Source organism: Hylobates moloch, unplaced genomic scaffold (genome assembly GCF_009828535.3).
Source record: "Hylobates moloch isolate HMO894 unplaced genomic scaffold, HMol_V3 SCAFFOLD_19, whole genome shotgun sequence".
In the NCBI taxonomy this organism is placed as follows: Eukaryota; Metazoa; Chordata; class Mammalia; order Primates; family Hylobatidae; genus Hylobates; species Hylobates moloch.
The window spans coordinates 22,251,585-22,304,075 of record NW_026652294.1 but is presented as its reverse complement, the minus strand read 5'-3'; the positions used below and the strand labels follow the sequence as shown (position 1 = coordinate 22,304,075).

At 46.9% G+C, this 52,491-nt stretch overlaps 1 protein-coding gene and 1 pseudogene across 1 annotated transcript; one reads left to right on the top strand and one right to left on the bottom strand.

Moving 5' to 3' along the window:
- Positions 1 to 12,400: 12,400 nt before the first annotated feature.
- Positions 12,401 to 13,535, top strand: LOC116458540 (actin, cytoplasmic 1-like; annotated as a pseudogene).
- Positions 13,536 to 24,029: 10,494 nt separating this feature from the next.
- LOC116458541 (small ribosomal subunit protein uS4-like) lies at positions 24,030 to 24,628 on the bottom strand. The gene has a single exon (XM_032138280.2). The coding sequence runs from the start codon at positions 24,617 to 24,619 to the stop codon at positions 24,101 to 24,103; it is 519 nt and encodes a 172-aa protein (XP_031994171.1). The 5' UTR covers positions 24,620 to 24,628; the 3' UTR covers positions 24,030 to 24,100.
- Positions 24,629 to 52,491: the final 27,863 nt, after the last annotated feature.

Here is a 52,491-nt window from a genome sequence, read left to right as displayed (position 1 = left end):
TTTTTGAGACGGAGTCTGGCTCTGTTGCCAGGCTGGAGTGCAATGGCGCCATCTCAGCTCACTGCAACCTCTGCCTCCCCGGTTCAAGCGATTCTCCTGCCTCAGCCTCCTGAGTAGCTGGGACTACAGGTGTGCGCCACCACATCCACCTAATTTTTGTATTTTTAGTAGAGATGGGGTTTCACCATTTTGGTCAGGATGGTTTCGATCCCTTGACCTTGTGATCTGCCCACCTTGGCCTCCCAAAGTGCTGGGATTACAGGCGTGAGCCACCGCACCCGGCCTGTTTTTGTTTGTTTGTTTGAGACGGAGACTTGCTCTGTCACCCAGGCTGTGACATGATCTCCGCTCACTGCAACCTCTGCCTCCCAGGTTTAAGTGATTCTTCTGCCTCAGCCTCCCTGGTAGCTGGGATTACAGGCATGCACCACCATGGACCCAGCTAATTTTTTGTATTTTTAGTAGAGACGGGGTTTCACCATGCCAAGCTGGTCTTGAACTCCTCACCTCAGTTGATCCACCCACCTCGGCCTCCCAAAGTGCTGTTACAGGAATGAGCCACTGTACCACTGTACCTGGCCTCAGCTTTTTTTTTTTTAGAGTTTCTCTTTTTTCTTCTTTTGAGACACAGTCTCACTCTTGTTGCCCAGGGTGGAGTGCAGTGGCATGATCTCAGCTCACTGCAGCCTCTGCTTCTCAGGTTCAAGCAATTCTCCTGCCTCAGCCTCCCTAGTATCCCTAGTAGCAGGGATTACAGACATGAGCCACTGAGCCTGGCCCCTTTTCCTTTTTTTTTTTTTTTTTTTTTTTTTTTTGGAAAAAGCCCCCCCCTTCCCCCCACCCCGGGGGGCAGACCCGCGATCTCGGCTCACTGCAACCTCCACCTACTGGGTTTAAGCAATTCTTCTGACTCGGCCTCCCAAATAGCTTGGATTACAGCATGTGCCACCACGCCTGGCTAATTTTTTGTATCTTTAGTAGAGCTGGGGTTTCACCATGTTGACCGGGCTGGTCTTGAACTCCTGACCTCGTGATCCGCCCGCCTCGGCCTCCCAAAGTGCTGGGATTACAGGCGTGAGCCACCATGCCCGGCTTCTTTTTTTTCTTTTTAAAGAGTTTCTGTAAACTTTGGGAAAAAGATTTGCTTAGTTTTACAGAGGATCCAGCTTGAATCAAAGCAGCATTCAAACATACCTTGCCCACCTGGCCAAAAATACTGTAGGACTAGATATAAGAAGTGGATTGAAGGAGATCTGAGGAACATCCCATGAGAAAATTCAACCAAAAGAAATCAGAGGCCATGGCCTCTGGCTCTGCTGTACACGCAGAACTCTGATGCTTGGTGCATCTTCTTGAGATGTGCTCCTCTGGCCTTTCCCCAGGACCCTGAACCTGAAATTGGCCACGTTGGAAGTGGCTGATGGCAAGAAAATAAGGATCACACAAAGGCAATCAAGGTGACTCTTAAGATGGCTTCAGAACAGCAGAAGTGAGGCTGGGTATGGTGGCTCACACATGTAATCCCAGCATTTTGGAAGCTGAGGCAGGCAGATCACTAGAGGCCAGGAGTTCGAGACCAGCCTGGCCAACATAGCAAAATCTGTCTCTACTAAAAATACAAAAAAGTTCGCTGGACATGATGGCACATGCCTGTAATCCCAGCTACTCCGGAGGCCAAGGTACAAGAATTGCTTGAACCCAGGAGGTGGAGGCTGCAGTGAGCTGAGATCATACCACTGCACTCCAGCCTGGGCGACAGAGTGAGACCCTGTTTCAAAAAAAAGAAAAGAAAAATAGATCACGCCTGTAATCCCAGCACTGTGGGAAGCCAAGGCAGGTGGATCACCTAAGGTCAGGAGTTCAAGACAAGCCTGGTCAAGATGGTGAAACCCCGTCTCTACTAAAAATACAAAAATTAGGCTGGGCGCGGTGGCTCACGCCTGTAATCCCAGCACTTTGGGAGGCGAGGCGGGCGGATCACGAGGTCAGGAGATGGAGACTATCCTGGCTAACACGGTGAAACCCCGTCTCTACTAAAACCACAAAAAAATTAGCAGGGTGTGGTGGTAGGTGCCTGTAGTCCCAGCTACTCTGGAGGCTGAGGCAGGAGAATGGTGTGAACCTGGGAGGCGGAGCTTGCAGTGAGCCGAGACCGCTCCACTGCACTCCAGCCTGGGCGACAGAGCGAGACTCCGTCTCAAAAATAAATAAATAAATAAATAGATAGATAGATAAATAAAAATACAAACATTAGCCGGGTGTGGTGGCAGGTGCCTATAATCCTAGGTACTCGAGAGGGAGGCTGAGGCAGAGAATTGCTTGAACCCAGGAGGTGGAGGTTGCAGTGAGCCGAGATTGCACCACTGCACTCCAGCCTAGGCAACAGAGTGAGACTCCGTCTCAAAAAAAAAAAAAGAAAAGAAAAGAAAAATAGAAAAAGAAAAATATTTTAATAGCGAATATTGGCAAGGAAGTGGAGAATTTCGGCTTTCATACACTGTTAGTGGAAATAGAGCGTGGTACAAACTTTTAGGTTCATACTGAATGTTTATAGCCTTTGAAAATCCCAGAATCTAGGACACAGTCTACAAGTGTACAAAGATGTGAGAATGTTCCCTGCAGCAGTGTAATAGTCCCTCCTCTCCACCTTCCCCAACAAAGGGAAACAAACTAACAGCTTGTATGTAGGCGAATGGTTAAAAAACAAACAAACAATGGATATGATTCTCCTTATGTGAGGTGTCTCCAGTAGCCAAATTCATAGAGACAGAAAGTAGAACAGTGGTTGCCAGGGGCTGGGGACCGAAGGGAATGGGAAGATCTATTTAATAAGTACAAGTTTCCCTTTGAGCAGATGAGAAAGTTCTGCAGATGCATGGTGGTGTTGGCTGTACAACAGTTTCAGTGTACTTAATGCCACTGAACCGTGCACTAAAAAATGGTTAAGAGGAAGCAGGGGGCCGGGCGCGGTGGCTCACGCTTGTAATCCCAGCACTTTGGGAGGCCGAGGCGGGCGGATCACAAGGTCAGGAGATCAAGACCACGGTGAAACCCCGTCTCTACTAAAAAATAAAAAAAATTAGCCAGGCGTGGTGGCGGGCGCCTGTAGTCCCAGCTACTCGGAGAGGCTGAGGCAGGAGAATGGCGTGAACCCGGGAAGTGGAGCTTGCAGTAAGCCGAGATTGCGCCACTGCACTCCAGCCTGGGCGACAGAGCAAGACGCCGTCTCAAAAATAAATAAATAAATAAATAAAGAGGAAGCAGGTATGGTGGCTCATGCCTGTAATCCCAACACTTTAGGAGGCCGAGGCTGGAGGATCCCTTGAGTCTAGGAGTTCGAGACCAGCCTGAACAACATGGTGAGACGCCCCCCACCCTGTCTCTACAAACATTTTAAATAAAAAGTTAGTCAGGCATGATGGTGTACACCTGTGGTCCCAGCTACTCAGGAGGCTGAGGTGAGAGGATCACCTGAGCCTGGGAGGTCAAGGCTGCAGTGAGCCGTGATCATGCCTCCACTATACTCCAGCCTGGGTGATAGAGAGAGGCCCTGTCTCAAAAAAAAAAAAAAAAAACGAAAAAAAGGTTAAGACCATAAATTTTATATATGTGTATTTCATGAGAACTTACTAAAGTTTTTTTAAAGGGTAAAAATGGGCCGGGCGCGGTGGCTCACGCTTGTAATCCCAGCACTTTGGGAGGCCGAGGCGGGCGGATCACGAGGTCAGGAGATCGAGACCACGGTGAAACCCCGTCTCTACTAAAAAAATACAAAAAATTAGCCGGGCGCGGTGGCGGGCGCCTGTACTCCCAGCTACTCGGAGAGGCTGAGGCAGGAGAATGGCGTGAACCCGGGAGGCGGAGCTTGCGGTGAGCCGAGATTGTGCCACTGCACTCCAGCCTGGGTGACAGAGCGAGACTCCAAAAAAAAAAAAAAAAAAAAGGGTAAAAATGATAAATTTTATGTGCTTTCTTTCTCTCTATACATGTTATATATATATATATAAAACATATATATAAAATATATAAAAATCCCAAAGTGTGGGATTACAAGGATTATATATATATATATTACTAAAAATACAAAAAGTTCGCTGGACATGGTGGCACACGCCTGTAATCCCAGCTACTCTGAGGCCAAGGTACAAGAATTGCTTGAACCCAGGAAGTGGAGGTTGCAGTGAGCTGAGAGATCATACCACTGCACTCCAGCCTGGGCGACAGAGTGAGACCCTGTTTCAAAAAAAAGAAAAGAAAAATAGATCACGCCTGTAATCCCAGCACTGTGGGAATAATATATATATATTCTTTTTGACAGAGAGTCTCGCTCTGTTGCCCAGCTGGAGTGCAGTGGTGCAGTCTCTGCTCACTGCAACATCCACCTCCTGGGTTCAGGTGATTCTTGTGCCTCAGTCTCCCAAGTACCTGGGACTACAAGTGTGCACCACCACACCCAGCTAATTTTTGTATTTTTTATAGAGATGGGATTTCACCATGTTGGCCAGGCTGGTCTCGAACTCCTGACCTCAGCTGATCCATCCGCCTTAGCCTGCCAAAGTGCGGGGATTACAGGCGTGAGCCACCACGCATGGCCTACGTACCACAGATTTTATCACAGCTAGACGACAACAACAAAAACTATGGAACAGTCTTACAATGATGGGATACTATGCAGTCAATTGAAAATGAGTGGGCAGATATATGCTACCATAGAAAGATGTCTATGTATTACTAAGGACAAAAAGCATATTGGTGAATAGCAGGTATAGAATGTCTCTATTTTTACAAATATAATTATTAGTAATAATGGGTTAGACCGGGCATGGTGGCTAATGCCTGTAATCCCAGCACTTTGGGAGGCTGAGGCTGGAGGATCATGAGGTCAGGAGTTTGAGACCAGCCTGGCCAACATAGTGAAACCCTGTCTCTACTAAAATTACAAAAATTAGCCCGGCATGGTGGTGCGTGCCTGTAGTCCCAGCTACTCGGGAGGCTGATGCAGGAGAATCGCTTGAACCTGAGAGGCAGAGGTTGTGGTGACCCGAGATTGCGCCACTGCACTCCAACCTGGGCAACACAGCGAGAGTGTGTCTCAAAAAAAATAAATAAATAAATAAAAATAATAAATAAATAAATAAATAAATAATTCATACTGGAGAGAGGCCCTACAAATGTAAAGAATGTGACAAAATCTTTAACTGGGCCTCCAGAATAAATAAATAAATAAATAAATAAATAAAGGGTTAGGGCCAGGCACGGTGGCTCACACCTGTAATCCCAGCACTTTGGGAGGCTGAGGCAGGAGGATCACGAGGTCAGGAGATCGAGACCATCCTGGCTAACACAGGTGAAACCCCGTCTCTACTAAAAATACAAAAAATTATCTGGGCATGGTGGCACGTGCCTATAGTACTGGCTACTTGGGAGGCTGAGGCAGGAGAATGGCGTGAACCCGGGAGGCGGAGCGTGCAGTGAGCCGAGATTGCGTCACTGCACTCCAGCCTGGGCGACAAAGCAAGACTCTGTCTCAAAAAAAAATAATAATAAAAAATAAATAAATAAATAAATAAATAAAGGGTTAGAAGCTGATGGAATATGCACCAAACTGTTAGCAGTACTGGGGAGAGAAGTGTTATGGGGAGCGTTCATTGTACATTACAAATTTTTGTGATGTTTGAAGTCAGAACTAGAAAGTATTTTTTCTAAAAAAACATTCAGGCCAGGAGCCGTGGATCATGCCTGTAATCCTAGCACTTTGGGAGGCCGAGGCAGGTGGATTGCTTTAGCTCAGGAGTTCGAGACCAGCCTGGGCAACACGGTGAAACCCTGTCTCTACTAAAATACAAAAAAAAAAAAAAAAAGTTAGTCGGCATGGTGCCGTGTGCCTGTAGTCCCAGCTACTCAGGAGGCTGAGACAGGAGAATTGCTTGAATCTGGGAGGCGGATGTTGCAGTGAGCTGAGATCACACCACTGAACTCCAGCCTGGGTGACAGAGCGATACTCGATACTCCGTCTCAGAAAACAAAAACAAAAACACCTTCAATGGCTCCTCTTTGCTGTTAGGATAAAGTTTCAATTGCAGGGAATCGTCCATGCTTACCTACCTTATTTCTCTGCACTTCCCTCCCGGCAGCCAAGTGGAATTATTTCTATTCTTCTGGTGCCATACTCTCTCTGTTGTTGGGACATTCACACATATACTCCTTCTGTCTGAAATACCACAGCAATCCTTTCTTTACCCACAAATTCCTGATCATCCTGCAGGTCTCAACTAACATATTCCTTTTTCTATAAAGTGCCCCCCCGCCGATCCCTCTGAGCCCTAGTTACACACTCCTCTTGTGCCCTGTCTGGCAAATACCCTGTACTTATTTTATTATTTATTTATTTTTAATTATTTAATTATTTTTAATTAATTAATTGATTGATTTTTTGAGACGGAGTCTCACTCTGTTGCCCAGGCTGGAGTACAGTGGCGCAATCTCAGCTCACTGCAACCTCCGACTCCCTGGTTCAAGCGATTCTCCTGCCTCAGCCTCCCAAGTAGCTGGGACTACAGGTGCATGCCACCACACCCAGCTAATTTTTTTGTATTTTCAGTAGAGATGGGGTTTCACCATATTAGCCATGATGGTCTTAATCTCCTGACCTCATGATCCGTCCCCCTCGGCCTCCCAAAGTGCTGGGATTACAGGCTAGAGCCACCATGCCCAGCCTTTGTTATTTTTATTTTTTGAGACAGAGTCTCACTCTGTCACCCAGGCTGGAGTGCAGTGGCGCGTTAAGCAATTCTCCTGCCTCAGCCTCCGGAGTAGCTGGGATTACAGGGGCCTGCCACCATGCCCAGCTAATTTTTGTATTTTTAGTAGGGATGGGGTTTCACCATGTTGGCCAGTCTGGTCTGCAACTCCTGACCCCAGGTGATCCTCCCGCCTCAGACTCCCAGAGTGCTGGGATTACAGGCATGAGCCACTGTGCCTGGTCTTCTTTTATTATTATTATTTTTTAGTTGTTCACTTACTTATTTATTTTTTGAGATGGAGTCTCCCTCTGTCGCCCAGGCTGGAATGCAGTGGCGCGATCTTGGCTCACTGCAAGCTCCGCCTCCCGGGTTTACGCCATTCTCCTGCCTCAGCCTCCCCAGTAGCTGAGACTACAGGTGCCCGCCACCACACCTGGCTATTTTTTTTTGCATTTTTATTAGAGACAGGGTTTCACCGTGTTAGCCAGGATGGTCTAGATCTCCTTGCCTCGTGATCCACCTGCCTCAGCCTCCCAAAGTGCTGGGATGACAGGCGTGAGCCACCGTGCCTGGCTATTATTATTATTTTAATAGAGACAGCTCTCAGTATGTTGTCCAGGCTGGTCACGAACTCCTGGCCTCAAGTGATGCTCCTGCCTCAGCCTCCCAAAGTGCTGGGATTATAGGTGTGAGCCACCATTCCCAGCCTATCCTATACTTTTGAATCACCTACATTACACACCATATTATAGTTGCCTGGGTCCTTGTTAGCCTTTCCTGCACAGCAGGGAAGGTGACCGTGTCATCCATCTCTCTTTCCCAGCTCCTAATTTAAGACCTGATGAAGAGGGACTCAACCCAAACTTATTGTTCAGATGAATATATACCATTGATTTGTGAATCTGGTCAGGGTTAGTGGATCCCCACCTGCCCCAACCTCATCTATGCTACTACAGCAACAAGGGCTTTCTGGCCCTGAAAAGGACTAGCCTGCTTCTGCCTCCCAAAGTGCGGGGATTACAGGAACGAGCCACCATACCCGGCCTAGTCCTTTATATACTAAAAGGATTCTTCAAAGGATGGCAAAAGAAACTGATATGCAAATAAGATTTTTTTGATGCCTTGTACCCCCTAAGCTGATGCCATGTGTGGTAACTATAGCCACAATGTGTGGACCTATCAGACTGTGACTCTACCTAAAGGATCTCAAAATAGCTCTGCTCTGCTCTCTGCAGCAGGCAAGCGTCTGCTCTATTCTGCAGTAGCTCATTCTTTACTATTGTTGCTATGTGACAAACTATTGGCTCTCAGTGTTAATCCAAGCCTGCCAGAGAAGGAGGGTGGGCAGAAGGCTTTGGGAGAAGCATCTTTTCTAGAATGTAATGTGACAAACAGGTCTTGAGCATTTCTTAGGTAACTGGCCCTGAAGATACAAATATCTGGTTCAGTTCAACGAACATGAATTAACCCCTATGTGGCAGGCACTGTGTTGGGCAGCAGGGATACAAGAATAAATGAAACTCACCTGGTTTCTGTCTTCAGTTGTTCGCTACCTAGTAGGAGAGTCGGACTCATAAATAGGAAACAGCAAGCTCATGTGGAGATGCAATGATAGAGGCTTGGGTGATGTATGGACATTCAGAGAGTGCTTCAGATGAGTTCAGCAGTGGGCATGGTGATGTGCCCGTGGGACACCCATATGGAGATCATGCATGGACAGCTGGACAAACAAGTCGACAGGAAAATCAGACTCAGTCCATGTCCTCGAGGGTCTTACTGTCTAGTGAAACAGAAATGTAAACACAATAAAACAATAGATCAATGACAGTATTCTTTTTTTCAGACAGAGTGTTCCTCTGTCACCAGGCTGGAGTGCAGGGGCACGATATTGGCTCACTGCAACCTCTGCCTCCTGGGTTCAAACAATTGTCCTGCCTCAGCCTCCCGAGTAGCTGGGATTACAGGCATGCGCCACCACACCCAGATAATTTTTGTGTTTTTAGTAGAGACGGGGTTTCACCATGTTGGCCAGGCTGGTCTTGATCTCCTAACCTCGTGATCCGCCCGCCTCGGCCTCCCAAAGTGCTGGGATTACAGGCATGAGCCACCGCACCTGGCCCAATGACAGAACTTTGTAGTGGAGGTGAACAGAGGTTCACACAAAGGTGATGTTATAACTACCACGGCCTGGAAATGTTGATGTTCCTCTAGGAGACAGCTTAGGAGCTGAATTATTTTGTTTATTTATTTATTTATTTATTTATTTACTTATTTATTTATTTATTTTTGAGACAGAGTCTCACTTTGTCGCCCAGGCCGGAGTGCAGTGGCTTGACCTCGGCTCACTGCAACCTCCGCCTCCCGGGTTCAAGCGATTCTCCTGCCTCATCCTCCTGAGTAGCTGGGATTATAGGTGCCTGCCACCATGCCCAGCTAATTTTTTGTACTTTATGGGGTTTCACCATGTTAACCAGGATGGTCTTGATCTCCTGACCTTGTGATCCACCCACTTGGCCTCCCAAAGTGCTGGGATTACAGGCGTGAGGCACCGCACACCACCAGGAGTTGAGTCTTGAATGATTCCGAGTGGTTTTCCTGGGCCAAAGGAAGAAGCCTGTGTGAAATAATTGGACAACTGCTTGGCTCTGCAGTCCAGGCACAAGTAAGGGGGACATGGCCAGGGCTGGCACAGCAAATCCGTAAAGCCCAGCACCTGGACAATGGGCACTGGTGATGTGGCTTACAGGAGAGGGGAATGTATGGCACTGCCTGGTGATGTAAGACTTTGGGGGTATCGAGGTTGCTAGAGGCATACAAGACAGCAAGCCTTGGCCAAGCATGGTGGCTCATGCCTGTAGTCCCAGCACTTTGGAAGGCCAAGGTGGGAGGATCATTTAAGCCAGTGGTTTGAGGCCAGTCTGGGCAACACAGCGGGACCTCATCTCTACAAAAAATTAGAAAATTAGCCAGGCTTGGTGGCGCTTGCATACCTGTAGTCCCAGCTAGAGCCCAGGAGTTCAAGGCTGCAATGAGCTGTGATTGTGCCACTGCACTATAGCCTAGATGACATAGTGAGACCCCAGTCTCATAAAAAGAAAAAAAAAGACAGCAAGCCTTCACCGTTCCATGCTCCTCCAACCTGACAAATATCATATTCCATATGGGGTGCCGAGACCGCAGGGCTTCAGGTGCATCTCCATGAGACACAAGAGGAATGCCTGCCTTGTCTTCCTCCTTGCAGCCTCACTGCAGGTTGATCTTTTGTACTACTTTGATTCATTTTGCATAAATCAAAGTAAATGCAATTTCAAATCAAATCCATATCAGTACCTCGGTTTAAATTCTTGAACCTCAGTTAAATTCTGTGCTTTGACCTAGCTCAGCTTTCTTGGTAAGAGAAACAGACTCTTGATACTTAAGGCTGATGAAATCATTGTTGCTGCTGCCAAATGTGTAGAAAAACCAGTAGAGATATTCATTAAGTGATTTATTTATTTATCAAAAATGTATTGAGGCCAGGCACGGTGGCTCACACCTGTAAAGCCAGCACTTTGGGAGGCTGAGGCAGGAGGATTGCATGAGCCTGGGAGTTTGAGACCAGCCTGGGCAACATAGTGAGACCCTATCTCTACTAAAAATAAAAATAATTAGCCAAGTGTGGTGGTGCTTGTAGTCCCAGCTACTCAGGAGGCTGAGGTGGGAGGATTGCTTGAGCCCAGGAGGTCGAGGCTGCAATGAGCCATGATTGCACCACTGCACACCAGACTGGACAACAGAGTGAGACTTTGTCTCAAAAACAAAAAAAAAAGTATTGAAGCGGCACCTTATGTGGCAAACAAAGAGTGTGTTTATTTAATCTATAGAGGTCTTGTAAATTGATAAGAAAAAAAAGGCAAAAAAATAGGCAACACCTTCCAAAACAATAAGCAGTTGCAGCTGACTAACCCTAAGTAGAATCCTAATAATTCCCACCTCCTAGTGTCCACATCCTTGTGTGATCCCCTCACTTTGCATGTGGGCAGAACCTATGACCCACTTCTAATGAATATGGCAAAGGTGGTGGGCTGTCACTTCCAGATTATATCATGTTATATAAGACTCTGTGTTAGCAGATTGAATCAGTAGATTCTCCTTGCTGGCTTGATGAAATAACCCACATGTTGAGGAAGCCCACATGGCAAGGAACTCTGGGTGGCCTCTAGAATCTGCCAGAGGCCTCCTGCCAACAATAAAAAGCCAGGGCCCTCAGCCACACAGCCACAGGGAAATGAATTCTGCCAACAATCTGCATGAGCTTGGAAGCAGATTCTTCCCCATTGGAGCCTCCGGATGACAATGTAGCCCAGTCCATACCTTGATTGCAGCCCTGGAAGACCCTGGGCAGAGGACCTGGCTAAGTTATGCCTGGACTCCTGACCCACAGAAATTGTGAGATAAGGGCCGGGCGCGGTGGCTCACGCCTGTCATCCCAGCACTTTGGGAGGCCGAGGCAGGCGTATCACGAGGTCAGGAGATCAAGACCATCCTGGCTAACACAGTGAAACCCTGTCTCTACTAAAAATACAAAAAATTAGCTGGGCGTGGTGGCGGGCACCTGTAGTCCCAGCTACTCGGGAGGCTGAGGCAGGAGAATGGCGTGAATCCGGGAGGCGGAGCTTGCAGTGAGCGGAGATTGCACCATCGCACTCCAGCCTGGGCAACAGAGCAAGACTCCATCTCGAAAATAAATAAATAAATAAATAAATAAATTGTGAGATAAGGCCCCAGCGCAGTGGCTTACACCTGTAATCCCAGCACTTTGGGATGCTTGAGCCTAGGAGTTCGAGACCAGCCTGGGCAACAAAGTTGAACTTCCACCCACCCCACCTCTTTTTTTTTTTTTTTTTGAGACAGGGTCTCACTCTGTCACCCAGGCTTGAGTGCAGTGGCATGATTATAGCTCACTGCAACCTCTGCCTCCCGGGTTCAAGCAATTCTTTAACCTCAGCCTCCCATGTAGCTGCGTCTACAGGCTCGAGCCACAAACACCTAGCTAATTTTTGTATTTTCTGTTGAAACGAGGTTTTGCCATGTTGGCCAGGTTTGTCTTTTTTTTTTTTTTTTGAGACGGAGTCTGGCTCTGTCACCCAGGCTGGAGTACAGTGGCGCAATCTTGGCTCACTGCAAGCTCTGCCTCCCAGGTTCACACCATTCTCCTGCCTCAGCCTCCCGAGTAGCTGGGACTACAGGCACCCCCCACCACGCCCGGCTAATTTTTTTGTATTTTTAGTAGAGACGGGGTTTCACCATGGTCTCGATCTCCTGACCTCGTGATCCTCCCGCCTCGGCCTCCCAAAGTGCTGGGATTACAAGCGTGAGCCACTGCGCCCGGCCAGGCTTGTCTTAACTCTTGAGCTCAAAGCAATCAGCCTGCCTCGGCCTCCCAAAGTGCTGGGATTTGCTGTGTTGGCCAGGCTTGTCTTGAACTCCTGAGCTGAAAGCGATCCACCTGCCTCAGCCTCCAAAAGTGCTGGGATTATAGGCGTGAACCACCATACCCGGCTGGGCATGGTGGCGTGTATATGTGGTCCCAGGGAGCTTGAGGATCGCTTGAACCCAGGAGGTTGAGGCTGCAGGGAGCCCTGCACTCCAGTGTGGGCAACAGAGTAAACTCTGTCTCAAAAAAAAAAGGAGACCGCGTCCGCTCCGCAAGCACAGAGCCTCACCCTCGAGGCTTGGCTGCCTGTCCACACCCCCAGCCAGCTCACCATGGATGATGATATTGCTGCGCTTGTTGTTGACAACGGCTCTGGCATGTGCAAGGCCAGCTTCGCGGGTGACGATGTCCCCTGGGCCGTCTTCCCTTCCATCATGGGGTGCACCAGGCACCAGGTCATGATGGTGGGTGTGGGTCAGAAGGATTCCTATGTGGGCAACGAGGCCCAGAGCAAGAGAGGCATCCTGACCCTGAAGTATCCCATCGAGCATGGCATAATCACCACCTGGGACGACATGGAGAAGATCTGGCACCACATCTTCTACAACAAGCTGCGTGTGGCTCCCGAGGAGCACTCTGCGCTGCTGACCGAGGCCCCACTGAACCCCAAAGCCAAGCACAAGAAGATGACCCAGATCATGTTTGAGACCTTCAACACCCCAGCCATGTATGTGGCCATCCAGGCCGTGCTGTCCCTGTATGCCTCTGTCCGTACCGCCCATGTACAAGGGATATGCCCTCCCCCACGCCATCCTGCCTCTGGACCTGGCTGGCTGGGACCTGACTGACTACCTCATGAAGATCCTCACTGAGCACGGCTAGAGCTTCACACCTCGGCCGAGCAGGAAATCGTGCGTGACATCAAGAAGAAGCTGTGCTTCATCGCCCTGGACTTTGAGCAGGAGATGGCCATGGCGGCCTCCAGCTCCTCCCTGGAGAAGAGCTACAAGCTGCCCGATGGCCAGGTCATCACCATCGGCAACGAGCGGTTCCACTGCCCCGAGGTGCTCTTCCAGAAAACTACCTTCAACTACATCATGAAGTGTGACGTGGACATCTGCAAAAACCTGTACACCAACACAGTGCTGTCTGGCGGCACCACCATGTACCCTGGCATCACCAACAGGATGCAGAAGAAGATCACCGCCCTAGCGCCCAGCATGATGAAGATCAAGATCATTGCTCCTCCCGAATGCAAGTACTCCGTGTGGATCAGCAGCTCCATCCTGGCCTCTCTGTCTACCTTCCAGCAGATGTGGATCAGCGAGCAGAAGTATGACCAGTCCGGCCCCTCCATCATCCACGAATGCTTCTAGGTGGACTGTGACTTAGTTGCATTACACACTTTCTTGACAAAACCTAACGCGCAGAAAACAAGATAAGATTGGCATGGCTTTATTTTTGTTGTTGTGGTTTTGTTTTGGGCTTTTTTTGGCTTGACTCAGGATTTAAAAACTGGAACAGTGAAGGTGACAGCAGTTGGTTGGAGCGAGCATCCCTCAAAGTTCTACAGTGTGGCCGAGGACTTTGATTGTACACTGTTCTTTTTTTAATAGTCATTCCAAATATCATGAGATGCATTGTTACAGGAAGCCCCTAACAAAGCTCCTAAAAGCCACCCCACTTCTCTCTAAGGAGAATGGCCTGGTCCTTTCTCTAGTCCACACAGGGGAGGTGACAGCATTGCTTTCATGTAAATTATGTAATGCAAAATTTTTTAAATCTTCGCCTTAATTTTTTTTATTTTGTTTTATTTTGAATGATCAGCCTTCATGCCCCGCCTTTTTTGTCCCCTAACTTGAGATGTATGAAGGCTTTTGGTCTCCCTGGGAGTGGGTGGAGGCAGCCAGGGCTTACCTGTACACTGACTTGAGACCAAGTTGAATAGAAGTGCACACTTTAAAAAAAAAAAAAAAAGGCAGAGGCTCTGCCCTCATGACCTAATCAACCTGACCACCTCCCAGAGCCCCACCTCCTAATATCATCACCTTGGTGACTAGATTTCAACATGATTTTTTTTTTTTTTTTTTTGAGACGGAGTCTCGCCGTCGCCCAGGCTGGAGTGCAGTGGTGCAATCTCGGCTCACTGCAGGCTCTGCCCCCTGGGGTTCACGCCATTCTCCTGCCTCAGCCTCCCGAGTAGCTGGGACTACAGGCGCCCGCCACCTCGCCCGGCTAATTTTTTTTGTATTTTTAGTAGAGACGGGGTTTCACCGTGTTAGCCAGGATGGTCTCGATCTCCTGACCTCGTGATCCGCCCGCCTCGGCCTCCGAAAGTGCTGGGATTACAGGCGTGAGCCACCGCGCCCGGCCAATTTCAACATGATTTTTGGAGGAACATACACATTCAAACCCTGACAATCATACACATAGAGCATATATGAAATATAATAAGTACAATTTATTTATTTATTTATTAGTTTTATTATTATTATTTTTTTGAGACGGAGTCTGGCTCTGTCGCCCAGGCTGGAGTGCAGTGGTGCAATGTCGGCTCACTGCAAGCTCCGCCTCCCGGGTTCACGCCATTCTCCTGCCTCAGCTTCCCGAATAGCTGGGACTACAGGCGCCTGCCACCACGCCTGGCTAATTTTTTTGTATTTTTAGTAGAGACGGGGTTTCACTATGTTAGCCAGGATGGTCTCGATCTCCTGACCTCGTGATCCGCCCGCCTCGGCCTACCAAAGTGTTGGGATTACAGGCATGAGCCACCGTGCCCGGCCAATAAGTACAATTAAAAGATAAAGCCAACATTTGTGTAATCATTACCCAGGCCATGAAATAAAATATAGCCCATCTTAGCAGACCAGCTCCCAACTGTGTGGCCTTCCCATATACCCTTTGCTTCCCTGAAGATGTAACCACTACACTGACTCCCGTCACCATTATTCCCTTTCCTTTTGGCAATCCAGCCACATTGATGTGTAAAGCTGTGATTTGTTCATTTTATTGCTGTGTGATTTCCACTGTATTAATAAACTAGAATTTAGTTTTCCACTTTACTATGAACAAACATTTGAGGTCCCCCCACTTTCTTATTTTTAGAGACAGGGTCTCACTGTTGTTGCTCAGGCTGGAATGCAGTGATGAGATCATAGCTCACTGTAGCCTCGAACTCCTGGGCTCAAGTGGTCCTCCCACCTCAGCTTCCTGAGTAGCTGGGACCACAGGTACATGCCACCAAGCCCAGCTAGGTTTTCCATTTTTGTTCTATTAGAAACACTTCTGCTCTAAACAATAATTTATAAGACTCCTGGAACACATAGGGAAGGTTTCGTCAAGGAGTATGTATACTAGGAGTGGAATTGCTGGGATAAAGGGTGTGTATATCTTCAGTTTTTCTAAATAATGCTAAACCACTTGTCTGTACAGTTTACCAATTTATACTCCTGCCCCAGTGTGTGAGAGTTCCCACTGCTCCACTTCACTGGCAATATTTGGTTTTCACAGACTTCTTAATTTTAAACACTCAGATGAGCATGCAATGGTGCTTTATTGTGATTTTAGTTTAGTTTAGTTTAGTTTTGTTTTGTTTTGGGGACAGTGTCTCACTCTGTTGCCCAGACTGGAGTGCAATGGCGCCATATCAGCTCACTGCAACATCTGCCTCCTGGGTTCAAGTGATTCTGGTGCCTCAGCTTCCCAAGTAGCTGGGATTACAGGCGTATGCCACAACACTGGCTAATTTTTGTATTTTTACTAGAGACAAGGTTTCGCCACTTTGGCCAGGCTGGTCTTGAACTCCCAACCTCAGATGATCTGCCCACCTCGGTCTCCCAAAGTGCTGGGATTACAGGCGTGAGCCACCCTGCCTGGCTGATTCTAATTTTTAATTGGTAGTTCCTTTATTGCCCATTTGGATTTCTTCTTTTGTAACATTCCAGTTCAAGTTTTTTTTCAATTTCTTGTTTGTCTTTGTCTCATTGATATGATTTGTAATTTCTCACTTTGTTATTTGCCCTTTAAGTTTGCAAATGGGGCCAGGCGCGGTGGCTCACGCCTGTAATCTAGCACTTTGGGAGGCCGAGGCGGGCGGATCACGAGGTCAGGAGATTGAGACCATCCTGGCTAACACAGTGAAACCCCATCTCTACTAAAAATACAAAAAATTAGCCGGGTGAGGTGGCGGGCGCCTGTAGTCCCAGCTACTCGGGAGGCTGAGGCAGGAGAATGGCGTGAACCCCGAGGGGTGGAGCCTGCAGTGAGCCAAGATTGTGCCACTGCACTCCAGCCTGGGTGACAGTGAGACTCTGTCTCAAAAAAAAAAAAAAGTTTGCAAATGGATCTTAAGTATATGATAAGATGTTCAACTTCAACTATAAAAAGAGATATGACAAAACCACAATGATATTCTTTTTGTCACTATGAGATAGGCCAAAAACCAAAGGGTTTAATAATACCATGTTGACAGTCATGTGAAGAATGTATGGATCACAGTATAAATTGGTGAACTTCAGTGGAAAGCAGTCTGGCATATCTAACACACTATTAAAATTGTGTGAGGCTGGGCCTGTAATCCCAGCACTTTGGGAGGCCAAGGCAGGTGGATCACGAGGTCAGGAGTTCAAGACCAGCCTGGCCAATATGGTGAAACTCCATCTCTACTAAAAACACAAAAATTAGCCAGGCATGGTGGCGTACGCCTGTAGTCCCAGCTACTCGAGAGGCTGAGGCAGAAGAATGGCTTGAACCCAGGAGGCAGAAGTTGCACTGAGTTGAGATCCCACCACTGCACTCCAGCCTGGGTGACAGAACAAGACTCTGTCTCAAAAAAAAAAAAAGTGTGTGGGCCGGGCCTACAATCTCAGCACTTTGGGAGGCTGAGGCTGGTGGATCACTTGAGGCCAGGAGTTCAAGACCAGCTTGGCCAATATGGTGAAACCCTGTCTCTATTAAAAATACAAAAATTAGGCTGGGTGCAGTGGCTCATGTCTGTAATCTCAGCACTTTGGGAGGCCGAGGCAGGTGGATCACCTGAGGTCGGGAGTTTGAGACCAGCCTGACCAACATGGAGAAACCCCATCTCTACTAAAAATACAAACATTAGCCAGGTATGTTGGTGGGCACCTGTAGTCCCAGCTACTAAGGAGGCTGAGGCAGGAGAATTGCTTGAACCTGGGAGGCGGAGGTTGCAGTGAGCCAAGATCGCACCATTGCATTCCAGCCTGGGCCACAAGAGTGAAAAAAAAAAAAAATTAGCCAAGCATAGTGGCACTTGCTACTTGTGAGGCTGAGGCATGAGAACCACTTGAACCTGGGAGACGGAGATTGCAGTGAGCCAAGATTGTGCCACTGCCCTCCAGCCTGGGCAACAGAGCGAGACTGTCTCAAAACAAAAAAAAAAGTGTGTGTACAGTTTCACTCAACCATTTTACTATTCAGAATTTGTCCTATGGATATACTCACTTGTGTGTGAAATGACACGTTCAAGGATATTCAGGGTAACATTGTTTATAATAGCAAAATATTGAAAAGAACTTGACCAGGCGAGGTGGCTCAGGTCTGTAATCCCAGCACTTTGAGAGGCCAAGGTGGGTGGATCTCTTGGGTTCATGAGTTGGAGAGCAGCCAAGGCAACAGGATGAAACCTCATCTCTACAAAAAAAAAAAAAAATACAGAAATTAGCCAGACATGGTGGTGTGTGCCTGTAGTCTCAGCTACTTAGAGGCTGAGGCAGAAAGATCAATTGAGCCCAGGAGATAGAGGCTGTAGTGAGTCCTCATCATGACACTGCATTCCAGCCTGGGTGACAGAATGAGACCCCCATCTCAAAAAACAAAAAAGCAAACAAACAAACAAACAAAAAATACTAAAAAACCCAGCCTGGACAACCTGACGAAACCTTGTCTCTACCAAAAACAAACAAAAGAAAAACCAAAAAAACCCGCCCCCCCCAAAAAATTAGCTAGGTGTGATGGCACGCATCTGTAGTTCCAGCTTCTCAGGAGGCTGAGGAGGGAGGATTGCTTGAGCCCAGTAGGTTGAAGCTGCAGTGAGCCGTGACTGCACCACTGCACTCCAGCCTGTGTGACAGAGTGGTAATTTATTATTTATTTGAACTTAAATAAAGAACTTAAATGCCCAGTGATGAGGACTGATTAAACAATTTATGATACATCTTTACAAAGGTACAGTATACTGAGTTTTAAAAATCCATTTTATATACACTGAAAATGCATATTTTCCAAGACACAATATTAAGTAAGAAAGTAATCAGGTGCAGAATATGTGTAAAATATACGATAATCTCCAGAGTGTATATGCATATATGCTTGTTTTCACATAGAATATCTTGGAGAAGGCCGGGCGTGGTGGCTTACGCCTGTAATCCCAGGACTTTGGGAGGCTGAGGTGGGCAGATCACCTGAGGTCAGGAGTTCGAGACCAGCCTGGCCAACATGATGAAACCCCGTCTCTACTAAAAATACAAAAAAATTAGCTGGGCGTGGTGGCGGGTGCCTGTAATCCCAGCTACTTCAGAGGCTGAGGCAGAAAAATCACTTGAACCCGTGAGGTGGAGCTTGCAGACAGCCAAGATTGCTCCATTGCACTCCAGCCTGGGCAACAAGAGAGAAACACCGTCTCAAAAAAATTAATTAATTAATTAATTAAAAAGGTATAGAGCTATAGTCAGTGGGTGATTGGGGAATCAGGGTGAAAAGAGATATATATATATATTTTTTTTTACCGTACATCAATTTGCACCTTTCAGATTTTCTATGATATGCATGTATTCCCTATGAAAAGTAAGTCAAACAGCCAGGCACAGTGGCTCAAGCCTGTAATCCCAGCACTTTGGGAGGCCGGGGTGGGTGGATCACCTAAGATTAGGAGTTCGAGCCAGCCTGGCCAACATGAGGAAACCCTGTCTCTGGGCGACAGAGTGTGAGACTCCGTCTCGAAATAAAATAAAATAAAAGTAAGTTGGGTGATTTTAACATGTCAGGCCTGTACTAAATTCTAGAGGTACAGTGGTGAACGAAACAGAAACCTTGCCTTAGGGAGCTGCCAGTCTGGTGCTGGGAGACACTCCCTGAACTCAGCGCTGCAGGGATGTGTGATGAGCGCCGTGACGGGGCATACCAACACCAAGGCACTTTGGAGGAGGGTGACACACAGCAGGGACACACAGCAGTCTTGGAGGTGGGCAGGCAGTCTGAAATTTACAAGGGGGGCAGAAAGAAGAGGGAGCCAGTCCATGGAGTTGGCTTAAGGAACAGGAGGCCCCAGCAGAGAAAACAGCATTTGTGGAGGAGGGCAAAGCTCTGTCAATTTGAGGAACTGAAAGAAGTTCAGCTCAACCGGAAGCCTACATGAGTCAAATTGGTTTTCAGAAAAAGCCATGCCAGAAATGTGGAGAAAGGATTGAAAAGGGAAAGAGTGGAGTCAAGAAGATAGGTTACGCCGGGTGCGGTGGCTCATGCCTGTAATCCCAACACTTTGGGAGGCCAAGGTGGGCGGATCACCTGAGGTCAGGAGTTCGAGACCAGCCTGGCCAACATGGTGAAATCCCATCTCTACTACAAATACAAAAAAATTAGCTGGGCGTGGTGGTGTGTGCCTGTAATCTCAGCTACTCGGGAGGCTGAGGCAGGAGAATCACTTGAACCCAAGGAGGCAGAGGTTGCGGTGAGCCGAGATTGAGCCACTACACCCCAGCCTGGGTGACAGAGCAAGATTCCGTCTCAAAAAAAAAAAAAAAAAAAAAAAGAAAGGAAAAAGAAAAAAAGAAAAGAAAAGAAGAAGATGGGTTAGGAAGCTTCTGTAGTCATCAGACAAGAGGAGACAGGAGGCTGGATTAAGGAGGTGGTGGTGGGGGACAGAAAGGACGGGACGGATTCAATAGACCCTGAGAACTTAGAATCTACAGACATGGTGATTGGATGACTGAGTGAAGGAAATGGAGGATCATTATAATAATAAAAGCTAATATTTTGTAAGAATTTCCTTGGGAGGCTGAGGCAGGCAGATGTCTTGAGGTCAGGAGTTCGAGACCAGCCTGGCCAACATGGTGAAACCCCGTCTCTGCTAAAAATACAAAAAAAATTAGCCGGGCATGGTGGCAGGCACCTGTAATCCCAGCTACTCGGGAGGCTGAGGTTCGAGAGTCACTTGAACCCGGGAGGCAGAGGTTGCAGTGAACTGAGATCGCACCATGGCACTCCAGCCTGGGTAACAGAGAGAGACTCTGTCTCAAAAAAAAAAAAAAGAATTTCCTATGGGGGGGCAGCACCTCTCCAGCACTTGGTGCGATTCCATCGCTCAGTCTTCTCAGCAACCAGGGAAGTAGGTACTGCCATAATGAGAGTTTACAGATTAAAAGTTGAAGGAGGTTAAGAAACTTCACTAGCCGGGCGCGGTGGCCCACGCTTGTAATCCCAGCATTTTGAGAGGCCGAGGCGGGCGGATCACGAGGCCAGGAGATCGAGACCACGGTGAAACTCCGTCTCTATTAAAAATACAAAAAAATTAGCCGGGGGTGGTGGCGGTCGCCTGTAGTCCCAGCTACTCGGAGAGGCTGAGGCAGGAGAATGGCGTGAACTCGGGAGGCGGAGCTTGCAGTGAGCTGAGATTGCGCCACTGCACTCCAGCCTGGGCGACAGAGCAAGACTCCATCTCAAAAAAAAAAAAGAAACTTCACTGAGGCCGGGAATGGTGGCTCGTCCCTGTAATCCCAGCACTTTGGGAGGCCAAGGTGGGTGGATTGCTTGAGCTCAGGTGTTTGAGACCAGTCTGGGCAACACCAAGAAACCCCATCTCTACCAAAAATACAAAAATTAGCCGGTCGTGGTAGTGTGCACCTGTGGTCCCAGCTACTTGAGAGACTGAGGTGGAGGATCTCTTGAGCCCAGGAGGTGGGGCTGCAGTGAGAGACCACCAACTCTAGGGAACCTAGAGACAAACCCAACCCTGTCTGTGTCTTCATGGAACTTCAGGGCCAGGAATGGTGATGTTAGTGACCTTTATGCTAAGAGAGGGGTAGGTGGGCACCAGGAGCTGTAGGAGCACAGAGCAGGGAGAGGAGATCTAATCCGACTTGGGGAGAAGATTCCTTAATACAAGATGTGGCTGGAGGTAAATCTTATTTTTATTTATTTATTTTTTTTTGAGACAAGAGTCTGGCTCTGTCGCCCAGGCTGGAGTGCAGTGGCACAATCTCTGCTCACTGCAACCTCCACCTCCCAGGTTCAAGCGATTCTCTTGCCTCAGCTTCCCAAGTAGCTGGGATTACAGGCATGCATCACCATGCCTGGCTAATTTTTATTTATTTATTTATTTTTGAGACCTAGTCTCTCTCCATCACGCAGGCTGGAGTGCAGTGGCGCAATCTCGGCTCACAGCAATCTCCGCCTCCCGGGTTCAAGCGATTCTCCTGCCTCAGCCTCCCGAGTAGGTGGGATTACAGGCACGTGCCACCATGCCCAGCTAATTTTTTTTTTTTTTTGTATTTTTAGTAGAGAGTGGGTTTCACCAAATTGGCCAGGCTGGTCTTGAACTTTTGAACTCAGGTGATCCACTTGTCTTGGCCTCCCAAAGTGCTGGGATTACAGGTATGAGCCACCGCGCCCGGCCAATTTTTTGTTTGTTTGTTTGTTTTTGCATTTTTTTAGTAGAGACAGGGTTTCACCATGTTGGCCAGGCTGGTCTCGAACTCCTGACCTCAGGTGATCAACCTGCCTCGGCCTCCCAAAGTGCTGGCATTACAGGCATGAACCACTGTGCCCGGCCTGGGTAAATCTTGAAGGACAAGTAGTGACAGACAAGTAAAGGGCAGAGCCTCAGGCGGAGAGAGTAGTGTGGATGAAGGTGCCTGCCATTAAGTGAAGGTGTCTCATTACAGGGTGAGACACCGTGCCCGATCAGCACACATCTTCTTATTCTGGAACCCATGCTAAACAATAGCCACTATCTGGGGCACATTGTTCTCACAGAAGAGGACTAACCAAAAGTACCCCAGCCAAGCTACACAATTGCATTTCAAGCTCTGCTCAAATGTTTCAAAGTTCAGGCTGGGTACAGTGGTTCATATCTGTAATCCCAGCACTTTGGGAGACCAAGGGGGGAGGATCACTTGAGCCCAGGAGTTCCAGACCAGCCTGCGCAACATGGTGACACCCCTTCTCTTAAAAACAAAAACAAAAACAAAAGGCCGGGCGTGGTGGCTCATGCCTGTAATCCAGCACTTTGGGAGGCTGAGGCAGGCGGATCACCTGAGGTCAGGAGTTCAAGACCAGCCTGGCCAACATGTCGAAACTCCATTTCTACTCAAAATACAAAGATTAGCTAGACACAGCGGTGCACACCTGTAATCCCAGCTACTCGGGAGGCTGAGGCACAAGAATTGCTTGAACCCAGGAGGTGGAGGTTGCAGTGAGCCAAGATCGCGCCACTGCACTCCAGCTTAGGCAACAGAGTGAGACTCTGCCTAAAAAAAAAAAAAAAGGGACAAGGCCGGGCGCGGTGGCTCATGCCTGTAATCTCAGCACTTTGGGAGGCCAAGGCGGGCAGATCATGAGGTCGGGAGATCAAAACCATCCTGGCTAACATGGTGAAACCCCGTCTCTACTGAAAATACAAAAAATTAGCCAGGCGTGGTGGCCGGCGCCTGTAGTCCCAGCTACTCGGGAGGCTGAGGCAGGAGAATGGCGTGAACCCGGGAGGCGGAGCTTGCAGTGAACCAAGATCGCGCCACTGCACTCCAACCTGGGCAACAGAGAGAGACTGTGTCTCAAAAAAAAAAAAAAAAGGACAAAATCCATGTCCACTCATATCCCTTTGCTCAAAACATGTCATATGGCCAATTCCAAAGTCGGCAGGGCAGGCAAACATGTTAAGGGTTGGAGGGTCATTGTGAACTTGTAAGACAGTGTGTGGCAACCTGTCACTGGGGACAGAGAGGAGAAATAGATTAGAATCTTGAGATTTGGTGGCTGATTTGATGTAGGGGATCTGACAAGGATTGCCTCAGGTGATTAAATTGAAGATATTACCATTAAACAAGAACAGGGGTGCAGGAAGAGGAACGTTGTCATAGATGTTTGTTGATGCCCAACATCAAATCTGGCTTCTTGGCTGGTCCAATGGTAGTGGGTTGTCAGAGCTTACTAACATTAGTGTCACTACATTTGGTATACAACCTCCCAGTGCTAAATTTGGCTAAAAAATATCTTGTCATAACAGTACCCTGTTTTTTTTTTTTTTTTTTTTGGAGACAGGACCTTGCTTTGTCACTCAGGTTTGCATCCAGTGGCACAAACACGGCTCACTGCAGCCTTAAACTCCTGGGCTCAAGCAATCCTCCCGCCTCAGCCTCCTGAGTATGTGGGGCTACAGGTGGCTACCACCACGCTTGGCTAATTTTTTTTTTTTTTTTTGAGATGGAGTCTCGCTCTGTCACCCAGGCTGGAGTGCTCTGGCCCAATCTCGGTTCACTGCAAGCTCCGCCTCCCAGGTTCACACCATTCTCCTGCCTCAGCCTCCCAAGTAGCTGGGACTACAGGTGCCCGCCACCATGCCCGGCTAAGTTTTTGTATTTTTAGTCGAGATGGGATTTCACCATGTTAGCCAGGATGGTCTCGATCTCCTGACCTCGTGATCTGCCCGCCTTGGCCTCACAAAGTGCTGGGATTACAGGCGTGAGCCACTGCACCCAGCCAACGGTTGGCTAATTTTTAAATTTTTTTTTTTTGGCCGGGCGCGGTGGCTCAAGCCTGTAATCCCAGCACTTTTTTTTTTTTTTTTTTTTTAAAGCGCTGATCCTGTTTATTTGGCAGGAAAACTAGACAATCCAGCAGCCCAGGAGGGACAGGTGGGCTTAATCCTCCTCCTCATCGTCTCCAGCCCCAGCCCAACCCTGGCCCTTCTTGGCATTCTTCCTCTTCACGCGGCCCGGCGGCCACCCCCATAGGGAGAGCACAGAGAGAAGTCGATGTGCTTCTGGGAATCCAGGCGGACAATGAAGGACGGGATGTTCACCACCTGCTTGCGGACCCTGATATGGCGCTGGCGGATCAGCACGCGAGCGTGGTGGATGGACTTGGCCAAGCCCAGCTTGAAGACCTGGGTCTGTAGGCTTCTCTCTAAGAAATCCTCTATCTTCAGGCCCAGGATGTAATCCAGCTTCATTTCGCCCTCATCCAGCACCCCAGTGCGGACCAGCCGCCGCAGCAGGGCATTGCCTTCTAACAGACGCCATGGGTCCTTCTCATCAAGCGTCAGCAGCTCCCGGGCGGCCTTGCGGATCTCGGCCAGGGTAAATTTGACCCTCCAGACCTCACTTTTGTTCCGGAGCCCATACTCGCCAATCAGCTTCAGCTCTTGGTCGAGACGAGATTTCTCGAAGGATCTCCGCGGGGTCACATAAGTTTTGCGACAAACCCAGCTCCAGGCCACTGGCATGTTGGCTCCGCTTCCTGTCTGCGCCTAAGCCTAGGACCCGGTCACTGAGAAAGAGCAATTTTTTTTTTTTTTTTTTTCGAGACGGAGTCTTGCTCTGTCGCCCAGGCTGGAGTGCAGTGGCGCGATCTCGGCTCACTGCAAGCTCCGCCTCCCGGGTTCACGCCATTCTCCTGCCTCAGCCTCTCCGAGTAGCTGGGACTACAGACGCCCGCCACCACGCCCAGCTAATTTTTTTCTATTTTTAGTAGAGACGGGGTTTCACCGTGGTCTCGATCTCCTGACTTCGTGATCTGCCCGCCTCGGCCTCCCAAAGTGCTGGGATTACAGGCGTGAGCCACCGCGCCCGGCCGAAAGAGCAATTTTTAAATTTTTTATAGGGACAGGGTCTTACTTGGTTGCCCAGGTTGATTTCAAACTCCTGGGCTCAAGTGATCCTTCTGCCTCGGCCCCCCAAAGTGCTGGGATTACAAGCATGAGCCACTGAGCCGGGCCAATATTTTGATATATGCATACATTGTGGAATGGCTAAATCAAGCTAATTAAGCTAATTAACATATCCATTAACTCACACACATCTTTTTTGTGATAAGAACATTTAAAATCTACTCTTCACAATTTTCAAGTATACAATATATTGTTATTAACTATAGTTACATGTTTTACAGTAGATCTCTTGTACTGTGTGCTCCTGTCTAACTGAAATTTTATATCCTTTAACCAAAATCTTTCTAATCCTATTATTCACTAAGCAAGTAGAAATACTGATATGAAACATGATAAATTGGTTGCAAGCGGAGATTAGTCTTTGAAAGTATCAGCATATAATTAAGACTTGATGCTAAGGGGTGAATGAGCTTTCCCAGGGAGACCTGATAAAGCTAAAATAGAAGAGGGTCTTGGATGTTGGAGAACCGCATGCATCATCTAAGGAGCTGGCTGTATGCAGAACAGCACAGTGTCGACTCAGAAGGCATGGTCATGGAGGAAGGAGAGGGGAAGTGCTGCAGGGGCCAAGGGATTCAGGAGTCTCCAAAAGTAGGAAATCTTTTGTCTTTCTTTCTTTCTTTTTCTTACTTTCTTTCTTCTTTCTTTCTTTCTTTCTTTCTTTCCTTCTTTCCCTCCCTCCCTCCTCCCTCCCTTCCCTCCTCCCTCCCTTCCTTCCTTCCTTCCTTCCTTCCTTCCTTCCTTCCTTCCTTCCTTCCTTCCCTCCCTCCTTTCTTTCCTTCTTTCTTTCTTTTCTGAGACAGACTCTCGCTCTGTCACCCAGGCTGGAGTGCAGTGGCACAATCTTTGCTCACTGCAACCTCCACCTCCCAAGTTCAAGCGATTCTCCCACCACCACGCCAGGCTAATTTTTGCATTTTTAATAGAGACCGGGTTTCTCCATGTTGGCCAGGCTGGTCTCGAGCTCCTGAACTCAAGTGATCTGCCCGCTTTGGCTTCCCAAAGAGCTGGGGTTACAGATGTGAGCCACCATGCCCGGCCTACATTTAATCTTTTCCACGTAATCTTTTTTTTTTTTTTTTTTTTGAGATGGAGTTTTGCTCTTGTTGCCTAGGCTGGAGCACAGTATCTTGATTTCAGCTCACTGCAACCTTGGCCTCCCGGGTTCAAGCGATTCTCCTGCCTCAGCCTCCTGTGTAGCTGGGATTACAGGCGCCCGCCACCATGCGTGGCTAATTTTTTGTATTTTTAGTAGAGACAGGGTTTTTCTCATTTTGGCCATGCTGGTCTTGAACTCCGCACCTTAGGTGATCCACCTGCCTCGGCCTCCCAAAGTGCTGGGATTACAGGCGTGAGGCACCACGCCCGGCCGTCATTTAATCATTTTTATGAAAAAATGCTTAGGGGAAAAGCAAATGAATTGTTGGAACAAAAAGGCCAGGGAATTTTTATCATTTCGAAGTGAACAAGGCAAAATCCTACCAATAGGAATAAATTATATTTTTCGTGAAACTACCCAGTGTGAGGTTGGGAGAAAATGAATTCTATGGTGATGACGTGACTTTGCCCTTTGGTAACTGAGGAGCAAAACACCTCTAGCCACTGCTGATAGAGACTGAACCGAAGAGGAAATGCCAAAGATTTTACAGCTCCCTAGGAGGTCTAGACTCCCTCTCTGCCCCATCTTCCTTGGAGACCAAGTAGACCTCCAAGTGGAGGAAGGCTCAACTGGAATGCAACATCAGAAGCGAATGAACTGGGACTGCTGTCACACCAGAGGGATGGGGAGAGAGGGGAACAAGGGAGCATTCACGTGCTGGCAGTGGGTAGGCTGCACTGCTCTTCAATCTCATTTTCTGGGCTTTCCTCCCCCGCTTTTAAGACGCTGAGCTTGGCCTGGTGTGGTGGCTCATGTCTGTAATCTCAGCACTCTGGGAATCCAAGGCAGTCGAATTACTTGAGCCCAGGAGCTTGAGACCAGCCTGGGCAACATGGCAAAACCCTGTTTCTAAAAAAATACAAAACTTAGCTCGGTGTGGTGGTACCCGCCCTGTAGTCCTTGCTACTTGGGAAACTGAAATGGGAGGATTGCTTGAGCCCAGCAAGTTGAGGTTGCAGTGAGCCTTGATCGAGCCACTGCATTCCAGCCTGGGTGACAAAGTGAGACCCTATTTCAAAACGAAACAAAACAAATAAAATGCAGCACTAAGGGCCAGGCTCAGTGGCTCATGCCTGTAATCCCAGCATTTGGAGAGGCCAAGGCAGGAGGATCACTTGAGCTAAGAAGTTCAAGACCAACCTGGGCAACATAGCAAGATCCTGTCTCTAAAAAATAAAATAAAATAAAGTAAGATAAAACAGGCCAGGCGTGGTGGCTCATGCCTGTAATCCCAGCACTTTGGGAGGCCAAGGCGAGTGGATCACCTGGGGTCAGGAGTTTGAGACCATCCTGGCCAACATGGCAAAACCCCATCTCTAGTAAAAACGCAAAAATTATCCGGGCATGGTGATGGGCGCCTTATAATCCCAGCTACACGGGAGGCTGAGGCAGGAGAATCACTTGAACCCTGGGGGCGGAGGTTGCGGTGAGCTGAGATTGCACCATTGCACTCCAGCCTGGGCAACAAGAGCGACATTGCGTCTCAAAAATAAATAAATAAAATAAAATAAGATAAAAGAAAGTGAAATACTGAGTTCAGGCTGGGCAAATTGATTCACGCCTGTAATCCCAACACTTTGAGAGGCTGAGGTAGGAGGATGGCTTGAGCCCAGAAGTTGGAGACCAGCCTGGGCAACACAGGAAGACCCCACGTCTACCCCTCCACCCGCCAAAAGAAAGAAAGAAAGAAAAAGAGGCTGAGTTCCCTAGGGCACTATTCTTAGCCCTTTATGACCACAACCTATCCCTGGACAGCCTCATCCACAAACATGGCATTAAGTGCCATTCTGCATGTTCAGTAAATGTGTATTGAATGACTCAGTGAATAAATGAAGGCAAAAGTTTCTGGGAAAGACGATATATGGGACTGAATCGTGCTCCCCTGCAAATTTATATGTTGAAGTCCAAACCCCTAGTACCTCAGAATGTAACCATATTTGGAGAAAAGGGCCCTCAAGAGCTGATTAAATTAAAATGAGGTCATTAGACTGGGGTCCTAATCCAGTATGACGTGTTATAACTAGTGTTCTTTTTTTTTAATTAAAAAAAATTTTTTAAAAGAAATAGACATGGGGTCTCACTATGTTGCTCAGGCTGGTCTTCAACTCCTGGGCTCAAGTGATCCTCCTGCCTTGGCCTCCCAAAATCCTGGGATGACAGGTGTGAGCCACTGAGCTCAGCCTATAATGGTATTCTAACAAGAAGAGGAAGGGACACCAGGGATGTGTAGATACAGAAAAAAGGCCACACGAGGACACAGTAGGAAGGTAGCCATCTGAAGCCAAGGAGAGAGGTACCAGGAGAAACCAACAGACTTCTAACCTCCAGAACTGTGAGAAAATAAAGTTGTGTTGTTTAAGCTACTTATCTGTGGTATTATGTTATAGCAGTCCTAGCAAATTACAGATGATGAAGCCATCAAGACAGATGGGCCTGTGAAAGGACCATGCACTAGTGGCAGCAGGCAGCTGGATACCTGTGTATCAGCCTCAGGGTGGGGCCTAAGCTGGATAAAAAGATTCTGCAGGGTCGGGCAGGGTGGCTCACGCCTGTAATCTCAGCACTTTGGGAGGCCGAGGCAGGCGAATCACCTGAGGTCAGGAGTTTGAAACCAGCCTGGCCAACATGGTGAAACCCTGTCTCTACTAAAAATACAAAAATTAGCCGGGTGTGGTGGCATGCACATGTAGTCCCAGCTACTTGGGAGGCTGAGGCAGGACAATTGCTTGAACCTGGGAGGCAGAGGTTGCAGTGAGCTGAGATTGTGCTACTGTACTCCATCCTGGGCGACAGAGCGAGATTCCATCTCAAAAAAAAAAAGGAAAGAAAGAAAAAAGGAAAACAGTTGGCAGTTGGTGGTTCTTCAAAAAGTTAAACACAGAATTACCTTATAATCCAGCAATTCCCTGATACATATCCAAAAGAGTTGAGAGTAGATGTAGGCTGGATGTGGTGGCTCACACCTGTAATCTCAGCACTTTGGGAGGCTGAAAGTGGGAGGATCACCTAAGCGCAGGAGTTCAAGGCTAGCCTGGGCAACATGGTGAAACCCTATCTCTACAAAAACCACAAAAATTAGCTGGGCACGGTGGCTTGCACCTGTAGTCTCAGCTACCTGGGACTCTGAGGTAGGGGGATTGCTTTGGCCCAGGAGTTTGAAGTTGTAGTGAGCTATGACTGCGCTACTGCACTCCAGCCTGGGCAACAGAGTGAGACCCTGTCTCAAAAAAAAAAAATGCTGGACGTGGTGGCTTAAGCCTGTAATCCCAGCACTTTGGGGGGCCGAGGCAGGCAGATCACCTGGGGTAAGGAGCTTGAGACCAGCCCAGCCAACGTGGTGAAACCCTGTCTCTACTAAAAATACAAAAGTTAGCCAGGCATGGTGGCGGGCACCTGTAATCCCAGCTACTCGGGAGGCTGAGGGAGGAGAATTGCTTGAACCTGCGAGGCAGAGGTTGCAGTGAGTTGAGATCGTGCCATTGCACCCCAGCTTGGGCAACAGAGCAAGACTCCATCACACACACACACACACACACACACACAAAATAAACAAACAAAAAATTAGCTGGGCGTGATGGTGCATGCCTGTGTTCCCAGCTACTGGGGAGGCTGAGGTGCAAGGATCGCTTGAGCCAGGGAGGTGGAGGTTGCAGTGAGCCTAGATCTTGCCACTGCACTTCAGCATGGGTGACAGAGCCAGACCCTGTCTCAAAATAAATAAATAGATAAAAATAACAATAGAGATGTTTTAAAATGTCATAGATTGAATGATAAATTATATCATCAGTATATATATATACATCTATATCAGTATATAGAGATTATATATATTTTTTATATATATGTGGAAAAATATATATCTTTTCACATGTAAAGTACTCACCTGCTCCCCAGTAGAGAAAACGGGGTTGGAAAGGCAACATCTTTACTCCCAGTGTGTTCAGCTCACAGTCCATAACTATTCATTAGGTCTGGATATAGGTACTACCTATAAACTGAAAGACAAACTATCTTTCAATATACAATCGTGGAATAGGAAAAAAATAATCACAATAAAAATGACCACTGGGCTGGGTGTGGTGGCTCGCGCCTGTAACCCCTGCACTTTGTGAGGCTGAGGCAGGAGAATCGTTTGAGCCCAGGAGTTTGAGACCAGCCTGGGCAACACAGCAAGACCCCATCTCTACAAAAAAAATTTAAAAAATTAGCCTGGCGTGGTGGCACATGAACACCTGTAATCCCAGCTCCTTGGAGGTGGAGGTGGGAGGATCCCTTGAGCTCAGGAGGTTGAGGCTGCAGTGAGCCCTGACTGTACTACTGCACTCTTGCCTAGGCAACAAGAGCTAGACCCCGTCTCAAAAGAAAAAAAAAAAAAAAAAAGCACTCTGAAAACGAGGGGATATGAAACACGCTGCAGATGCTGGTCCCTTGCAGTGGGTAAAGGTACCTGCGCAGGAAGAGGGAAGATTTGTATGGCAGTAGAATTAGTTCTTGGGTGCAACTGTCTGATAGCCCCTAGCTCTGCCTTCTGGGAGGTTCTTCCTTTGGCATCATCCCCCATGGACACGGGAGAGGTGGGCCCTGGAGAGATTGGCCTGTTGTAAGCTGCCCAGTTTTCAGAGCCTGCATCCTGCTAGTGCAGGTTTTGGAGGCTGGGAATGGCTTCAGGGGTTGAGTAGCTACAATTTTTGTGAGCCAGCTAGTGGTTTCTTTGGTAATATAATTCCTTCAAACATTTAGCAGGTTTCTGGCTGTTGGCTTAATTGTGCTAATGACTACAGCCAAAGATCTCATCTAGACACACCTTTTTTGTTTTTTGGGTTTTTTTTTTTGGAGACAGAGTCTCGCTTCTGTCCCCCAGGCTGGAGTGCAGTGGCGCGATCTCAGCTCACTGCAACCTTTGCCTCTCAGGTTCAAGCAATTCTCATGCTTCAGCCTCCTGAGTAGCTGGGATTACAGGCACCTGACACCACAGCGGCTAATTTTTGTATTTTAGTAGATACAGGGTTTCACTATGTTGGCCAGGCTGGTCTTAAACTCCTGACCTCAGGTGATCTGCCTGCCTTGGCCTCCCAAAGTGCTGGGATTACAAGCGTGAGCCACCACGGCCGGCCTAGACACACACCTTTTAAGCCTCAATACTGTTCTTTGGTCTTCTACAAATGAGCCTCTGTGCTGAGCTTGAAGGTGGTAGCCACCTTCAATCCTTCTGAAACAGGGTTGGGAGCCAACATCTTTACTCCCAGTTTTGCCTTTCAGCTCATAGCTCCTGGGGGAAGTTAAGTCTTATCTCTTGCTAAAGCTACTGCTCCCAAGCCACTCCTTATAAGTACTTAGATCTGAAATACCAAAGCAGATGGCTTTTTTTTTTTCAGCCCTGAAAATCTCTGCATTATAGAACTCTTGGGCCATTGTAATTGGGGATTACCAGCAGAGTACATACTTTTATATAGGTAAATACAAAAGACAAGTATAAATACATTTTGTTTATCTTTTTTCTCTTGTGTGATTTAAAAGACAACTGCATAAAGCAAGAATTATTAATCTGTTGATGAGCACACAGTGTATAAAAATGTAATTTATTTCAAGGACATGTTATCTAAGAAAAAAATGTAATTTGTGACAATAACAGCACAAAGGAGGAGGAAAACAGCCACAGAGAAGTAAAGTTGTAGTTTATTAGGCCGGGCACGGTGGCTCACGCTTGTAATCCCAGCACTTTGGGAGGCCGAGGCGGGCGGATCACGAGGTCAGGAGATCGAGACCACGGTGAAACCCCGTCTCTACTAAATGTGGTGGGCGGGCCTGTAATCCCAGTATTGAGGCTGGAGGCAGGGAATGGGTGAACCGGAGGCGGATGTCGAGGCGAGACCCCACTGAAAAAAAAGAGAAGTAAAGTTGTAGTTTATTAATTGGAATTAAATTGCTATTAATCCCAGCCAGAGTATTATACTACACTAGATCCCCCCCATTTATCAGCAATTTTGATTTCTGTGGTTACTTGCCGTTAACCGCCCTCTGAAAATATTAAATGGAAAATTCCAGAAATAAGCAATTCATGTTTTAAATTTCGAGCAGTTCTGAGTAATATGATGAAATCTTGCACCATCTCACTCTGTCCTGCCCAGGATGAGAATGATCCCTTTGTCCAGCTTGTCCAGGCTCTAGATGCTGCTGGCCGTAACTTAGTAGCTTTCTTGGTTATCAGATTGCCTTGGGATTGCAGTGCCTGTGTTCAGGTTATCCTTATTTGGTTTAATAATGGTCCCAAAGCACAAGAGTGGTATATTGTTATAATTGTTCTATTTTGTTGTTATTTTTGTTAATCTCTTACTGTGCCTAATTTATACATTTATAAATTAAACTTTATCATAGGTATGTATGTATATGAAAAAACATAGTATATATAGGGTTCAGTACTGAGGATTCAGGCATCCACTGGGCCTCTTAGAACATATCCATGTTGATGGTGAAACCCCGTCTCTACTAAAAATACAAAAAATTATCCGGGTGTGGTGGCGGGCACCTGTAATCCCAGCTACTGGGAAAGCTGAGGCAGGAGAATTGCTTGAATCCGGGAGGCAGGGGTTGCAGTAAGCTGAGATGGCACCACTGCACTCCAGCCTGGGCAACAGAGTAAGATGCTGTATAAAAAAAAAAAAAAAAAAAGATTATACTGGGCGCAGTTGCTAACGCCTGTAATCCCACCACTTTGGGAGGCCAAGGCGGGTGGATCACGAGGTCAGGAGTTCGAGACCAGCCTGACCAACATGGTCTCTACTAAAAATACAAAAATTACCCAGGTGTAGTGGCACGCACCTGTAATCCCAGCTACTCAGGAGGCTGAGGCAGGAGAATTGCTTGAACCCAGGAGGCGGAGGTTGCAGTGAGCCGAGATCACACCTCTGCATACCAGCCTGGTGACAAAGTAAGTGAGACTCTGTTTCAAAAAAAAAAAAAAAAAAAGATTACAAGGGAATACTACGAACAGCTGTAGTCCAACAAATTAGATAACTTAGATGAAATGGACAAATTCTAGGAAAAAAATTACCAGAACTGACTAAAAAAGATACCAAAAATCTGAGTAGGCCTATAACAAATAAAGACATCAAATTAATAATAAAAACTCGCCGGGTGCAGTGGCTCATTCCTGTAATCCCAGCACTTTGGAAGGCTGAAGTGGGTGAATTGCTTGAGCTCAGGAGTTTGAGACCAGCCTGGGCAACATGGCAGAAACCCGTCTCTACAAAAAATACAAAATTTAGCTGGACACGGTGGTGCACGCCTATAGTCCCAGCTACTTGGAAGGCTGAAGTGGGAGGATGGCGAGAGTCCAGGAGGCAGAGGTGGTAGTGAGTTGGGATTGTGCCACCTTACTCCAGCCTGGGTGATACAGCCAGAACTTGTCTCAAAATAATAATAATAATAATAATAATAATAATAATAATAATAAACTCTCCATAAAGAAAAATACAGGCCTAGATAGCTTCACTGGTGAATTCTACCAAATAGTCAAAGAAAAATTAATATCAATTATTGAATACTGAATAATGGCCCTCCCAAAATATCTATGCCCTGATCTGCAGAACCTATGAGTGCTACTTTATATGGCAAAAGGGATTTTGCAAATGTAATTAAGAATCTCAAAGTGGGGAGATTATTTTGGAGTATATGAGTGGACCAGATGTGATTACAAGGGAAATTATAAGAGGGATGCAGAAAGAGTCAAGGTTCCAAAGCCATAGGAAGAAGGAAGTGGAGGTAGGTAGAGTCTAAAAGAGAAGCTGCCACTTAGCTGGCTTTGAGGATGGAAGAAAGAGCCATGAGCAGCCTCTAGAAATTGGAAGAAGCAAGAAGCGGATTCTCTCCTGCAGCTTCCAGGAGGAACCAGCCCTGCTGACACCTGGCTGCAGTTCTGTAGGACCCATTTTGAACTTTTTTTTTTTTTTTTTGAGACAGAGTCTCACTGTCGCCCAGGCTGGAGTGCAGTGGCGCGATCTCGGCTCACTGCAGGCTTTGCCCCCCCGGGGTTCACGCCATTCTCCTGCCTCAGCCTCCTGAGTAGCTGGGACTATAGGCGCCCGCCACCTTGCCCGGATAATTTTTTTTTGTTTTTTTAGTAGAGACGGGGTTTCACTGTGTTAGCCAGAATGGTCTCGATCTCCTGACCTCGTGATCTGCCCGCCTCGGCCTCCCAAAGGGCTGGGATTACAGGTGTGAGCCACTGCGCCCGGCCCATTATGAACTTTCAGTTTCCAAAATTGTAAAAGAATAAATCTGTGGCTGGGCTTGGTGGCTCAGACCTGTAATCCTAGCACCTTGGGAGGCCAAGGTGGGTGGATTGCCTGAGCTCAGGAGTTAAACACCAGCCTGGGCAACATGGGGAAACCCGGTCTCTACTAAAATACAAAAAATTAGCCAGGCGTGGGGGTGTGGGCCTGCGGGCCTACAATCCCAGCTACTCGGGAGACTGAGACAGGAGAATCGCTTGAACCCGGGAGGTGGAGGTTGCCGTGAGCCGGGATCGCGCCATTGTACTCCAGCCTGCGTGACGGAGAGAGACTCCGTCTCAAAAAAAAAAAAAAAAAAAATTTAATTTGTGCGTTTTTAAGTCATTAAGTTTGTAGTAATTTATTATAGCAGTAATAGGAAACTTCTACCAATTTACTTAATTTTATTTATTTTTTATTTATTTATTTATTTTGAGAGAAGTCTCACTCTTATTCCCCAGGTTTGAGTGCAGTGGCTGGATCTCGACTCACTGCAACCTCTGCCTCCCAGGTTCAGATGATTCTCCCGCCTCTGCCTCCCACATAGCTGGGATTAAGTGGCCTGCCACCACGCCTGGCTAATTTTTGTATTTTTTAGTAGAGACTAGGTTTCAACATGCTGGCCAGGCTGGTCTCGAATTCTTGACTTCAGGTGATCCGCCCGCCTCAGCCTCCCAAAGTGCTGGGATTACAGGTGTGAACCACTGCGCCCGGCCTATTTATTTATTTATTTATTTGTTTGTTTATTTATTTTTTGAGACAGAGTCTTGCTCTGTCACCCAGGCTGGAGTGCCATGGTGCCATCTCAGTTCACTGCAACCTCCACCTCCTGGGTTCAAGTGATTCTCCTGCCTCAGCCTCCCGAGTAGCTGGGATTACAGGCATGCACCACCACGCCCAGCTAATTTTGTATTTTTAGTAGAGACAGGGTTTCTCCATGTTGGTCAGGCTGGTCTCGAACTCCCGACCTCAGGTGATCTGCCCGCCTTGCCCTCCCAAAGTGCTGGAATTACAGGCATGAGCCACTGCGCCCAGCCTTATTTATTTTTTTAATTAAAAAGAATTTTTTTGAAGAGATCAGGTCTTGCTTTGTTGCCCAGGTTGGTCTTGAACTCCTGCTAAAGCAATCCTCCCACCTCAACATCCCGAAGTGCTGGAATTACAGGCATTAGCTACTGCAACAGGCCAATCAATATGCTTAAACTAATCTTTCACAAACTGTTACAAAAAATAGAGGAGGAGGGAACACTTTCCAATCATTGTATGATGCCAGTATTACTCTGATACTGAAACTACACAAAGATATCACAAGAAAAGGAAACCACAGATCATTATCCCTTATTAATTTAGACACAAAAATCCTGAATAAAACACATACTAGGAAACTGAATCCCACAAAGTATAAAAAGGGTTACAGGCCGGGCGCAATAGCTCATCTCAGCACTTTGGGAGGCTCAGGCAGGTGGATTGCTTGAGCCCAGGAATTTGAGACCAGCCTGGGCAACATAGAGAGACCCTGTCTCTACAGAAAATATCAAAAAAATGAGCTGGATATGGTGGTGTGTGACTGTAGTCCCAGCTACTCAGGAGCCTGAGGTGGGAGACTCATATGAGCCCAGGAGGTCAAGGCTGCAGTGAGCTATGATCTCGCCACTGCACTCTAGTCTGGTTAATAGAATGAAACCCTGTCTGTAAAAAAAAAAAAAAAAAAAAAAAAACCAGTTACACACCATGATCAAAGGAATTTATCCCTATGATGCAAAACTGGTTTAACATCTTGTGCAGAAAAGACTTAACATGGTGGGCGTGAGACTGCTATCCTTAGAAATTCATGCTTTCAAGGTTGACCCTTGGTTAGTGTCTGGAGAAATGGATTTCAGGACTCCTAAGAGTGGCTCACTGTGCCTAAACTATACAAACAATGTGGTTTATGCTAAATACTTGCTTTCCTTCTGTGATTCTGCAACTTTGGTATGTGCTAGGCAGAGGGTGCATACATGACCAGCCCCAATTTAACAACTTGGGCTCTGAATCTCAAGTGAGCTTCTCCGGTAGACAACATTTCACGCATGTTATCACAACTTGCGGCTGGAGGAATTAGATGTGTAATATGTTGACTCCACTAGAAAGCACTCTGGAAGCTTGTGCCTGGTTTTCTCTGGACTTTGCCCCATGAGCTGTTTCCCTTTGCTGATTTTGCTTTGTATCTTTTCACTATAATAAATCTTAGCTGTGAAAATGACTACACGCTAAGTCCTCTGAGTCCTCCTTATAAATCATCCATCCTGAGAGTAGTCTTGGGGACCACTGACACATATTTAAAATCATTAGGCCGGGCGTGGTGGCTCACACTTGTAATTGCAGAACTTTGGGAGGTGGAGGTGGGCAGATCACTTGAGGTCAGGAGTTCAAGACCAGCCTGGCCAACATGGTGAAACCTTGCCTCTCCTAAAAATACAAAAATTAGCTAGGTGTGATGGTGGACGCCTGTAATCCCAGCTACTAGAGAGGCAGAGACAGGAGAATCACTTGAATTCAAGAGGTAGAGGCTGCAGTGAGCCAAGATGGTGCTGCTGCACTCCAGCCTGGGTGACAGAGTGAGACCCTGTCTAAAAAAAAAATGAAAACTTTTGTGTTTCAAAGGATATTACCAAAAAAGCAAAAAGACAGCCGGGCGCGGTGGCTCACGCCTGTAATCCCAGCACTTTGGGAGGCCGAGGTGGGTGAATCATGAGGTCAGGAGATCGAGATCCTCCTGGCTAACATGGTGAAACCCCGTCTCTACTAAAAATACAAAAAATTAGCAGGGTGCAATGGCAGGCGCCTGTAGTCCCAGCTACCCGGGAGGCTGAGGCAGGAGAATGGCACGAACCCGGGAGGCGGAGCTTGCAGTGAGCAGAGATCGCACCACTGCACTCCAGCCTGGGCGACAGAGCGAGACTCTGTCTCAAAAAAAAAAAAAAAAAAAAAAAACAAGTGGAGAAAAAAAGAAAGCAAAAAGACAGCACACAGAATGGGAGAAAATCTTTGCAAATCGTGTATCCAGAGTATATAGAAAGAATATTTATAATTCAATGATAAAAAGATAGGCTGGGTGCAGTCAGTGTGGTAGCTCACGCCTGTAATTCCAGCACTTTGGGAGATTGAGGCAAGAGGATTGCTTGAGCCCAGGAGTTCAAGACCATCCTGGGCAACACAGTGAGACCCTGACTCTATTAAAAAAAAAAAATGTTAAGACAATCACTTAATTTTTTTTTTTTTTTTGAGATGAAGTTTCACTCTTGTTGCCCAGGCTGAAATGCAGTGGCACAATCTTGGCTCACTGCAACCTCCGCCTCCCGGGTTCAAGAGATTCTCCTGCCTCAGCCTCCTGAATAGCTGGGATTACAGACATCTGCCACCACGCCTAGCTAATTTTTTGTATTTAGTAGAGACAGGGTTTCATCAGGTTGGCCAGGATGGTCTCAAACTCCTGATCTCAGGTAATACACCTGCCTTGGCCTCCCAAAGTGTTGGGATTACAGATGTGAGCCACCGAGCCCAACCACAGTAACTTAATTTTTAAAATAGTTTTTAAACTATTTTTAGAGAAAGAATTTTTAAAGGATTTAATTTTTAAGATTTAAAAATTTTTAGAGAAAGATATTTCTCTAAAAAAAAGGTACATGAATGGACAATAAGTACATGAAAATACTCTCGATGTCATTAGCCATTAGACCAAGTGTTAATCAAAACCACAGTGAGATACCACTTCATACACACTAGGATGGCTATAATCAAAGACAGACAAACGCTGGTGAACATGTGCAGAAATTGCAACCCTCATACATTAGTGGTAGGAATGTGAAATGGTACATCACTGTGGAAAACAGTTTGGTGGTTTCTCAAAAAGTTTGTCCCGTGCTGATCAGTAGTGGGATCATACCTGTGAACAGCCAGCCACTGCACTCCAGCCTGGGCAACATGGCAATACCCTGCCTTTAAAAAAAAAGCCAAGTGCAGTGGTTCACTCCAGTAATCCCAGCACTTTGGGAGGCCAAGGCGAGTGGATCACTTGAGGCCAGGAGTTTGAGACCAGCCTGGACAACATGGTGAAACCCCGTCTCTACTAAAAATACAAAAATGAGCCGGCGTGGCGGTGCCCGTCTGTAGTCCCAGCTACTTGGGAGGCTGAGGCAGGAGAATCGCTTGAACCCGGGAGGCAGAGGTTACAGTGAGCTGAGATCGCACCACCGCACTCCAGCCTGGGTGACAGAGCGAGACTGTCTTGAAAAAAAAAAAAAAGAAAAAAAGAAAGTTTGGTGGTTCTTCAAAAAGTTAAGCAGTTACCATATGACCCAGCAATTCCATTCCTAGGTATATATCCAAGAGAAATGAAAACATATGTTCACACAAAATTGTTTACATAAATATTAATAGCAGCATTATTTATAATAGTGAAAAACTGGAAACAGCATGAATGTCCATCACTAGAGTGGCTAAGGAAAATGTGGGATATCCATACAATGGAATATTATTTGGCTATTAAAAGAGTGAAGTGGCCAGGTGTGGTGGCTCACACCTGTAATCCCAGCACTTTGGGAGGCCAAGGTGGGTGGATAACCTGAGGTCGGGAGTTTGAGACCAGCCTAACATGGAGAAACCCCATCTCTACTAAAAAATAAAAAAAATAAAAATTGGCCAAGTGCGGTGGCTCACACCTGTAATCCCAGCACTTTGGGAGGCCGAGGCGGGTGGATCACAAGGTCAGGAGATTGAGACCATCCTGGCTAACATGGTGAAATCCCATCTCTACTAAAAATTCAAAAAGTAGCCAGGCATGGTGGCAGGCGCCTGTAGTCCCAGCTACTTGGGAGGCTGAGGCAGGAGAATGGTGTGAACCCGGGAGGCGGAGCTTGCAGTGAGCCAAGATAGTGCCACTGCACTCCAGCCTGGGTGACAGGGTGAGACTCCGTCTCAAAAAAAAAAAAAAGAAAAAAGAAAAGTGTTTTAAAAAGTACAAAATTAGCTGGGCGTGGTGGCACATGCCTGTAATCCTAGCTACTCAGGAGGCTGAGGCAGGAGAACTGCTTGAACCCAGGAAGCGGAGGTTGCGGTCAGCTGAGATCACGCCATTACACTCCAGCTTGGGCAACAAGAGCAAAACTCCATCCCTCCCCCCAAAAAAAATTAACTTGAAAAATAAATAAATAAATAAATAAATAAATAAAAGGAGTGAAGTTCTGATACATGCTACAATATGGATGAACCTTGAAAATACCATGCTAAGTGAAAGAAGCTAGTCATAAAAGGTCCATGCTGTATGATCCCATTTCTACGAAATGTCCAGGATAGGCAAATCCATATAGACAGAAAGCAGATTAGTACTTGCTAAGGCCTGTGGAAATCAGAGGGAAATAGACAGTGACTGTTAATGGATTCGGGGTTTGTTTCTGGGGTACTGAAAATGTTCTGGCCAGGCATGGTGGCTCGTGCCTGTAATCACAACACTTTGGGAGGCTGAGGTGGGAGAATAGCTTGAGGCCAGGAGTTTGAGACCACCCTGGGTAACTTAGTGAGACCTCGTCTTTACAAAAAAATTTTAAAAATTAGCTGGGTGCGGTGGCATGTGCCTGTGGTCCCAGCTACTTAGGAGGCCGAGGTGGGAGGGTTGCTTGAGCCCAAGAGGTCAAGGCTGCAGCAAGCCATGATGACACCACTGCCCAGCCTGGGTGACCGAGCAAGACTCCATCTCAAAGAAAGAAAGAAAATGTGCTAGGTCAGGCCCGTAATCTCAGCACTTTGGGAAGCTAAGGCGGGCAGGTCAGGAGTTTGAGACTAGCCTGGCCAACATGGCGAAACCCTGTCTCTACTAAAAATACAAAAATTAGCCGGGTGTAGTGCCTGTAGTACCAGCTACTCGGGGCTGAGGCAGGAGATTCTATCTAAAAAAAACAAACAAACAACGACAAAAAAACCCAGCTGGGCGCGGCGACTCACATCTGTAATCCCAGCACTTTGGGAGGCCAAGGCGGGCAGATCACCTGAGGTCCAGAGTTCGAGACCAGCCTGGCCAACATGGTGAAACTCCATCTCTACAAAAATACAAAAATTCTGGAGACAGTTGCAGTGAGTGAGTCATTGCATCCATGTGGTGACAGAGGAGATCCATTACAAAAAAAAAAAAAAAAAAAAAGACTGTGGTGATGGTTGCACAGCTTTGTGTATATACTAAGAACCACTGAATGGTGCACTCTAAGGGGATAAACTGTATGTGAATTACATCTCAATAAAGTTGTCTAAAAAAATGTCCAGCGGAGCAGACAGCTGGGTGTGTCACCCTCACAACTGAGGATGAAGGAGGAGAAATAAGTTGGGAATGACTTGGCCACAGGTGAGGCTGAGTGAGGTCTCACTGGAGAGGCATAGGGAGGTAGGTGGGTGCAGGCAGGATCAAGTCCTGAGGCCTTTCCACGTTGGAGGGCGAGAAAGGAGGGGAAATTCAGGAAAGAAGGCTGAGTAGAAGCAGCCAATGGGATAAGAGAAACCCACGAAAATGTGGACTAGCCGAGGCCAAGAGAGGGGCGTTTTTGAGGAAGGCAGAGGACTCAAGTGTGTCAAAAGCAAGTGAGTGGACAGGAGGGTACAGGTAGAAAGCAGTGCCCACCCCAGGCTGTCCTGGCCCACTGGCAAAAAGTGAATGACCGGCTGGGCGTGGTGGCTCATGCCTGTAACCCCAGCACTTTGGGAGGCTGAGGCGGGTGGATCACGAGATCAGGAGATTGAGGCCTTTTGGGGTTGAATACTGTAGCCTTAGCAAACTGTCGGGCACGAAGCATGCACTTTAGTTGTTAAAAGTTCTGGCTCCAAGCTGCGTGCGTGGCGCACACCTGTAATCCCAGCACTTTGGGAAGCTGAGGGCAGATCACTTGAGGTCAGGAGTTCGAGACCAGCCTGGCCAACATGGTGAAACCCCGTCTCTACTAACAATACAAAAATTAGTCAGGCATGGTGGGGGGTGCCTGTAATCCCAGCTACTTGGGAGGCTGAGGCAGGAGAATCACTTGAACCCGAAAGGCAGAGGTTGCAGTGAGCAGAGATCTTGCCACTGCACTCCAGCCTGGGCAACACAGCAAGACTCTGTCTCAAAAAAAAGGCCGGTGCAGTGGTCAGCCTGTAATTCTACATTTGGAGGCCGGGGGTGGATCAGAGGTCAGGATTCAAGACAATCTGGCCAACATGGTGAAACCTGTTATGAAAAAATGGTGGCAGGTGCCTGTAATCCCAGCTACTTGGGAGGCTGAGGCAGGGAATTGCTTGAACCCGGGAGGTGGAGGTTGCAGTGAGCTTAGATTGCACCACTGCACTCCAGCCTGGGTGACACAGTGAGACTCCATCTCAAAAAAAAAAAAAAAAAAAAAAATTTCTGGCCCCAGAGACAGGCAGTAGCCTAGCTGTGTGACCTTGGTCAGTTTCCTCACCCTCTCTGAACTCCCATTTTCAGGAGGTTTGGGGAAATATTAGTAAAGTCTACCCCACTGACTTGTTGCAAGGGTTAGATGTGAAAACCCAAGGAAAGCATTTGGACAGGGCCTGGCCCATGGTGAGGGTTCCATAAAGAGCTGGCAGTTCCCTTCCTCTCTCAGCCCTTACTCCAAGGCACGTTCCTTCTTGGGTGACAATCAGGTAATGCCATGGGACAACAGGGCAGCAGCTCTGACAACCCACATGTTCCTGCAGGGCTGCACAAGGCCTCCTGAACAACCTCTCAGCTCAGCCTGGCACCAACGGCCACACAGCGGATTCAGACTTAGAGCAGAGCTTTGGGCCTTATCTGGAGCGGGCAAGTGCATGTGTGTTGCAGGGGGACCGACAGCCCTCCTTAGCTTGCGTTGGTTTTCAGACTGGCAACATGATGGCCCCCTTGACCCCGAGAGGGAACAACTGCACTGGGGCCATCCTGTGACTTGCATCCCTCACACAGGGCCTGCTTAACCTTGAGCAGCTGCTGTGTCCAGGGCCAACAGCTGGGCCCCATTGGGCCATAAATCACTGGCGACACTAAACAGGTCGGCATGGTCAGCGGCTGCTCCTCGCCATGGTGGGTGGGCTGGGGGAGCAGGCAGGGACTCAACTCACTCCCCTATAAACCCCATCCATGGCACTCAAGCCAGTGGTGGCTTTGTGTCTGGCTTTGAATCCTCTCTGGGCAAATGCTTCCCTCAATAACCAGATGTCTGTAGAATCCACAGCGGAAGCAGTGTGGACTTGCAGGAGACGGACACATGGATAAGCCAAGTTGGAAATCGGCAGACAAAGTCTGAAATAAAGCCATTGTGCCCACACTACAGGACCGCGGGGACAAGCCTGTGCCTCCCGCATCCATCTTACCTCTGCCCTCACTGTGAAACCAGCGTGAGCAGGAAGCACTAATCCGACAGATTCCACTAATGCTCAAAACACATGCTCCGCGCCTGGGCCCGCCCCCTGGCCAGCCACAGCCCGCAGCTCTCTGGCCACCAGGCAGAGGCCGGGAAAGTAGAGCCAAGAGGAATCGGAAACACAGCCCCAGGGAAAGGGAGCTGCGGTGCAGCAAGAGGCAGCTGGATTCTTCTCTTATCTGATGAGAGTGGATTCCAGGCAGTTCATCCACGTGTTTACTGCTCCAGTGTGATTCACCTAGAAATGTCTGTAATGGCATTTTTCCCTTTAATATCGTAATAGGCACCAGAAAGGAGAATAGCATTAGTGATTATGTTGTCATTAGGTACATAAAGGTAAAAATATTGATGGAGGTGTGTGTGTGTGAAAACAAAAGTGCATGTCAACTAGTTACAACTGTCAGCACCTGTTTACATCTTTTTTTTTGAGACAGAGTCTCACTCTGTTGCCCAGGCTGAAGTGCAGTGGCGCAATCTCGGCTCAATGCAGCCTCCGCCTCCCAGGTTCAAGCAATTATCTTGCCTCAGCCTCCCAAGTAGCTGAGATTATAGGAGTGTGCCACCACACCCGGCTAATTTTTTACTTTTAGTAGAGACGAGGTGTCACCATGTTGGCCAGGATGGTCTCGAACTCCTGAGCTCAAGCGATCTGCCTGCCTCGGCCTCCCAAAGTGCTAGACTTATAGGCGTGAGCCACGGCGGGCGCCTATGTTTACATCTTGAAAAGACTGGAAAGAAAAGTGCAAATGTGAATGTAGTTGTCTTAGGATGCTGGAATGATTTGCTTTTAATTGTCCTTGGCAAATCTAATCTATGGGGTCAGGATAATAGTGGCCCTGGGGGTGGTAGTGACTGGAAGGGTTTTTGGAGATTCAGATGGATCCACATGTGAGTTACAGGAGTCTGTTCACTTGATTCACCAAGTTGAACACTTGTGATTTGTGTGCTTTTCTGTGTTATGCTGCAATAAAACATTTACTTTAACAGATGTTTGTGAGTGATATCTTTTTTGTAAACAACTTAAAATATTTCCAAAGAAACTCAGAAAGTGAAAGGAACATTACAATTACCTAATCCAATTCCATTGCTATACCGAAAAAGAAAGGAAGGGTCAAAGAAAAACCAGTTACTACATTGTATATTTCAAAATTGCTAAAAGAGGACAGGCGTGGTGGCTCACGCCTGCAATCCCAGCACTTTGGGAGGCTGAGGAGGGAGGATCACTTGAGCCCAGGAGTTCGAGACCAGCCTGGGCAACATTGTGAGTCTCTGTCTCTACAAAAAAATTAAAAAATTAGCTGGGTGTGGTGACACTTGCCTGTGGTTCCAGCTACGTGGGAGGCTGAGGTGGGAGGATCACTTGAGTGGGGCGGCAGAGGTTGGAGTGAGCTGAGATTGAGCCACTGCACTCCAGCATGGGGGACAGAATGAGACCCTGTCTGAAAAAATAAAAATAGGCGGGGCGCGGTGGCTCACACCTGTAATCCCAGCACTTTGGGAGCCTGTGGCGGGCGGATCACCTGAGTCAGGAGTTCGAGACCAGCCTGGCCAACGTGGTGAAATCCCCTCTCTACTAAAAATACAAAAATTAGCCATGCATGGTGGCAGGTGCCTGTAATCCCAGCTGCTTGGGAGGCTGAGGCAGGAGAATAGCTTGAACCTGGGAGGCAGAGGTTGCAGTGAGCTGAGATCACGCCACTGCACTCCAGCCTGGGCGACAAGGGTGAGACACTGTCTCAAAAAAAAAAAAATAAATAAATAAAAATAAAAATTAAAAAAATTGCTAAGAGTAAATTTCAAACGTTCTTACCACAAAAAATAAATATTTGAGGTGATGGATATGTTAATCAGCTTGATTTAGTCATTTGACATTGCATACATATAACATCACACAGTACCGCGTAAGTATATACAAATACAACTTGTCAATTTATGAAATAAAGGAAGGAAGTAGGAAAGAAAGAAAAAGAAGGGCAGGAAGTGAGGAAAGGAAGAAGAAAAGATAGAAGGCAGTCACTATTGCCCAGTGATTGACAGGCAGAACCAGGACTGAGATTTCGAACCCTCCCTGCTGCCATCCCATTGAACCAGGTGATTTCTGCAAGAAATTAAGAAACTGTTTGGCCGGGCGTGGTGGCTCACGCCTGTAATCCCAGCACTTTGGGAGGCCAAGGTGGGTGGATCACGAGGTCAGGAGATCGAGACCATCCTGGCTAACACGGTGAAACCCCGTCTCTACTAAATATACAAAAAATTAGCTGGGCGTAGTGGCGGGCGCCTGTATTCCCAGCTACTCGGGAGGCTGAGGCAGGAGAATGGCGTGAACCCAGTGGGTGGAGCTTGCAGTGAGCTGAGATTGCACCACTGCACTCCAGCCTGGGCGACAGGGCAAGACTCTGTCTCAAAAAAAGAAAAGAAAAGAAAAGAAACCTTTTAAAGGACCATTATTTTATTAATTTTTAAAATAACAGTAGCCAGGTGTGATGGCTCACGCCTGTAATCCCAACACTTTGGGAGGCCAGGCGGGCAGATCACCTGAGGTCAGGAGTTCAAGACCAGTCTGACCAACATGGAGAAACCCCATCCTTACTAAAAATACAAAATTAGCCAAGTGTGGTGGTGCATGCCTGTAATCCCAGCTACTCGGGAGGCTGAGGCAGGAGAATCGCTTGAACCCGGGAAAGCGGAGGCTGCGGTGAGCCAAGATTGCGCCATTGCACTCCAGCCTGGGCAACAAGAGCGAAACTCCATCTCAAAAATAAATAAATAAATAAAACAAAATAATAGTGATTACCTTTTTGCATCTTTTTAAATTAAAAGAGATGTTATTTTATCCAGTTAGTTTTTGAATTGGTAACATGCAAAAGCTACAAAATTTGAAAGTTACGAAAAAGGTATATAAGGCTGGGTGAAGTGGCTCACGCCTGTAATCCTGGCACTTTGGGAGGCCGAGGCGGGCAGATCACTTGAGGCCAGGAGTTTCTAGCCAATATGGAGAAACCCGTCTCTACTAAACCTGTTTCTCCAACATGGAGAAACCTGTCTCTACTAAATATACAAAAAATTACCTGGGCGTAGTGGCATGCGCCTGTAGTCCCAGCTACTTGGGAGGCTAAAGCAGGAGGATCACTTGAACCTGGGAGGCAGAGGTTGCAGTGAGCTGAGATCCCACCACTGCAGTCCAGTCTGTGTGACAGAGCAAGACTCTCTCTCTCAAAAAAAAAAAAAAAGTATATAAGAAGAAGCCCTGAGGTGGGCTTGGTGGCACATACCTGTAGTCCCAGGAGGCTGAGGCGGGAGGATCGCTTGAGCCCAGGAGTTTGAGGTTACAGTGAGTTATAATTGTGCCACTGCACTCCAGTATGGACGACAGAGCAAGATCCTGTCTCAAAAACAAAACAAAAAAAAGCCACCTTACCATTGTTCTTTTGTGACTCTGCCCCAAGAACCACCACAGAGACTTCTGTGCAACCTGCCAGAGATAGTAAATGTGCTTTTTTTTTTTTTTTTTTTGAGGTGAGTTTTGCTCGTTACCCAGGCTGGAGTGCAATGGCACAATCTTGGCTCACCGCAACCTCTGCTTCCCGGGTTCAAGTGATTCTCCCGCCTCAGCCTCCTGAGTAGCTGGGATTACAGGCATGCGCCACCACGCCCGGCTAATTTTGTGTTTTTAGTAGAGGCAGGGCTTCTCCATGTTGGTCAGGCTGGTCTCGAACTCCTGATCTCATGTGATCCACCTGCTTCAGTAAACATGTTTTGTTTTGTTTTGCTTTGTTTTTTGCCAGTCAGATTTAGCAGTGGGAAGCTGTATACCAACTTTACTGATACTGATGTTAATAAGTTCTGATAATCCACTATCCTTACACCAGCCTTTTTGGTTTGTTTGTTTCTTATTCACACAAAGGGAAACACACTTTACACACCTTGCTCCTAATCACTTATACCACACTGAAGAGTCTTCATTTCAATACACTTAGCTCCTGTCCCCATCCTTTTTAAAGGCTATAGAATGCTCCTTTGTGTGGACTATTGAAACAAACCCGTATTAGGGGACATTTATAATAGATCATTTCCAATCATTTGGTATTACATCAATGCTGCCATAGATAAACGTTTTTATGTTATTTTGTATACATTTAAGTAGCTTGTACAGTAACTTCTCAGAAGTGGAATTAGAGGGACAGAGACAGATCTATTTTAAATTTAGTAAATATTGACAAATTGCTAGCCACAAATAGTACCATTTTACAGACTCATAAGCAAGGTATGAGAGCACGTGTTTACCTACACTGTTGTAACATAGTGTTATCAAATGCTTTGGACTCTGCCAATCTGATAGATTTAAAATGACATGTCAGGGCCAGGTGCGGTGGCTCACTTCTGTAATCTCAGCACTTTGGGAGGCTGAGGAAGGTGGATCACTTGAGGTCAGGAGTTTGAGACCAGCCTGGCCAACATGGGGAACCCCGTCTCTACTAAAAAAACATACAAAAATTAGCTGGGTGTGGTGGTGTGTGCCTGTAATCCCAGCTACTCGGGAGGCTGAGGCAGGAGAATCACTTGAACCCGGGAGGTGGAGGTTGCAGTGAGCTGAGATTGTGCCACTGCACTCCAGCCTGGGCAACAGAGAGAGACTCCGTCTTGACAAAAAATAAATAAATAAATAAAATAAAATAAGGTGACATGTCAGGCTAATTATAACTTACCTTTCTCCTATTATGAGGGAGGCTGAATGTTTTTTCATTTGTTTGAGTCATTTGTATTTCCACTAATGAGAGCTCCTTTGTTCATTTTTTAATTCCATTTTCGTATTGGGTTGTTGGTTTTGCATCATTATTAAATTTTAAAATAAAATTCCAAATATTATTATTATTTGAGATAGGGTCTCGCTCTGTCACTCAGGCTGGGGGTGCAGTGACATGATCAAGGCCTATGGCAGCCTTCACCTCCTAGGCTCAAGTGATCCTGCTACCTTAGTCTCCTGAGTAGCTGGGACTACAGGCACGCACCACCACACCCAGCTAATTTTTTTTTCGTTTTTTTTTTCAGGGTTTTGGTGTGTTGCCTAGGATGGTCTCGAAGTCCTGGGCTCAGTCAGTCTGCCTACTTCAATCTCCCAAAGTGCTAGGATTACAGGGGTGTGGCACTGTGTCCAGTCCAAAATATAATTTTAAACATTTATTAAAAATAGGCCAGGTGTGGTGGCTCACGCCTGTAATCCTAGCACTTTGGGAGGGCAAGGCAGGTGGATTGCCTGAGCTCAGGAGTTATATATAGATATACAATTAATTTACAAAGTATTTACACAACTAATTAATAATAGTATAACAGTATCTATTATTTATTGAATACTTCCTGGGTCCTATGCATCAGGCTAAATAATCTTAGAGCATATGAAATTTCTAGTTCTGCTTTTGCACGTAGCAGGAGCGGTTTTTCGTGTTGCGACATTTTCTTTACGATTCTCATTTGCAATGGCTGCTCAGCAGTCTGTTGAGATACTGCATATAGTATCATGTAATTAGCTGTCTGCTAACTGTTAGCTTTCAGTTGCTCCTGTTGCCTTATAATTTCTGATTAGTAACCTCTTCAAATCGTTTTTAAAAAATTAAATTCTTACATTGCATTGTAAGCTTTTTTTGCTTTGTTTTCGGGTTTTTTTTTTGTTGTTGTTGTTTATTTTTATTTTTTGAGACGGAGTCTCAGTCTGTCACCCAGGCTGGAGCGCAATGGCACCATCTTGGCTCACTGCAACCTCTGCCTCCTGGGTTCAAGCGATTCTCCTGCCTCAGCCTCCCAAGTGGCTGGGACTACAGGCGCCTGCCACCATGCCCGGCTAATTTTTGCATTTTTAGTACAGACAGAGATTCGTCATGTTGGCCAGTCTGGTCTTGAACTCCTGACCTCAAGTGATTTGCCCATCTCGGCATCTCAATGTGCTGGGATTACAGGCATGAGCCACTGTGCCTGGCCTGCATCTTACTTTAAGGTGAAATAAATATCCTTTAAATACTTTAAATATTTATAAATATTCAATCATTGTAATTAAAATGTTTGTCTTACAAAACAGGGGAGAATAGCTGGGCGTGGTGGGTCATGTCTGTAATTCCAGCAGTTAGGGAGGGTGAGGCAGGAGGATCACCTGAGGTCAGGAGTTCGAGACCACCCTGGCCAACGTGGCAAAACCCCATCTTTACGAAAAATACAAAAAATTAGTCAGGCGCGGTGGCAGGTACCTATAATCCCAGCTACTTGGGAGGCTGAGGCAGGAGAATTGCTTGAACCCGGGAGGTGGAGGTTGCAGTGAGCCAAGATTTCGCCATTGCACTCCAGCCTAGGAGACAGAGCAAGACTCTGTCTCAAAAAAAAGAAAAAAAAAAAGGCAAAGTAAATAGTGGCTACAATGGGTCTATAAACACCCACATATATATACACACACACACATATATACACATATATACACACATATACACACATACACACACATACACACCTATGCACACACATATATAAACATGCATATACATACGCACACACATATATAAACATGCATATACACACACACATACACACACATATGCACACACATACATATATACACACATACGTATTAAACATGCATTACCTACCAAATCTTCCTTTCCATTTGGTGTTTTGTAAATTGTGTACCACTGAATTCCCTTCCCCCACAAAAAGTACATAGAAATGGTCATTCAATGGCTGTAGAAAGTCACACTTCTTCCTTCTAGGCCCAATTCTTTCTCTCTTTAAATCTTTCCCACGTGATTTAAAATTGTGGGCAGAAAATTATATCTCGGAGCTAAATGATAAGAACCTATGAACACAAAGAAGGAAACAATAGACACTGGGGTCTACTTGAGGGGGGAGGTTGGGAGCGGGGAGAGGAGCAGGAAAGATAACTATTGAGTATTAGAGTAATACCTGGGTGATGAAATAATATGTACAACAAAGCCCCATGACAGGTGTTTACCTATGTAACAAATCTTCACGTGTACCCTCAAACCTAAAATAAAAATTAAAAAAAGAAAGTTATATCAACCTATTTGCTGCAAAACGGTTTTATTTAGCACACACTATTTGTAAACTCTTAAAAAAAAACTAAATCAAGGCTGAGAGCGGTGGCTCACGCCTGTAATCCCAGCATTTTGAGAGGCTGAGGCAGGTGGACCATGAGGTCAAGAGATAGAGACCATCCTGGCCAACATGGTGAAACCCCGTCTGTACTAAAACTACAAAAATTAGCCAGGTGTGGTGGCAGGTGCCTGTAATCCCAGCTACTCGGGAGGCTGAGGCAGGAGAATCGCTTGAACCCAAGAGGAGGGTGTTATAGTGAGCCGAGATCCCGCCACTGCACTCCAGCCTGGGCAACAGAGCAAGAGTCCATCTCAAAAAAAAAAAGAAAGAAAGAAAAGAAAAATCAAGTTACACTTTTTGGTGTAACGTTGTCTTCAACATCAACATAAAAAGCAAGTGCAATTTCCTTTCACATAGCATAAAACAGTAACAAAAGAATTATTTTTGCCCCATACTACCTTTAAAAGTATAGTAAAGCCAGGCATAGTGGCATGTACCCGTAGTTTCAGCGACTCGGGAAGGTGAGGCAGGTGGACTGCGTGAGCCCAGGAGTTTGAGGTTGTAGAGTTCTATGATTGCACCTGTGAATAGCCACTGTACTCCAGGCTGGGCAATGTAGTGAGACCCAATTTCTAAAGAAAAAAAAATTTAAATAAATAAATAAATGTGTGGTAATGAAATTGAAGGGAACACCATTGCATATATATTTTTTGGGGGAGCGGGTGGTGGGGGTGAGGGATGGAGTCTTGCTCTGTCACCCAGGCTGGAGTGCAGTGGCATGATCTTGGCTCACTGCAACCTCCGACTCCCAGGTTCAAGAGATTCTCCTGCCTCAGCCTCCTGAGTAGCTGGGATTACAGGCGCCCGCCACCATGCCCGGCTAATTTTTGTATTTTTTAGTAGAGATGGGGTTTCACCATGTTGTCCAAGCTAGTCTTGAACTCCTGACCTCATGATCCACCCACCTAGGCCTTCCGAAGTGCTGGGGTTACAGGCGTGAGCCACCGCGCCTGGCTCATTGCATATGTTTATGCATGTGAAAGCTTATTTTATTTACTCTTCTAAGTTAAAAACACTTTTCTGTGATATCAAGTGAGAAAAGGGAAATCTATAATCAAACATACAGCCTGGCGTGGTGGCTCATGCCTGTAATCCCAGCACTTTGGAAGGCCGAGGCAGGCAGATCATGAGGTCAGGAGATCGAGACCATCATAGCTAACAAGGTTAAACCCCGTCTTTACTAAAAACACAAAAATTAGCCAGGCGTGGTGGCAGGCGCCTGTAGTCCCAGCTACTTGGGAGGCTGAGGCAGGAGAATGGCATGAACCCGGGAGGCGGAGCTTGCAGTGAGCCGAAATCACACCACTGCACTCCAGCCTGGGTGACAGAGCAAGATTCCGTCTCAAAAATAAATAAATAAATAAATAAAATCACACATACAATATGACTACAATGATATTAGAAAACCGAAATATACCTAATAAAGGAAAAAGAAGACTAAAAAGAAATACACAAAATCAAGTTGCATGTTACCAAATTTTCCATAATGTAATACTAGTTTTATGAAGAAAAAAGAAACCAAGAGATAACAGATTTTAGGCCGGGTGCGGTGGCTCACACTTGTAATCCCAGACTTTGGGAGGCGGAGGCGGGCAGATCACGAAGTCAGGAGATTGAGACCACGGTGAAACCCCGTCTCTACTAAAAATACAAAAAAAAAAATTAGCCGGGCGTGGTGGCGGGCGCCTGTAGTCCCAGCTGCTCGGAGAGGCTGAGGCAGGAGAATGGCGTGAACCCGGGAGGCGGAGCTTGCAGCGAGCCGAGATCGCGCCACTGCACTCCAGCCCGGGTGAGAGAGCAAGACTCCGTCTCAAAAAAAAAAAAAAAAGATAACAGATTTTAAGGAAAGAAATAATGAAAGTTATTGCATAATACTCTCATTTGGGGGCTGGAACATTAGGAAATAATTTCTGGGGCCCACTATGTACAGTGGCTCCCCCAAACTACATCCTCCCTTTGGAAATAGCAGAGTCTTAACTGATTGGCTTCACTCATGTTCAGTCAATGTCAGAATTCAGCCAAGGGAGTATCTTTTTACCTTCTAATAAAACAGAGAAGGGCCGGGCGCAGTAGCTCAGGCCTGTAATGCCAGCACTTTGAGAGGTCGAGGCAGGTGGATTGCTTGAGTCCAGTAGTTTGAGACCAGCCTGGGCAGCGCGGCGAGACCGTATCTCCACAAAAATTACAAAAATTAGCTGAGTGTGGTGGTATGTGCCTTAGTCTCAGCTACTCGGCAGGCTGAGGTGGGAGGATCACTTGAACTCGGGAGGTGGAGGTTGCGGTGAGCCAAGATCCCACCATTGCACTCCAGCCTGGGCAACAAGAGCGAAATTCTGTCTCAAGAAAAAAAAGAAAGAAACCACCTCACTACTTCCCAGAGAGCCTCACCTCAGACAGACAGGTCTTTCTTTTTCTTTTTTTTTT

What these genes read in the sequence shown, in the direction of transcription:
- LOC116458541 (XM_032138280.2), bottom strand. Translation starts at nt 24,619, where the DNA reads ATGCCAGTGGCCTGGAGCTGGGTTTGTCGCAAAACTTATGTGACCCCG.